The 72,089-nt window shown below is 43.5% G+C and overlaps 1 protein-coding gene across 2 annotated transcripts; it reads right to left on the bottom strand.

Annotated features, from left to right (window-relative positions):
* Positions 1-16,586: 16,586 nt before the first annotated feature.
* LONRF3 (LON peptidase N-terminal domain and ring finger 3) lies at positions 16,587-54,284 on the bottom strand. Of its 2 annotated transcripts, XM_063084370.1 has the most exons (12): positions 53,315-54,284; positions 50,538-50,656; positions 47,013-47,135; positions 42,983-43,138; positions 40,685-40,937; positions 39,810-39,900; positions 31,785-31,899; positions 29,273-29,394; positions 27,118-27,276; positions 25,889-26,051; positions 24,543-24,692; positions 16,587-21,592 (listed from the first exon to the last, which is right to left on the bottom strand). In XM_063084370.1, the coding sequence occupies exons 1-12, from the start codon at positions 54,135-54,137 to the stop codon at positions 21,437-21,439; spliced, it is 2,430 nt and encodes an 809-aa protein (XP_062940440.1). In that variant the 5' UTR covers positions 54,138-54,284; the 3' UTR covers positions 16,587-21,436. The 2 variants fall into 2 exon arrangements, with proteins under 2 accessions (XP_062940440.1, XP_062940441.1); XM_063084371.1 differs by lacking the exon at positions 42,983-43,138.
* Between the last annotated feature and the right edge of the window lie 17,805 nt (positions 54,285-72,089).

The following is a 72,089-nucleotide window of genomic DNA, read 5'->3' as shown; positions in this document are numbered from 1 at the left end:
ATTCAATGTTGACATATGTTGATCAAATCAATATTACTAGTATGTATACTGTTACAAATTGTACTTATTCTTTATGTCCCTTGTCCAATCTCTCCCTATCCCCCTCTCCCTCCCCCCTCCCACTACTGATAACCCTAGATTTCTTCTCTCCCTCTGAAAGAGTAATGGTTGCTCTGTTGATTTGTTGCCTAGATGATCTGTCCAATGCTGAAAGGTGTGTTCAGGTCTCCAATATTATCATGGAGCAGATGCTTCTTCTGTCACTCTGGAATGGGCTTTGTGGAGAGAGACACCTTTTCTTCGGTCTCTGATGGTGACTCTCCTTGTGGCAATGCACTCCAGTGGCTGGAAGACCACCTGTGTGGTGGTTGTGACACCTAGCCACTTTCACAGCAGCTGTGGTTACTGTGGTGGCTGTGGTGGGCCACCCACATGGAGGTGATGTTTCTGGCATGCTCCTTGGTGCTGGCGGTGTGCCTGGTTGTGGGTGGGTGGGGGGGTCCAGTCACCAGCTCCAGCCCTGGGACCCTGGGTGGAGCCCCAAGGTGCTGGCAGTGTGCTTGGTTGCAGGTGGGGGGGGGGTCCAGTCCCTGACTCCATACCCCAGGACCCCGGGTGGGGCCCCAAGGCACTGGTGGTGTGTGTGATTGTGAGTGGGGTGTCTGGTCCCTGGCTCTGTGCGTCATGTCCCCTGGCAGGCCTAGAGGCACTGGTGGTGTGCCTGGGCCAGAACTAATTTTTTGTCCTTTGCTTACTGCTAAAATGGAAAAAATTCCTGTGGGAAACAGTTCTTGTGCTGTGTGGTTGAGCTAAATTGCTGCTTTGCTGCTGTTTCCCTAGGGAAGGCTTTTTGTGAAGCTCAGGGTTTAATGGTTGACCTTATAGGTACTTGCAGCTCTCCAGAGGCCTGGTGCACCTGGATTGTGTAGAAACTCTGATCTGGGCCTGAGTTTTTCATCAGACTTCACCCCATGCAATTCTGCATTCCCGACCAGTCTCCTCCGAGTGGCCCTGCACTGTTTGGGGGTGGATTGTCTGTCCTTGCCGTGCCCCAGTGATCCCCTGGTGGGCCCGTCTCCCCCACCACCCATGCTCCAAACACTTCCCATGGGACGGGACCTGCACTGGTCCCTTGCAATGACTCAACGGCCTCTGGATGGCTCCCCCTTTTCAGTTGCTCTGGCTCATCGCTCCTGCGTGGGTCCATGGGAACCCTATTAGTGGCCTTGCTGGCCTGGGGGCCACCAAGGCCCTTTTCTCCCCTGCCACCACCTCCAAGCAACTCCATCCAAAGGGCACAGCTGTGGCTTCTACTGACTCCTGCTCCATGTGCAAAGCAGTTCCAGCCTTAAAGCAGCTGTGGCCCGAAATGTTCCAAGCAGTTTTTTCTTTCTCTCATCATGGCTTTTCCCACCCTCATGAACTCCATAGTTCTCTCCTCCTCTTTCCCTGAGCTCCAGTGGCCCCAGCTTGGCTGTTGTTATATTTTATAGTTGAAAATTGGTTGATTTGTGGGATAGAGTGACACTGGGGACCGTCTATTCTGCCATCTTGACCAGAACTCAAACATGAATCTATTTTAAAGGCTCTGTGTAGCTCACAGAGTTTCTGGGAGAGCTGAAGAGCCAAGATCAGGTCTATATAAGAACAATGACTGTTACACTGCAGAACTAGCCCGTTCAGGACACTGCTGCCGTTGCTCCCAATGGGCACCAGACATGGCAGAGTGCCCCATTACCACTCTCAGCACTGAACTGGAAACTGCATCTTGATGCAACTATTGCTGCTGCTAGAGAGGCTCTCCCTCCCACCAGCACTTGTCAATGAGGATTTCCCCAAATATTGGAGGGGGTTTAGAGTCTGGAATGTCAAAAAAGAGGGACCATATTTGTTTGCTAGGGCTTTGATAACAAAATATCACAGACTAGGTGGCTTAAACAACAGAAAATGTATTTTCTTGCAGTTCTAGAGAGTTGAAGTCCAAGATCAAGGTATCAGCAGAGGCCTCTCTCCTTGGCTTGCAGAAGGCCATCTTCTTGCTGTGTCTTCACAAGGTCCTTGCTCTTTTTGTAAGGACACCAGTCAGATTGGATTAGGCCTCATTTTAACTTAATCATCCCTTTAAAGGATCTATCTCCAAATACAGTCACATTCTAAGGTATTGGGGGCTAGGGCTTCAACATATGAATTTGGGGAGGGGGACACAATTCAGCCTATAACAACAAAAAATGTTTATTTCCTTGAGTGTGCCACCCTGCTTTGGGCACTGCTGGCTTAGATTGGCTCACTACTCCATTACCTCTACCCTTTAAAGGGCAAACCAGGCTATCCCCTCTCCCACAATCTTATCTAATATCAAGTACTTTTTCTTCTCTACCAGTCCTCTACTAATGTCCTAGTATAACTTGTAGCTGCACTTACCCAAATTAAAACATCTGGAGTTTTTAAATCTCCTGATCTGATATTCTTCTAAATGACCTATTGTGCTTCGAATTAGTTTACCTAGTTCCTGTATGAGTATCAATTCAGGACCCAAGGACCCAGATGGGTGGAGATACTTAGGAATATTTGACTATCATGTTCCTCAAGATAAGCTCCTGAGAAAATGATTTAGAACATGGTCCTGCTGTCCTTCAAAAGATCACTATGTACATGCACCACTTAATCTAAAAGAGCTAGGTACAGATGTCATGTTTTCATTATCATAAATACACTATTTTCTTTTTGCAATGTACTTCTAGGTCACTGAGAAGTATTAACCCAAGAGTTTTTCTATCTCGCTCTCATTTTGCAAATTTCCATAATCCTGTTTTGTAAATTGATAGTCATTAATTTTTCCCCGATACATGGCTGTTAGTAGAAGTGACCTAGCTAAAATTCTGTTTGAAAAGAGTGAAATGAGGTTGTTTGGTTTATGAGTCTCTGCATATACTTCTCTGGGCTCAATCAGATGACCTCTTTTCTTTAGCCAAATAGACAGAATGTGCTATACTTTAGCCCCACAGCTAAGGGATGGAAGAGGTAGGAAGAGGTGTAATGCTACTCACAAGCAAGAGAGGGGGTTTTGAATGGTGGAAGCCAATGGAGGACAGAACGATAGTCAGAAATCAGCTTTAAAAAAATATATCGACATGGCTTCCTGAGTTGGGGTGAGGTTGTTTGTGTTTGTTTTTTGCAAAGCAGAAATCTAGGGAGATCATAATCATACTGCAAATGTGTGTTGTGAAGCCATATGAAACTCTTTTTCTAAAGCTTTCTCTACCACAAAGTATTTTATTTCTTAAATTTTCTCTAGAAAAACATAGGGAAGCTGGAGCAGTCTTATACTCCTTGCCTCCCATTTTACACAGTATTGATTATTTGTTGCTATGCCAGCTGCAGAAATTAGTGGTCAATTTTTTTCCTTGTCTCTTATTTCCCACGTGATTTTTTTTGTCAAGGTTTAACATTTTGGTCAACCTCTCTCTGTTGTCCCTTTTCCCCTCCTCTCCCCAGTCTCTGGTAACCACTATTCTACTCTGCCTCTATGATATCAACTTTTTTGTTTAGATTCCACATGAGTGATATTTATCTTTCTGTGCCTGGCTTACTTCACTTAACATAATGTCCCCCAGGTCCATCCATGTTGCCACAAATGGCAGGATTTCATTCTTTTTTATGGCTGAACAGTATTCCACTTTGTATATATTCCACTTTTTTTTTTTATCCATTCATCTGTTGTCGGACACAGGTTGATTCCATATCTTGGCTCCTGTAAATTATGCTGCAATAAACATGGGAGTGCAGATATCTCTTTGACATATTGACTTCATTTCCTTTGGGTATATACTCAGTAGTGCGATTGCTGGATCATATGGTAGTTTTAGTTTTAATTTTTTGAGGAACCTCCATACTGTTTTCCATAATGGCTGTACTATTGACACTCCCATCAGTAACTCTGTTTTATCATGACCTTAGTGGAATGAATCATGAGGGATTCGACTTCTTAATTCCACTGAAATCTTAGGCGGTAGGAACAGCTTCCGTCTTGTGGTTTGAAGGGGTTAGGTTGGAAGAATGACCTTAAGCAAAAGCACAGGAGCTTATTGTCTATTAAGAACATTGCAATAGCCTCTGAAAAAGATGGTCGAAAAACATCTCTCAATCACATCACCATGGTGTCACTAGAAGATATCTGTTAAAGCACAAATAAATTATCTAGGACTGAAAACCAGAAATCTGGACTTCTAGCATTTCACATGTCCATGTGAATTAGCTGTCAGGATTGCTTTTTCCTGTAAACAGCTATTGGCATTGGAGATAAGCTTAAAGACAGAGAAGGGGAACAGACCCAGAGCTAGTGGTGTACTGGTAAAAGTGTAACAACATGTTCTTTGTAGGGGCACCCTAATTTCTAGTGTTGTGTAAATATTCCTACAATGGCTGATTTTGGGGACCAACCTGACATCACTGAAGGTGAATTTGGGACGCTCAGTAGCACCCCATAGTATTCCCACCACACAGATGCAGTAGACCTAAATAACTTCAAGAGCATAGATAACGTTAAAAGCAGTACAATAAATAGGAAGTGGTAAGTTTTGAATATTTATAATTTTGTTTTTAATGTATGTTATTTAAATGTTTGTATAACTTATTTTTTTATTTTTAGTTTTTACTGGAACATAATTGTATATATCTGTGGAGTACAGCATTGAATACCAATATCTGTGTGCAATATGTGATGCTCAAATCAGGATAATTAATATAATCGTTACACAATGTAATCATTTCTTATGGACCTTTACCAATTTCTTGCTAACACCCCCTCTGCCTCCCCCTTTCCCACCTCTAACAGCCTCAGTTCTGTTCTCTCCTTTTGAAAGTTCAACTAATTATTGTGATTGTTGTATCTTTCTTTCTTTTTCTTATTCATTTGTTTATTTTTTTAGTTCCCACTTATGAGTGAGGACATGCAGTATTTCTCTTTCTGTGCCTGGTTTATTTCACTTAACATAATTTCACCTAAGCTCATCCATATTGCTGTGAATGGAAAAATTTCATTTTTTTTTTATGGCAGAGTAGTATTACATTGTTTGCGTGTGTGTGTGCGCACACATGCCATATATATATATATACATACACACACACATATATATATACACACACCACATTTTCCTTATCCAATCATCCATTGATGGACATTTAGGTTGGTTCCAATTCTTGGCCATTGTAAATAAAGCTGCGACAAACATGGGAGTGCAGATATCCCTTCGACATGATGATTTCCATTCCTCTGGGTAAATATCCAGCAGTAGAATTGCTGGATCAAATGGTAGCTCTATCTGTAGTTGCTTGAGGATCCTCCACACCATTTTCCATAATGGCTGCACTAATTTAGTCCCACCAACAGTGTAGGAGGGTTCCCTTCCTCCACATCCTTGTCAGCATTTGCCATTCTCTGTCTTTTTCATAATGGTTAGTCTGTGGTGAGATGATACCTCAATGTAGTTTTGATTTGCATTTCCCTGATGCTTAGTGATGTGTCTGTTGGCCATTTGTATGTCTTCCTTTGAGAAATGCATGTTCAGCTCCTTTGCACTTTTTTTATTCAGGGGACTTGTTTTGTTACTGATAAGTTATTTGAGTTCTTTGTATATTCTGGATATCAATCCCTTGTCAGATGCATTGTTTGCAAGTATTTTTTCCCGTTCTTTAGGTTGTGTTTTTGCTCTGTTAATTGTTTATTTTGCTGTGCAGAAGCTCTTTAGTTTGATATAATCCCATTTGTTTATTTTTTCTTTTGTTGCCTGTGCTTTTAGGGTCTTATTCATAAAGTCTTTGCCCATTCCTGCCTCCCAAAATGTTTCCCCTATGTTTTCTTTTAAGAGTTTTATAGTTCCAGGTCTTATTTTAATCCACTTTGAGTTGATTTTGGTATATGCCAAGAGGTCTGGGTCTACTTTCATTTTTCTGCATATGGATGTCCTGTTTTCCCAGCACCATTTATTGAAGAGGCAGCCTTTTCCCCAATGTATGCTCTTGTTGCCTTTGTCAAAGATCAGTTGGCTGTAAGTATGTGGGTTGATTTCTGGATTCTTTATTCTGTTTCATTGGTCTGAGTGTCTGTTTTTATGCCAGTGCCATGCTGTTTTGGTTACTATAGCTTTGTAGTAGAATTTGAAGTCAGGTAGTGTAATGCATCTAGGTTTATTTATTTATTTATTATTTATTTATTTATTTATTTTAAATTTATTTGCTCAGGATTGCTTTGGCTATTTGGGGTCTTTTGTTGTTCCATATGAATGTTAGGATGGTTTTTTCTACTTCCATGAAGAATGTCTTGGGTATTTTGATGGGGATTGCATTGAATCTGTAGATTGCTTTTGGTAGTATGGACATTTTTACTGGATAAATTCTTCCAAACCATGAATATGGAATGCCTTCCCATCTTTTTGTGTCCTCTTTAATTTCTTGCAGCAGTGATTTGTAGTTCTCACTGTGGAGATCTTTCACCTCCTTGGTTAAAATTTTTCCTAGGAATTTTACTTTTTTTGGTGACTATTGTAAATGGACTTGCTTTCTTGATTTCTTTTTCTGCTAGTTCATTATTGGAATATAAAAACACTATTGATTTTGTTCATTTTGTATCCTGCGACTTTACTGAAATTGTTTACCAGCTGCAAGAGTTTTTTGATGGAGTCTTTAGTCTTTTCTTTACATAGGATCATGTCATCTGCAAACAGGGACAGTTTGACTTTGTCTTTTCCAATCAGGATGCCCTTTACTTCTTTCTCTTGCCTGATTGCTTTAGCTAGTACTTTCAATACTATGTTAAATAGAAGTGGTGACAGTGGGCATCCTTGTCTGTTCCTGTTCCCCATTCAGTATGGTATTGGTGGTAGTTTTTTTGTGTATGGATTTTATTATGTTGAGATATTTTCCTTTTATACCTAATTTGCTGAGAATCTTTATCATGAAGGGATGTTGAATTTTGTCAAATACCTTTTCTGCATCTATTGAGATAATCATATGGTTTTTATCCTCGATTTTGTTGATGCTGTGTGTCACATTTATTGATGTGTGTATGTTGAACCATCCTTGTATCCCTGGGATGAATCTCAGTTGGTCATGGTGTATCATTTGATTGCTAGAATGTTATTGAGGATTTTTGTGTCTATGTTTATCAAAGATATTGGCCTATAGTTTTCATTTTTTTGTTGTATCATTTTCTGGTTTGGGTATCAGAATGATGCTAGCCTCATAGAATGAGTTTGGAAGAATGGCCTCTTTTTCAATTTTTTGGAACAGTTTGAAAAGAATTGGTATTAATTCCTCTTTAAAGGTTTGGCAGAATTCAGCAATACAGCCATCCTGTCCTGGGCTTTTCTTTGTTGGGAGGCTGCTAATTACTGCTTCAATCTCATTGCCTGTTAATTTGGTCTCTTCAAGTTTTCTATTTCATCTTGGTTCAGTCTTGGTAGTATGTATGGGTCCAGAAATGTATCCATTTCCTCCAGGCTTTCAAATTTGTTGGCTTATAGTTGTTTATAATAGTCTCTAATGATTCTTTGTATTTCTGTGGTATTAGTTGTAATGTAACTTTTTATATTTCTGATTTTTGTTCTTTGTGTCTTCTCTCTTTTTTTAGTTAGCCTAGATAAGAGTTTGTCCATTTTGTTTATCTTCTCAAAAATCCAACTTTTTGTTTCATTGATGTTTTGCATCATTTTGGGGGGGTCTCTATTTCATTCAGTTCTGCTCTGATCTTAAATATTTCTTTCCATCTGCTAATTTGGGAATATGATTATTCTTCTTTTTCTAGTTCTTTGAGGTGCAGTGTTAGGTTGTTTATTTGAAATTTTTCTATTCTTTTAAGCATTTATTGCAATAAACTTCCATCTTAGTACTGCTTTTGCCATATCCCACAGGTTTTGGTATGATGTGTCTTTATTTTCATTAGTTTCAAGAGATTTTTTGATTTATTGTTTAATTTCTTCTTGGACCCATAGGTCATTCAGGAGCATATTGTTTAATTTCCATGTGTTTGTATAGTTTCCAGAGTTTTGATTGTTATAGATTTCTAGTTTTAATCCATTGTGATCTGAGAAGATACTTGAAATGATTTCAATTTTTAAAAATTTACTGAGGCTTGATTTGTGACCTAATATGTGGTCTACCCTGGAGAATGTTCCATGTGCAGATGTGAAGAATGTATATTCTGTGGTTGTTGGATGAAATGTTCTGTAGATAACTGCCAAGTCCAATTGGTCTTAAGTGTAGTTTAAGCCTGTGTTTATCTGATGATTTGTTGCCTAGATGATCTATCCAATGTTGAGAGAGGCATGTTCAGGTCCTCCACTATTATCGTATTTAGAACTATCTCTTTCCTTAGGTCTAATAGAGTTTGCTTTATATACATGTGTGCTCCGATGTTGGGTGCATATATATATTTATGATTGTTATGTCTTCATGCTGGACAGATCCTCTTATCATTATATAGTGGCCTTGTCTCTTTTTATGGTTTTTGATTTTAAGTCTTTTTAACCTGTATAAGAATAGCTACTCCTGCTTATTTTTGATTTCCATTTGCATGGTATATTCTTTTCCATCCCTTCACTATTAGCCAATATGTGTCTTTATAGGTAAGGTGAGTCTCTTATAGACAGCATATAGCTGTGTTTAGTTTTTTAATACAATCAGCCAGCCTGTGTCTTTTAAGTGCATAATTTGATCCATTTACATTTAGGGTTGTTACTGAAAGGTATTGTCTTACTCCTGGCATTTTAAGAATTTTCATTTGGATGTTTTATATATTTTTTTCTTTCCCTTTTGTTGTTTCTCTTTGGTGTTTGTTGGGTTTTTGAGGTGGTGAGATTTAATTTCTTTTTCTTTCTCATTTGCATTGTTGTTCTACCAGTGGGTTTTGTTCTTACTTGTGTATTCATAGAACTGATTATCAGTTTTCAGATTCCAGATACAGGACTACCTTGAGGAGTTCTTGTAGAGCTGGTCATGTGGTGGTGAACTCCCATGGTTTTTGTTTGTCTGGGAAATACACTATTTCTCCCTCATTTTTGAAGGATAGCCTTGCTAGGTATAGTATTCTTGGCTAGCAGTTTTTTGTTTTGTTTTTTTTTTCCTTTTAGTATTTTGAATACATCATCTCATTCTCTTCTGTTCTGTAGGATATTTGTTGAGAAGTCTGCTGCTAGTCTGATGGGGACTCCTTTGTAGGTGATTTGACACACTGCTCTTGCTGTTTTTCACATTCTCTCTTTGAGTTTTGCCAGTTTGACTAGAATGTGTCTCAGAGAGGACCTTTTGGAATTGAATCTGTTTGGGCATCCTTGAGCCTCTTGGATCAGAAGGTCCATGTCTCTCCCTATACCTGGTAAACTTTCTGCTGTTATTTTGTTGAATATGTTTTCAATGCCTTTTCCTTTCTCCTGCCCTTCGGAACACCCATGATTTAGATGTTTGTGTGCTTAAGGTTGTCTGCTATCTCTCTTAGATTTTCTTCATTTAAAAAAAATTTTTTTTCTTTTTTTGTCCACCTTGGTTATTTTGAAAAGACTGTCTTCAAGATCACAAATTCTTTCTTCTGCTTGCTCTAACCTGCTGCTTAAGCTCTAGATTATTTTTTATTTTATTGGATGAACCCTTCAATTCCACAAGTTCTGCTACATTCTTTTTTTAAAGGTGTTAATCTCTTTGTAAATTTCCTCCTTCATATCCTGGATACTTTTTCTCATTTCACTGTGTATAACAGTCTTATCTCATTGAGTTTCCTTAAGATTGTTGCTCAGAATTCCTTTTCAGTCATTTCAAGGGTTTATTGCTCTATGGGGTCTGGTACTTGAGAATCATTGTATTCCTTTGGTGGTTTCATATTTTCTTGTGTTTTTGTATTTCTAGTATCTCTATGCTGATGTTTGGTCATCTGGTGGAGCAGTTTCTTCTTCTATTAGTTTGGAGTGGACTTTGAGGAGAAAGACTTCCTCCTGTAGATGTGTTTTATATTAACCATCAAGTAGGGTGTTTTAGTATTGATTCTGGGTAGATGCAGTTATGTAGTCTCTGTGTGGGTACTTTGGCCATATTCAGTGTTGGAGTTGTGTATGAGTGCTTCTGTGGCCTAGGCACTGGGGAACTTAGTGATTACTTGCTGAGGTTAGTGACACTGTTTTGGTTTAATGAGGATAAGGGTGAGCTCTTGAGTTCTTGGGAGAAGTACTTGGGTGCCCTGTCACTCTTTGGCTAGGGTGGATGACCTTGGGTGGGCTCATTCATACCCTGGGTAGTGTCCTGTGATCCTGATGGTGCACTGGGGTATACTGGAGTTCCTCAGTTTGAATCGGTAACCCTGGACAGGGTTTCTCTTTCCTCTTTCCTACAGGCAGAAGCTCTTCCTGGATCCTTGCTTCTTCCTGTTGAGGATGGGCTGACAGTGATTGGGTACTTTCTCCCTTACTTTATTTGGGTATCCTGGTTTCTACTCTCTTGGTGGGTTCCATGTGTGTCTCTCCCTGGATCAAGGCAGCTGTGTGGGCTGTGCATGTGCCTTCCACCCCCATATGTGCTACCACATGTGGCAGCATAATTCCCCCTGTGGGTTGGTCCACTGGGTTGTGGGTCTGCTCTCACTCACCTCTTTCCCCAGGCTCCACTGGTGAGTCTCCTTGTGTCAATGCATTCAAGTGATTGGTGGGCCGCCTGCATGGTGGTGGTGGCTCCTGCTGTGGCAGGTAGCTGCCTTCACAGTGTAAGTTGCTGTGGTGGTGGCTATGGTGGACCCCCTACATGGCAACCTTGTCTGTGGGCACAGCAGGGGCTGCCTGCAGCTGCCAAGTTTCCCAGACACACTTTCTACCATCTGCTGTTTGGGCAGAGGACTCTTGTAGCTCTATGTAACTTATTTTTTTAAATAATGTTTGTGTTTAGCAAGGATTGCAAAATTCTTGAAATCATAACAATTGGCTCCCATAAGCCAGTATAAGCCAGTTCCAGCACACCATGGCAAGAGCACTGGTTTGTGTTTCGTTGATCAAGGTGAGGAGATTCATCTGGGTGCATTGTCTCAAAGCCTCCAGATGATATAAATCACAACCGTCTACTCTAGTCATGCCAACTCCTCTCTTTTCCCCATCCACACCTGGTCTCCCCAATTATGAACACTCCAGTCACTCTTCAAAAAAATGTCTGTATCACAAATCCTCATTTCTCTTCCTCTGATCCAAACCATAAGGGGCTTTCTACACCTAGCACAAGGCATCAGGCTGTGTAGAGAGGACTCTCGTTGCAGTTACCCATGAACTCTTACTTGGCCAGCAAGTGGGGCTCTTATAGGCCAACCCTCTCCCCCTCACCCAGAAGCCTACTGCACAGACCTCCTTGGAAATCAGCTGGTGGTTTCAATCATAATAAAACAAAACTGTGAGAAACTGGGCCCTGCTTTCCTGTCAGGAACTGCCATGCCTTAAGCCCTGTGCTCTACTGGGCTGAACTACTCACAATGTTGCACACTACTGGTTGATACTCTCTCTATGACCACTAGATTTTTTTCATGTGTTGCTCCTTCTGCCTAGAAAGTTCTTCAATCCCTCTCCACTCTTTCATCTGGAAAATGCCTCATTCTTCAGGATTCAGCTCCTGCATTGCCTCATCTCTGAAGCCTTCCCTGGACACCTCCCCAAGCAAGATTAGGTGCCTTTCCTCTGAACTACCACCATGTTCTGTGCAATAAATGGGTCTGTGTTTTCCCTAGGCTGTGTTCCTTTCAAGGGCAGGGACAGTGTTGTATTCTCCCTAAGGCCAATGCCTAGCATATGATAAGTGTCCTGTAAATTTTTGTTTCATTAATAAGTGAATGAATTGGAGGTGTTAATGCCCTTGTAAGGCTTGGACCAGGAATTACCATTGTAGCTGAGCCTTTGTTTTTCCTGGAAGTTTCTATAGGTGAACATCCGCACATTTGAACATTGAGGAAAGCATGAGTATTAGAATTCCCCTTTCCCACTTTAAAATTTTCTTCATCTGTGGATTTCTAGCCCTATAGAGTTGGTGACCAACAAAAAATTCTCTCTTTGAGGCATTTGGCCCCCAGCAGGAAAGACTGGTTTGATAGCCTTCTTTTTTTTGAGAAGCTATTCCATTATGGGGCTTTAAAAACATTCAGGAAAGATAGAAAAAGATCAGGTACTTGATGGGATCACTAGAACCAGCCCTGAAGTCTCTTGTTTCTTATCTTCCTATCAAACAAGATAATACATGTCTATTTAGACTGAGGGTGGGGAGGAGGTAGGAGATATAGGAAATATTTTGATGATTGGTCCTACAAAAAGCAAGCCTAAATATGTTTTGACAACCTGCCATGGAGGGCCATATTTGGTCAAATCAAAATGAGAGGAAGCCTGGGACCTTCTAAGTGATTAATGATTATAGCTAGGTTAGCACTTGTTGAGTGCTCACTATGGGCCAGAGCTTGGCAAGCATCATCTCATTTAATCCTTGCAACAAGTAGACACTATTACTACCATCATTTTACAGATGCATAAACTGAGACACAGAGATGTTAAGTGATTTTTTTAAGATCAGATAGGTAGTAAAAGGTGGGGGGTAATTTTCTAACCTAAACAGTCCAACTCTAGAGCTTATATTCTCAACCACTACACTTTATCAACTAATATTGGATGGATGGATGAATGAATTAATGGAGTGGAAAGCATTGTGGGTTGAAGGGCCATCTGTGCTGGTTCACGATCCCAAAATGTGATTTTATTTCTAGCTGGGATAGCGATCCCAACTTCTTCCATGATCACCTGAATACTGCGGGTATAGGGGGTGTCTGAGCTGGCAGATGTGATCTTGAAGGAATCCTCTTGCCCTAAAGCAGCCTGCCTCAGACTCATTAAACACAAACTTCTGTGAGTGGGGATGGAAGTTGCTCCCAAGTAGCAGGTTACGTGAGAGAAAAGCTCCTAGAACTGAGAAGCAATCTAAAGGTGGGGCGAGGGGTAGAGAGAGAACAATCTCCAAAGGCATTTCTAAATAGACTGTGGCTGCTTAAAAATAATATTCTTTGTTCTTCCCAATGAAAGCTTCATCTCCAAGAATCCCTATCAGAATACTCATGGGGTAAGGAGGGGCAGCCATGAGCTTCCCCTAGTGTTCTGAGTGTGCATCAAATTTTAGGCTTTTGTCCCATTTGAGCCACTAACTCATGGGATGACCTTGCACACTGTTGTGCAACCACAGTTCTCATATCTGCAAAATGGGGAAAACAATAGAGGCTGAAAGCAGGAAGTTTAGCTTGGCTGATTTCTTAAGGCCTTTTCCAGCTCTGGGATGTATGACTCTAGAACTATGGGGTCGCAGGTTTTGACTTTTCTCCTTTATTTTGCCTTCTGCATTTCCAAATCTATACTCATATTTTTGCTGTGACACAAGAATATTCAGAGCAACCACAGAGGTGGGTAGGGGGAAGAGCAAGCTGGGCAGGCTGTGTTGACAGTCATAGGGTCCCTGAGTTTGCAGTCATTAGGGAGAGAGACCCTCATGGAGGAGGGCCCCAAAACAGAAGAGGGAACAAGTCTTTGGGGGACTAGAATTAGAAAGAATATGCTAGGTCACAGAAATCAAGGCCCATAAAGTGAGGAGAGTGGCGGCTTCGTGAGAGGCAGCCTAATTCACAGAGTGAGTGACAACAATGGCTGTGCGATCAGACAGCCTAGATTCCAAGCCCAGCCTCTCTCGTCCTAGCTGTGTGATATCGAACAAGTCACCTTATTTTTCTAAGTGACAGTGTCCTTTGTAAAAGATGGGTAATAATAGCACTTACCTCAGAACTAAATAAGCTAATGCTTAGCACAGTACCCAGCACACAGTTAACATTCAATAATGGTTGCTGCTGTTTCGTTGTTTTCAGTACTGGAAGTTCTCTACCAGGTATCTATGAGCTGAGTTGTTCTGAGTCTGTGGCACTGCATGATGGGCAGCTCATAACGGTGTGTTAGAGTGAGGGCTCGGGAATCAGTGTGTGCTCTGGCCCGGGTTTCAATCAGTACAACCATATAGGCAAGTAACATAAATACCCTGCGCCATTTACTCACCCATAACATGGGAATAGAGACCTCCTTCATAAATTATAGTGAGGTTCTAATGGGAAACTATATGTTAGAAAACCTAGAAAAACGCCTGGCATGTAGTGAACACTCAATGGACCCTGCTTGACCTTTGGATCAGTGACCAGCTCAACAAGAGGCTCCCGGTACACTGTCCTTGCTGGGATCAGCTTAAGAGTGCAAGAACGTGACTCATATTTCCTGAAGGCATGAATGCAGTCTTAGTTTGGGCATAAGTGGCATCCCCAGTCAGGATGGAAGATCAAGTCCACAGTCAATATGGAAAGAGACGCATTTCTGCCCAGGAGATGAAAAGGTAGCCACTTCAGTTGTCATGATTAGCTATTTCCATAACCCTTCTCTCCATCCCTACTTCTTTTCCTCTCTTCCTCCTTCCCTCCCTCCATCCTTCTCTCCCTCCAACAGGAACTCCTCACCATAGACTGCCTACGCAGAAGGTCTTAACTCCATTTGTGGACATAATGCTCCCCCAACCGTAACCACTCATCGTCTTATGAAAGTGTTCATTTGGGCTTGTAGAAGGAACACATGGTCCTGCGGACTGCAGAGTTGCCTTCTAAGAATAGCAATAGATATCCTGACGGGCCAAAGGGGCAGTGATCTCCCCTGTTCCCATGACTGTGTTGAATATCCCCATAATGCACCTCTAAAATCCAAGAGAAGATTTGTATAGCAAATCTGAATTTAGGCCAAGTGGGCTATTTCAGTACTTAATTTTGCTGCACTTGTATCTAGAAATTGTTGATATTGACTAACTGAAAGGTAGGCAGCATTCTGCAAGGGTGTGCAATTTGGAACACTACACTTCAATAAATGGAGGAAAGGGTTTTTTCAGGACTTTCTAATGCAACAATGACATTTGCTAATACATGTGTATGAATGGACAGGAAATGTGGATGGCCAATGTGAGTACAGATTGAAATGGGAAAATCAACAACCAAAAACTGGAAAGGGTGGGAGACGGGGGCTCAGAGGCACTTCTCTGCCTTGACCAGAGCATACCTCTACACTGAGCTGAGCACAGACAAGTCTGGCTAGGAAATTTCTGCATTACCTGGAATAAGTGAATATGGGGAGTACTGACACCAGCCCCTTCCCATCCCACCTCAGCCCCTCCTAGGAGTGAAGAAATCATAAAACATAAGAGAAAAGGGGAAAGTTTAGACTTCTGGGAGCCTGTGGGTCGAGGGCATATTTTCCTTCCCTTCTTTTGTTCATATCTCATTTTGTGACTGGGAGTACTTTCTAGGATAAAGATGCCTATATTTGGCCCTGGAGAACTGAAAGAAGTCTGAGTGGATCCCAGGGGGAAGGAACCAGGAAGCATTGGTTTGGATTTTCTCAAGGCCTAGGGAACAACTGCAAACAGGACCTTTTTTTTAGATGGTTTAATCCAGTCCTCTAGAAAGAAAGTTATTCAGGCATTCTGGGCAGGACTGTCTTGGAAGGAAGCTTGTGCCTTCAGCTGCAGTTTACTCTAACTCATGAGAACTGGGGAGTGGCAGATTGGGCACAGAAGAGCAAAGTCCAACAGAGCCAAGCATTCCCTCTGTGGCCTAGTTGAGCAGAAGTTCTAATTTTCTCAATTACCTCCAAAGATCCTGTTATGCAGACCAAGGTCAGGCCCAAACGGAATTTTCTATCGTTTCATTTTTTATTGTCCCATTCCCATGTCCTTTTTTCCTCAGTGGTAAAATAGAACTTGTATAAATTCATCAATGGTATGAGACTAAAGTCAATACTATAGCGAAGATGGAATGTTGCTGAAGCTCTCTTGCTGGAGTCAGTTTGATCAATATTCTCACTGTCTCAATCAATTTCACCAATTTTCCTGTTAAAAGGTTTGTGCTTTGGGCTTAGCTTTAGCCTACTGTTGATAACGCTTTTAATTAAAATAAATACGTGTAATTTGCTTTCTTGAACATTTTATAATGCCAAAGAAAACAGAAGGTAGTGTGTTCTACTTAAGCAAACCCAATATATGTTGCTTGGATTTACAAATAAACTAGGGGCAGATTACTGACAAAATACTTCAACATAATCCTTTATTATTATTATTACTTTGGCAGCTGGCCAGTCAAAGGGATATGAACCCTTGACCTTGGTATTACAAGGCTATGCTCTAACCAACTGAGCAAACTGGCCAGCCCCCATAATGCTTTAAATAAGAAGCTTTTCTGGTGCATTTTTTAAAAAACTTAATTTATGGCATTTTTCAGAACACATCAGTCACATTAGTCAGTTCACACCTGCCTCACTGTCACATATATAGGAGTTTGCTGTCTGAGTGCAGGGCTATTTCCTTAAAGGATCTTCTGGCCAAATGTATTACAACCAATAGGAATAAGAACAAAACAGATGTTCCCATAGCTTTCCTTAAAGTCAGCTTCCAACAAAGCAATACTGAAGCTAGCTGGGAAATTCTTTTCCTAAGGTATGAGTACAGTTTTGTTAGATACAAAGTGAGACAATAGGAAACATCTTTTAATGAACAAACAACTTTCACAGAGACTGTCTAACATATCACATTATTACAACATAGGTGAGCTGAAACTTTTTTGTACAGATTTGAAGAAAGGGAAACCCTAAAAAGAAATTAAGCATATAGAGGTAGTTGAATAGCAATATGGGAACAAAAAGCATTATCTTAATTTCTCTTAGGATCATTACATTGCAAAAGTAAAATGGCTGCTTAACAAGTAAATGGAAAACAAACACACATACACATTTGCCACTGTTTGCTTGATAGTTTAATCCTGGCATTACTAAGAACTGCATAAAATGATGGAACTAGTATATCTAAGATAAGCCTATGGTGCCACATTTGCTTTCCTTTTATTTCGCCGTTTACTGTCATTGCTTTAACAATAGATAAATGTAAATTGACTTTTTAAATGATGCATAAGCTACAGTGTTGCTTTGTAAACATCTGCTAATCACGTTTGTTGCGAAAAAATGTTTAAACAGCTACAGAGTCATGAGCAAAAGTTTTAAAGTGACACCACGAACAGAGATTACAGGCACTTCTCTCTGGAGATTAACTTAGCATGTTTGGAAATAGCCATTTGTAAGTGAAAATTTCTTCATTTCACCTCTGGATGTGCGTGACTCAGACGATTAAATAGTTGAACAGTATAATAAATGGGAGCTATCCTTCTAAGATGAATTGAATGTGCACATTTTACATGGCTCCTTTTCCTTTCTTCTCTCTGTACTCAGAAAGGGTCACAAATTGAAGCCCATGCAGCTGACTGCTTCAATCATAAATCAAAACCTCATTCCTCAGGCCCAAGAGTGGGTTGAAAACCTGCCCTTTTCCATTATTTGGGCTGCCTTCCATTCACATCTCTGTCACACATCTCTGCTATAAGTCTACCTTGGTGAAGGGAAATGGATGTGAAATCAATATTTTGGGAACCCAAGGAATGAGTCCCTAAATATAATTCCCAATCTTGGAAATGGAGTTGGTGTGGGGAACACAGTCCCCAGTGGATTGCAGTCCATCAACAGTATGCAAGCTGTTGACAGTAAGAGACCTCAGGGTGCTGTGAACCAGTCTCAGGAGCTCCACTGCTCCAAAAGCCAGTCACAGGGGATTATCTGAGCCCAGGCCAGCTCCACAGGCAGAGCTGAAAGTGCCACATGTGCAGTGACTCGGCTTGCCCCTTGCTGCTGAGGCAGCACTGGGCTAGAAGCAGTCCACCTTCAAAGAAAGCAAACTGTTGAAATAGTCAATTCTCTGTCCCCTCGTCAGGAGTGAGCACTCTTTTCTCCAAGTTGTCTACAGAAAATCAGTTTCTTCATTTTTCAGTTTCTACATTTTGCTGGTTATCTGCTAGCAGCGGCAGTAAGGTTCAAAGCAGAAAGGCATGATGTCTGCTTACTACCTAGTATATGTACGTGGGTGTATATGTGTGTTCACACACACACACAGACATATGTATATACATACATATAGAAAATAATCTACTAGAAAAAGACTGGGTCAGTTATGATAGGAAAACTAACCACATAAGTGGCACTATCTACCAAGGGGGAAATCATGTCCTTCTGGCCTAGATTTAGTTTTATATCTTTTCTCTGTATACTCTTCATTCCCAAGCTGTGTAGCAAAATCAGTTTACAAATGGCAAAAATGGCCAAGCCCAATTGATTATCTCGTTCAAGTACATCCCAAATAAAGCCAGGGCTTAGCCTTGAATCCTGCCTCCCACTACTACTGAAACAAAAGCTTGTCATAAAACCATCCAAACGTGTATCTAGGCTACTGAGAATAAAGTGCAATTCTGCCTAGCCAAGATCTACATTTGCTGGAGTTGGATACTCAATTATCAAGGTGAAGCATTCTATGATATGGAATTTTATTAAGAAATCAAACTTCCTTTTCTACTAAGATTAAGTAGAGATGTGTTGAGTAACTTAATTTTACTTAACTGCAACTTCCCATCATGAGCTTCTGGGGTGCTTTTGTGATTTGGTTGTCATGCCTGTTTAATAAAATTACGTGTAACACAAGCTATTTAAAATGTTAAAACTGCAAAGCAATGTGTTCAAAATCAAGTGTGGCCAATTATTGGTGGACTAAGTTACCTGGGCAAAGTATTTAGCATTGTAAAGCCTCAGTTTTCGCATCCATAATATGAGGATAATAACTGCTCTCACAGGGTTGATGTGAGAAATAAATGATTTAATGAACTCAGATATGTGAGATCATCTGGCTCAGTTCCTGGTACACTGTAGGCTCACAATACATTTTTGTTCAATCTGTTACTTTGGGCAGCATAAAGAAATACCATGAACTAAGCACAAAAGTCATAGACTGTAAAATCCAATCACCCTGGCATGGGTGAGATTCTCAATACATTTTGTAGAACAGGGAATAATGAGTTGGTTATTCTGATGGAGCTAAAACTCAAGATTTATATTCTATCAGAAATTCAAGACCTCCAAACACTACATTTTAGTCCTTATTGAAAGGGGAAAAACTTTGCTGATATAGGATTGGTCCACACCTCTGATCCTCATTTGTTCTCTAGTCTTTTCACTTTCTCAAGCAGACTTAACCCCAAAAGGAATTACCTATAAATCATCAAGTTATAGTCTAAAAAATCAATGGTGTGGAGTCCCCCAACCAAGTTTAAAGGGGTTCCAAATGGGTATTGTGTGTAAAGGTAGTTTTATGCAAATATAGACTCCTGCTGATATTCTGTAATTATGACTAATCTAGTAGTAGCTATTGTTGAGTGTCTCCTATGCATAAGGCACTGTGTTAAGTGATTTACATGTTATCTTATTTAATGTTCATAACAACGCTATATGCAGCTTTTATCACTACCATTTTATAGATGAGAAAACTTGGGCTCAGCAAAAGTTAAATCAGTTGCCAAAAGTAACACATCTAGTAAGCAGAGAAACTTATTTCCCTCTTCTTTGTTGAGTTTACACTAGATAGTAGGAAACTATTGCACTAGGACTGTGTTATGATCACATGCTTGGGCACCAGGACGGTTTGGGAAAGCCTTTAATTTCCTGCTCCCTGAGCCTTATTGACTTTGCATGGGCAGTAACCAAGCCTATACTTCCATCTACTTCCATTCTTCACCTGCCCAGTCTGGCTCCAAACATTAAACCTGGTAACATAATGCTCCAGCAACATAAGCAAGTGCAGAAAAAGATTATTTGGGTTCTGCTTACGTGAGTCTCTTTTATATTGTCTCAATCATCTCATTCTCCCTTTCCTGTTTCTGGCTACAGCTGGTGATGGAAGAAGTCACACCGATTACTTGAAGCATTACCCCCTCACCTGACAGAGTGGATAGGCTGCAAGTGAAGAACACCCCCCGCAGCTGTCTAAAAATCACATGGGGGGAGAATTTGCATGAAGGTACAAATGGCACACTTCTTCCCTGCCCTAATCTTTTCACTTTGCCATCATAGCACTCCCATGCTTAAGGTATTTTTCAAGTTCTCCTGAAACTGAAGGAGTCAAACTAGAACTAAGGAAGCTAAACAAGGGCTTACTCTTACCTCATCTTCCATTCGCCCTCTATATTGAAATCTTTGGCCCACTGCAACTAGAAGGAAAGGGAGTGGTTAGATAGGATCATGGATTGTCTGGTTCCTTTAAAAAGATTTTGAAAGTGTTCTACCCTACCTGGCTTCTTCATACATTTAATAGTGAGCAGGCCTTCATCAAGTGTTTCTGCACATGCTAGCCCAGGTCTTGGTGCTCAGAAAAGAGGTGGGGTGCGGAGGCTAGTAGGGCATGGCTGTGACATGCCAAACTGAAAGCCATTCCCTCTGAAGGGTGTGGCTCTCCTACCTAAAATGCCACTCCTAACTGCACTGGGGAGAAATCAGATACACTTATAATTATATTGCTGAAATAAATGCCTATAATAGACTGTAGTTAAAAAACACTGCTCTGAGTCATCTCTTCATTCCAGAAAAATAATTCTTTCAGCCTTGTTCTGTATTACACACAGAAAACGGATTATTTTACTTTACCCTGGCATATACCATAATCTATGCCAAATCCCTAAGTATTTTATATTGTTTAATTCAAACTGAAATAAAAGTGGAATCTGTGAAGACAGATGATTTAGCATCATTCTGAACACCTTTTAACTTTTAAACATCCAATTGGATAGAAATGGAAGTGGTCCAAGAACTGGCATGAATGTAGCAAAAACGGATTAAAGTGCACATTTCTAGTATTGTTATTTCCCCCTAGGTACATGGTAAACCACATCAATAAATAAAGCAACAAACTTTTCATTAATGTACACTTAAATAGTTACAAACATACATGTAGAGATAAGGATACAGTAGCGCAAAAAATAAATTAAAACAGAAAGAAGTATGAACATTATTTAACACAATGCTCTATAAAACCTGAACCATTTGGAATGAGACCTCAAGTTAGTGAAATAATGTAGCAACATTATCAATATCTTTGCTTCACATTTCAACTGCACAGTCATTTATCTATGAAAGAAAGAAAATTAAAGCAAAACCACGTTAAGCTTTCAGAAAATTTTATGTTAAAATCAATTTTTTTTTTTTTCTGGGCTCTTAAATGCCTCTGCTGTTTATGTAGTTGTACAGCATGTCAAGAAGCATCTTAAGACAAAGTTTGAAACAGGTCACATTCTTTTGGTCTTTCTACTTGATTTCTCTCTTTGATCAATAGCAGGCTAATGCCTCTGTTTGATACTCCCTTCTGTTAAGATGTTATTGCAATTAGATATATTTACAAGAAGAATCCCCTAAGGCAGTGGGGAGGGTGGGAGCTCCTCTTCAGCAATCTACTCTCACTAGTTTTGGTTTCGGGATATAAAGGCCAGGACTCGCCGAATACCGTTCAGTCTATCCTTTAAGGAACTCATTGCCAGGAATGGGAGCTGAGCTCGGCTTTCTAAGGGAAGAACTGCTAATATCCACCAGCACCAGGCGGGACCATTCGGGTTAACCTGCAAAAGAGAAATGCATTGGGTTCATCCTATTCATACACAAGCAACATCAGTCTGCAGATTTCCCAGTGCTCAAGGTAAATTTCCCAAGGGGAACTGCTTTTGTGTGTGGCAGAGACTGCTAACTGCCACCATATTGATTTCTCCCTTATTTGACCTGGGCGTATAGTCACTCAGGGGAAAAAAAAAAAGGCTACATTTCTCAGCCTCCCTTGTAGCTAGGCCATGAGACAAAGTTCTAGCTAATGAGATGTGAAGGGAAGTAATATGTGCAACTTTTGGGTCATGCTCTGGGAAAGGGGCATGTACCCTCTATCTTCCTCTTTCTCCCCCTTTCCCCTAGTTGGAATGTAGACATGGTGGGGATCAGCCTTCTTCAATCAAGAAGATGAGGGCAACATTGTAAGGATGGTAGAGCTTTGTGATGAAGAAGCCTGGGCTCCTGAATGCTCTCATGGGATAGAGCTGCCCTAGCCTTCCAGGACTTAGGCTCTCTATCTTGTTTAAGCTACAGTTGGTTTGGGTACTTGTTAAAGCAAACAAGCCAATGTCCTAACAGATATACCCTGCCTCCTAGCCAGTGTGATTTTACAAGCTGAAATATCCACTACTCAGTTTCTTCAACTTCTAAGATTCTGTTTAGGTCCTTTGCACTGATGCACATAACATGCAGGCTTTCAACTCCCATGACCCCTTAGGCTTTGCATGTCTCTTAACTCCCTTCATTTCCTGGCTCTGGCTGAAGGCAATAGTCCAGACAGACCATGACACTATACAGGGCCACAGTTATCTTCTCCCCTGAAACCAAAGTCTATGGTTTACAGTCCCAAAGAACACCAACCCCCTTTGCAAAAATTCCAATTAGAAAACACATTCACATCAGAAATGTATTCTGCCCCCAGGTTCCCTTTTAATAAAGAGCTTTCCCATCCCATATAAATCCTTCACCAAAACTATATTTGTAAGCAGCTTCTCAGGCACACATTTTAGACACTGGTGACTTATTTCCTACTAAGCCTGAAATGAGTTTTCTGCCCACAACTTTCAGAAAGTTGATTTTAGGACTGTAAAGAACCCCATTCTGGTCAAACCAACTACACCTGGGATTATTTGGCTTCAAATCGATTCTTTGATTGTCCCCAGATCTTACTGCCCTCTTTGCTTCTCTGTGCCTCTAGCTTCATTTGGATTCATTGTTGTCCCTTACTGCAGTCTGCAACTTGCCCTCTCTCCTGTGATCACTTCTGAATATTAGATTGACATTCTGAACTCTTGCTTAGGATCATCAACAAAGATACTCATGCTGATGTTAATACTTATGCCAGCTTCTAAGAAATCTGAGGCTTACAACTTTCTTATTCATGGGACCATTGGGGCTGCAGCATTGACTGGAACAAACCGGGTGGGTTTTGTTTTTGTTTTTTGCTGGTGTTGCTGCTGCCAAAGCAACATGACAACAGAACTAATAAAAAAGGAAATGAAACCCAAGGTTTCAGCTTCCTATGTCATTAAGCCCTTATGAATCACACTTTAGCATCTGTGTTTTCTCCTGCGGAAGATGCTGTCATCATTGCTGATCTCTATCACCTGCCTGACTGGGGGAGAATGCTTCCCAGAAGGTAAAGGGGAATATTAAGTTTGATCATGAGCTTGCTCAGACCTATGCTGTAGTCCTGAGTCATGGTGGCCCAGAGCCAGGAGCTGGGTGACTGGGATACATTAACTGGTCTTGCTCTCTTCAACATTCATGATGCCTTTGCATGGGGGGAAAGGAGCCACATTTGTGATCTGGAGAAAGCAAAACATTTCGGCCTATTTGGGAATAGACGGGTATTTTAGAGCCTCAGAATGCAAGAGGAAGAAGGACTTTAGAGACCTCCTTATCCACCTCCTTCATTTCAGAAATGGGAAAAAAGTTGAGATAGGGGAAGGACTTACCCAAGGCCACACCACTAGAGAGGTAAGGGGGGCCAGTCTTTTGGCAGAGAAGCCAGAATATATATACTCAGATTTTGCTATTGTGACAGAGTCAAAACAAGCATAAGTAAAGAATCAAGGAAGTTATGGGAATGATGTAGGAGAACCAGCTCAGAGTACAGAAATAGGGGGTGGTATGGAAATATTTGGTTACGATAGGTATCTCCAGCCTTGTCCTAGAAATAAAGTATTTCCACAAATGGAATTCCCTGAAAATAATCCCTGGTTTATACCAAGCAAGCAAAGCTTTGGTGAAACTTAACTATCTCCATTTTCCTGGAGAGCTTCTGATCTGCAGCTTGATCTTGCAAATGGGCCTGTCAAGAAGACTGATCCAGTAGAATCCAATGGGCTGGTTTCTAGTATAGCTCAGCCAAGGGCAAATTTAAAGATGAGGTCAGTTTTCTCCAGACCTGTTCACTCCTGATGAGGACAATAGCAAGGTCTAGACTTGCAGGGCTAAGTGTGGATGGACCTGGGAGTGAAAAGGTTCTGTGGTCTTACAGTTGGAATCTTACAGGATAGGTGGCTCATCTCCTAGCTCCTGTAGCAATGGGGAAGATAGTTATGAAACTCTCTGGAAGCAGCAGCCTTTGTTTGGTCTCAGCTCCCAGGACACCCTTCCCTTGAGTCCTGGCCTTTGTATGTATCTTGTCACCCTAACATTATCATGGTGTGAATTTGGACTCCCACTGAAGGTTTTTCTGTTGGAGGCATCCATGTTCCCATTCTCTCACCTCACTTATCTCTCAAAACATGTCTTGGATCCAAGTTCCTACTGCTTTACTTTAGCTACCCCAATTTTGACTTGGGTCTTACCCGATGCTCACTGCCAAGCCAAACAATACCAAATTGGATTCACTTTCCCCTTTGCTTTTGATTTGCTGGATGGTAGCCATGCACCCATCTAGTTACAAACCCTAGGTATTCTCGTCTGGTGGGGCAACCCATTATAAATAGACATTTTATATACCTGGGGATCAGCTTCTTTCTCTGGCATTGGACCAAAGTGACTGAGTATCCGATTCTTCAGAGATGCTTTGAGTGAATGAAACCATGATGATGCTTGCTCATAGACACAGTTATGTAATCCCATGAGCTCGGCACAATCCTCTCCCTGAACCTAAAAGTATCAAAGTAGAAGTGAAACATTCTTTATCCTCTCCATCACCCCCAGAGTCGCTTTTGACACCTGATTCTCTTTAAGCATCTATCCTGCCTCCCTATGGGAAGGCTTGCCCATCTAGCTTTCTCTTGTGTGAGATGTGAAATGCTCCTAAGCCAGGTGCTAGACTGTGTGTAAATACTGCTGAGGGTGGAGGAAGGAGAAAGGTTCAGCTGGGGAGATTAGCTGAAACAGCAAGACATACAGAAAACCAGAGATTCAAACTGGCCCGAGTGGAGGCATGTGGTTAAACTAGGTTATGCTGGTTTATGCCTCTGCCCTTTTTTTTTTTTTTTTTTTAAAGATGACTGGTAAGGGGATCTCAGCCCTTGGCTTGGTGTTGTCAGCACCACGCTCAGCCAGTGAGCCAACCGGCCATCCCTATATAGGATGCGAGCCCATGGCCTTGGTGTTATCAGCACCACACTCTCCCGAGTGAGCCACGGGCCAGCCCAGCCCTTTTCATTTTTACATCTATTTTCCCACTGCTCACTGGGAAAAGAGACATGAATGTGTCTGTGTCTCAGTGTGTAATTGTCTTCTAAGTCAAATACATTTATTCATTGATCAAATATTTGTTAATCTTCTACTATGTAATGAATGTAAATACTAATGAGCACAGGATTGCTTACCTCTTCTGCCCATTAGCTCAGAAAACCAAGGATTAACTGGACATATCATCTTTCTGCCTTATGGAATGGATTATTGGGAAGGGGTCTTAGCCAGCTTACATATTTAAAAATACAAATGTGTGTGTGAATCTACAGTTACTTTAAAAGAAAAAAATTTAAAAATATAAATAAAAAATCTGATAGATAAAATACACATGGGTAGACCCCACTCCAAATCTATCCCTTGATATCCCTGGCAGAGACCTAACTCCTAGTCTGAATGGGCCCCAGGGTTGCTCTGGGGTAGCATTTCTTGCATATGAATGCAACTCAGCAGCTAAGCAGGGAGAGCCAGGACAATGGGTGCTCTCACTGTCATTCTGCAACTAGAGAGCAATCCAGCAGCATTCAATGCTGCTGCAGTAATTTGGTGAGAAATCCCAAGGCCCCCAACAGTTCTGATAAATCTTCTTGTAACCATCTTTGTATGCCAAGTTACAGGAATAGCCTGGCTTTGGGATTCTTGGCACTGGCCACCCTTACCTTTTGGTCTTCAATGTATTCAATGTCAGCTGTATTGTAGCCATCCCGCTGGCCCTGATGGAGCACCTTGAAGCGCCTCTTGCCTATGCTATCAACCACTGAGCGGCCATCAGCAAAGAACTGAACATTTCTGATCTCTAGGATACAGCCATATTCTGCAAACCTGTTTATTAAGAACACAGGCAAGAAAGTAGGTCTTTGATGAGTTCTGTTTCTCTGGCCTGGCCCCTAGCCATTTCTGTAACCCTGTGCTGTGCCTCAAGGGACTTCTGCCTATTTGCCTGTCCCCAGGTCTACACCTGCAACTACATAATAAGCAGTGCCTGTGTGAAAAAACTTAATGTATTAGTATAACTACTACCATTTATTCAGCACATACTATGAGCCAGTGCTATGATTTGAAGGCCTGTCCCCTCCAAAATTCATGTTGAAATTAAATTGGCATTGTGGAAGTATTACAGGTGGGACCTTTAAGTGGTGATTAGGCCATGAGGGCTCTACCTTTGTGAATAAATTCATGCTGGTATGACAGATATGATGGGGGAGGATTCATTATAAAAAGGCAAGTCTGGCCCCCTTTTCTCTCTCTCATGCCCTCTCTGTGCCCTTCTGCTATGTGAAGCCTTCTGCCATGACACAGTGCAGCAAGAAAGCCTCCCCAGGTGCCAGCACCTTGATCTTGGACTTCTCAGCCTCCAGAACTGTGAGCAATAAATTTCCATTGTTTATAAATTAGTGTCTGTGGTACTCTCTTATAACAGCACAAAATGGGCTGAGACAGCCAGAAACTGCTCAGCATTTTATGTGCATTATTAACTCAGCAATCCTCCCAACAAATCCAACAAGGTAGGCAATATTATTATACCCACTTTACATGTAGAGAAACCGGGATACAGAAAGGTTAAGTAATTTGTCCAAAGTCAAACTTGCTCCAAGGCTAGAGCCAGAATATGAACCCAAGCAGTTTGACTCCAGGGCCCACACTCTTATAAAACAAGTTTTATAATATATCCCACCTGTTTAACAGAAGATTAATTCTGGGGTTCTTTTAATTAGACAGCCTCTCACATGGTAAAATAGGCACCAGATCACGATCCTTACAAACGCTCACGTTCTTAAGCTGGCTAAACATCAGAAGCTAGGCCTTCCCATCTCCAGGGAGTACCCCAAAGCAAAACAAAAACCCCTTTCCACTCAACCTCCCTTTACTCGCATGGCTCCTCACTTACCCTCTGACAGGATCTCCAAGGCACATACCAAACTGTCTCGTGCCTGTCTCAATGCATCTCCGAATCATCAGACGGTAACAAGGCTCAAAGATGTGCAGGGGACAAGGAACGGTGGGATAGGCCAGAGTACACACGAAAATAGGCACATTCTTATTTAAGCTGTCAGGAAGAGCAAATGACATGGATCTCAAAGCAATGGGGCAGAACACAAAAAGGCTGGTCAAACATCACCATGTGGTACCACCAGGAGAAGGCAAGGAGCCATCCAGTTTTGATGGCTGATAGAAAAATATTGAAATACAACTGATGCTGTGGGCTGAGTGCGATTATCTGGTGCAGAAGTTAGCATAAGGTCTAAGAGATTAAAATTGGTATACCGCACGTTCTAATTTGGCTGAAGTTCTTTAGTACCTTAACGTTGCAGATGATAGCTGTACCTCATATTTTTTTCTTTCTTTTATGATCTCCACTCAAACAATCTCTTCGGGTGTTTTGCTGACTGTATGGGGAAAGGTACTGATAGTACAAGTGGATCCAGCTCTCCAGAGGGGTGGTAGGAAACTCTGAAAAGTCCCTGTGGGTATCTCAAATTTGCAAAGCCCGTCAATTTGTATAGCAGGCCCAGCTGGGAGGAGGAGGGAGCAAAAGACAGGCAAGAGTAATCTAGCCCAGTGATGCTCAAACGCTCCTGTACATCAGAATCACTGGTGGCCCTTAAATCCAGATGACTGGGCCACTGCACCCTGAGAAATACTGATGCATTAGCTCTGGAAATGGGCCCAGGAGTCTGCCTTTCAACAAGTACTCCCAAAGATTCAGACACATGGCCTTTTGGGGAACCATCAACTGGACCAGCTCCTGTATCCCTGTACTCTTATTTGTGTAGTAAATCCAATGCAGGAACATCTGGACCTAAATCTACCAAGAGATATAAGACCATTTGCCCAAATCTCATTAGGGTTAAGTTTAGGATTCCTTTTTTTTTTTTAAAGATGACCGATAAGGGGATCTTAACCCTTGACTTGGTGTTGTCAGCACCACACTCTCCCAAGTGAGCCACATTCCAGCCCTAGGATTCCTTTAAATAGAAAGCCCCTTATATTCCAGTGTTTGTTATAAGACATTAAGTGGTATTTGAGAAGAGGGCTCAGAGAGGCTCAAGGCTAACTTAAGAATCAGCAACAGAGATAAAGATTCCCTGAGTATTTCCAATATGTCAATGAGGAAAAAAAAAAAAGATTTCTAGTTTCTGAGGAAAACATATCATTCAAAGTGAGAGGCACATTCAAACAAACTGGTGGCAGAGTTTAGAAATGTTCTCTACAGGGTGGGCATACAACCAGAACAGATTTTGCTGTCAGGAATCTCGCCTCCAGAATGCTGGGAGGATTCTACAGAGGATGGGGAGAGTAGAGGGCAGCAGTAAGAGACAGAAATGAGTGACCACCTCCTGCTTTTCCTGCCAAGTGAGCTGTTCTTGCAGCCAGGCAGACAGCTTAGAGCCACACTTACATCTCCGTCGATCCCCTTCACCTCTCACACTATCTGTGCATGGCAGAGGAAGCATATAACACCAAGTATTGGTACTTTACCATTGATTAAGTGCTTACTATGCACTAGCTCATTTGATCTTCAGAATAATTCCATGAGATAAGACCTATTATTTATTTCCAAGCTACAGATAAGGAAACTGAGGCCCAGAAAGGTTAAGGGACCTGCCTAGGGTCATGAAGTATACTCACTTTGTGGACGAACTGGGTCTTAAGCCCAGGTCTGGCTAACACCAAAGTTCTTAACCTCATAGCACCTCATTATATATTTGAAGACAGTCTTCCACACACTTCTTCAGTTCCCCTGATTAAGCTACTCCAATTTACTTCTGCCAGCAACACCAGTGCCAAGATGTGTCCTGGCCAGTGGTTTGGCTTATGCTTCTTCAGTGGTATGCTAGTAAATGTTTAACAACTGGCTCTGGGGGTGGGGAGAGCCCTGGTTTGTAGCATTTGCCAATTTCCATGGTGTAAATACTCTCACCATGGCCAATTTCAAGCTACCAGCTGTTATCACTGAATGAGGAGCTGGGAAGAAATGGGCACATTCAGCTCTCGAGAGCTGGTATGAGTGAAACTGAAAATAGAAACACGCATATACATACTTAGAAAGTTCTTCCATTTCCTCTTCATAAAGCCGCCTTCGTTCCTTGAATTCTTCTGGAAGGAATTTAGCTATTAGCTCTTCCATTATTACATTTTTACTGTATTTTCTTGATGCCAAGCACTACATGAGGAACAAGGTGATTAGATATTATGCAGTCATCAGAAAAACACAAAGCACTTGTGATATAATCAGTACAATAGCCAAATGACCCACATACTGGAGTAGTTTGGACCCATAAATTGGCAGCTGATAATATCATAATGGGTATATTCTCTCGATGTTGTAGTTTAAAAAGAAAAACAAAAACATGCCACTGATTACTTTTATAGTTAGAAAAAAATATTTTAACAAGGGGTAAAAAACCTGCATTGAAGCTTTTAAAATCTTGTAGCATTCCTTGAACACTGAAATTGAGATTGTTCTTATCGAAAAAGGGGAAATATCCTTCCCTTTCCTTTTTCTAATTATTATGTTTACAAGCTCACAGAAATGGTCTCCATCTGGGATGAAAGCCCATGGTCAAAAAAGATTCAGGGAACTAAAAAGCAATTTCCAATCACTGATCCTTTCCTCCTCTGCCCCACCTCCAGTACAACCCAATGCTTGGCTTCTGAATATTTCCAAATCTAGGGCCGGCCCGTGGCTCACTCGGGAGAGTGCGGTGCTGATAACACCAAGGCCACGGGTTCGGATCCCATATCGGGATGACCGGTTAGCTCACTGGGTGAGCGTGGTGCTGAATATTTCCAAATCTACACACATTTTTTTTTCTTTTCTAATTTCAGTTTTAAAACAAACAAACAAAGCTAAATACTGGTGATTTTTGTCTATTTGCCTTTTTAATATACCATTCAGATATCACTGAAATTATAAGCCACGATTTCAGAACCAGAATCAGGCTCAACTGTCACCATCACTCTCCTCCCAAACACCCTCACCCCATGCATATCCAGGGATCTGTAAGTAGTGGATATTTATTTAACTGTGGGAACCAAACAATGGATGTCAAAACACCTGCGGAGAATTTCTCGCTATGGAAACTACCCCTACAGACCCAGCAGGGGGAGCTCCTGAGTATAAAACGGGGTCTTCAGACAATTTTGTTCTTTTCCCAGTAACGGGCTGTGTCTGTCTATTCTGCAGTGAACATGATTGGAATATTTATCTCTCTGTAAAATGGTGTGTGACCCTGTGTGAGTATACAGAGATAAAAGAGAATACTTTCTAGCCCCTGAGTCTGGGACCCCACGGCATCTGCCTCCGGGATGCCATATCAGCACCTGCCATTGCCTGGCTACAAGAGAATCAACTGTGTTGCCCAGTCCCCGTCTTTGGGGGAAAAGCAGTGACCCAGGAGGCAGCCAATCCAAGAAGGAGGTGGCCCTTCTGCTGATGCTAAAACAAAAACTCAGGAAGAGTACATACTAAAAAGAAAACTGTTTTCTCTAGGTGCTAAGCATGTGGAAAGATTTTTCTTCTTTCTGCTTATCTGAATTCTGTAGTGTTACTGTAACACAGATGTATTATTTAAAGATAAGGACCACGGGCTTCTCACCTACAATCAGGCCAGCGAATCCCACCCATTTTCTAGGGAAAGGCATGACATTGACCCTCCTCCCAACCCTAATACACACCCTTGGGGCTACCCTTGATGATTATTTCACTCCATTCGCTCAGTTTAAACACCATACTCCAAGAAAATGTACAAGTAAATGTAAAAAAAAAAAACAATAAAAAATGTTGGGGTGTTGGGAAAGCTCAACATGTGACTTTTCTGGACCTGCATTCACCTAGAGATAGTCTTGCATCTCCAACCTCACCTCAGGAATGACAGGGGTCAAGGAATATTAATACTGATTGTAAAATGTGGCGCACAAGTCCCTGAGGGAGGGATAACAAGATAAAGTCCTAGGTCTTCTTTTGCTATAGGACATTCTATCTGGCCCACTTGAAAAATGAAGGTGGGAGTTTGTGTCATTAATTTTAGAGAACCTGGGAGAGCCCCCAGAGCTTTTCAAGTAGCCAATTATCTGCTAATAAGTACAGTGGCTCCTGAGAGACTGGACAAGGACCACATTGAAGGTTTGTGAGGTTTTTCTGGGGCCCTGGGAGCTGATCTCTTCAAACCATGGAATTAGCATTAGTGATAAGGGAACATCAGAGCTCATCTAGTCCAAGTCCAGAGAGAAGAGATCCACCCAAGATTACAGTATGTCAGGTGCCATGATGAGATTAGAACCAGGATCCATGTTTATCATCTAATTAATACCTCTGTTTTCAACACAAATTAATCTCATTACTTACAATTCATAAAAAGCTAGATGTTGCCTCATTTTCCTGAAGGCCTTTGTGGAGAGGGGAGGGGTGGCTATAAAACAGGAGAAACAGATAGATGGTCTGAGGGGGTATTTTACCCTATCACAGTGCAGTGGCTTGAGATCCAGCTGAACACTGCCTTAGTACCCAATTCCAAGTAAGCTAACTCAACCAAGAAAGAAATATTGGTTTACCTGTGAAAGACCATCTTTGCATAATGGACACTTTGCGTTGTGATCTAGGCATCTTTCAAGGCATTTTAAGCAAAAGGTGTGTCCACAAGGTGTTGTGACTGGCTCATAGAATAATCTGAAATTTAGGAATCAAAATGGAAGAAAACTGCAATAAGACCAAAAATAAAAGACAGAGCTACTCAAGGTTAAGGTTTTACATATTTGGAAAAATCGGGGGAGGGGAGATTCTTTTTGTTTTTAACTGCTGCTGTTATTGCACTTCAGAAAAGCATCTGTTTTTCATTTCTGAGCCAATTAAAAATAATGCAGTTATTAAGGTTTAGGGCATAGCTAGATTGTTTTGTAGCATTCGTTCTAGTCAATCTCTTCTGCAGCATCCAGATTTTTTTCCCTTTCTGGTCCAAGAAAAATAGAGATTAATGCCCAGAATGTCTGAATAGATTTCACTCTAAAAATATTTAGTTAGCCTGTTCACCTGAGTATATGTAAACACACACACACACACACTCTCACACATTTACCTTTTTAAGCACTTTTTTCTTTTTTATCATATTGCCACAGGAAAAAAAAACTTGGTTTGTTTGCTAACCTTGATTTCTTTTTTCATCTAAGCAATGTTTACTGCCTGAAGGGTCTCGAAATTGCACCCCTGATAATTATATGGATGGATAATTTTCCTAGGGGTAGTAGAGTCATATTATTAATGTGCTTACTGAAATAGGCAGATAGATATGGATAGATATTGATATAAATACACACATATATATGCATACATATACACATATATACATCTATACATACATATGTATACAATTCAAATAGATCCTATTTGAATTGCTTTGAGAGAGCAGGATATTTTCAAAGCAATCTGAGGGTCCTTTTTTAAAGCTGTTCTGTACCTTCAGAGATTCATGGATTTACTTGCTTAAAGAAAGGCTCACCTGCAGCAGGATCAGTGGGTGGGGGCAGCTGACGACGATACTTGAGAAGTGGGGTTCGCACACACCAAGAGGGCCAGCACAGAAAGAAGAAAAAGACGCCTGACCAGCCTATTTTGACCTCACAAGAGCTTTCAGTGGAGAGGAAGAAGCTGCCAGCTGCACAGCTCCCTCGTCTGGCCAGGAGGTGCACCAGCAGCTTAGCCCACACTGCCAGGCTGAGCAGAACAATCATGTCAGAGCTGAAAAGTACTTGGGAAGAAATTGAATCCACCAACTAGAATGAAACTGAGGTCGCTTGTCTAAGTACACACAGTCAACTGTTGACAGATGAAAGTCTATCCAATTTCTACTTCCAGTCGTGTGCCTTTTCTATTAGAACAATGATTCTCAACCATTGCTGTGCCTCAGAATCACCTGGGAAGCTTTTTCTTTAAACAGCTTTATTGATGCATAAATGATGTACAATAAACTGAACAAAGTGTACAACTTGATAAGTTTTGACATATGTACACACCTATGAAACCATTACCATAATCAAGATGGTGGTAACTCCCAAATGTTTCCTCATGCCTCTTTATAAACCTTCCCGTCACCTGGGGAGCTTTCAAAAACTCCAGATGCTCAAGACCACACCTACAAAGAGTGAGACCAGTAGGCTCAGGATATGGCCAGACATCAGGATTTTTTAAAGCCCTCCAGGTGGTTTTAATGTGCAGCCAAGGTTGAGGATCACTGTGTTACACAATCCTACTAATCTCTGCATAGGTGAACCTTCTGTACTGGTCTTCAGACATAATTATCAGAGTCATCTATGGAGCTTTAAAAACATACACACACTGAAGCTCCACTGGCTAAAGTACCAGATTCAGCAGGTCAAGGTGAGGGGCAGAGATTTGATATTTTTAGCAAGCCAGTGAAGGTCCAGAGTAGGAGAGAGACCTTTCATATACTCACTTTTTTGGTACTTTTTGAATTTTATGGTTTTATTCTAAAAGAAGTTAATTTGCTTAACAGAATTAGTGAATTTTAAGTTATCAAATTGGCCAAAAAGAAAAGTTGATTTTTTTAAAAAAACTTTTTATGATAGAGGTCCCAACCACTGCACTAAGGCAAGAAGAAAAAAGTATGAGGATTGGAAAGGAAAAAAACAAATCTGTCATTATTCACAAATGGTATGACGGTGAACTAAGAAAATCTAAAGGAATCTACAGAATGATCATCAGAATTAGAAAGAATAGTATTAGCAAGGTTGCTAGATAAATACATATAAACACACACAGAATTGTAGCTCTATATACCGGCAATAAACATTAGAAAATACATTTTTTAAAAAATGACATTTACAACTACTTTTAAAAATCAAGTACCCAGAAATAAATCTAACAAAAGTTGTGCAAGACCTCTACTGCAAAAAACTGTAAATACCTCATTGAAAGTAAAGAAGACCTAAATAAGTCCCAATAAAAATCCCATGGGTTATTTAATTTGTTTGTTTGTTTGTTTTTATGGAACTTAATGAGTTAGTTTCCTAACTTTATAAGGAAAGTGAAAAGGACCAAAAGCCAGCACACATGTGAAGAGCCACAATGTAGGAGGACTTGCTCTACCAGACATCAGAACTTATTATAAAGCTGTGGTGATTAAAACAGTGTATGACTATCAGAAAGACAAATAGACCTGTGGAACAGAATAGAAAGCCCAGAAATAGACCCAGATAGGGATTCCTAATTTGTGACAAATGTAGCACTTCAAAGCAAAGGGGGGAAGGATTTTCAATACATAAATAGCATTCTCAATAAATGCTATTGAGAGACTTGGCTATCTATAGGGGGAAATGAAACTGGACCTTCTCTCACACCATAAACAAAAATCAATTCCATGTGGGCTGTAAAAATAGATGTGAAAAGCAAAACAATAAAGTTTTCAGAAGAAAAAATAGGAGAATATCTTTATGACCTCAGCGTAAAAAAAAAAAAAAAACTACAAGCACTAACTATAAATAAAAAGACATAATTTTTACTGCATTAAAATAAAAGTTCTTAAAGTTCACTGAAAGATGTCATTAAGAGAGCTGAAAGGAAAGCCACAGAATAAAGTATTTGTGACACATATGACTAACAAAGGACTTATATCTAGAACATACTTAGAGCCCCTACAAGTCATAAAGAAAAAGAGAGAGAACCCAATAGAGAATGGGCAAACACTTATATGCACCAGTATACGTAAAAAACATTCAGAGCAATGATGTCCATAACATCCTCAAACTAGAAACAACCCAAACATCCATCTAAAATAGAACTGATAAATAAATTGTGGTAGATTCATACAATGAGATACTATATAATAATGAAAATGAACACACTTCACCTACATGCAATGACATGGATAAATCTTATTACTGCTAAACACAGAGTAAAAGAAGCCAGACTGAAAGACTACATTCTGGATAATTAAATTTATATAGAGTTTTTTTTTAATAATAGGCAAAACTAGATTACACCATTCAGAGATGCATACATGGGTGGTAAAACTAGCGAGAGAAACAAAATAGAAGTCAATATAGTGGTTTCAGAAGTGGGGGTAGTCCTGATTGGAAAGGGACATATGGTCAGCTTCTGGGGTCCTGACAATGTTTTACTTCTTGAACTGACAGAGGTTACATAAGTATCCTCTTTACAATATTTTATTAAGAGATCACACTTATCTTTTATGCATTTCTCCACTGCATATATTTCATAATTTAAAATGGTTTTCAAAAGTGTGATTTGCAGGCTGATTTGGGAACCATTGCTGTGATCTAACTACCAGAGCAGCCAAACCAGAATATCTCATCTCCTTAGTAACTTGAGTCCTGTGAATCTGAATGCTTTTTATACATTATTTGATGATGCTAATAATGAAGATGATTGATAAATGTGTATCTACAATCAATATGCAAACTATTTTTCCTGAGAATTGTACAATTGGGTCTATTCATTTAAGAATGCAATCCATATAAATAACAAAGATATAGCTGGCTAATTAATAGCAACAAATACTTGCATTTAGTGAGTGAGATGAATGAAACATACACAAAAGGACACAGCAATCTCTTAGCAAGAGCTATGATTAAAATGCCCCAGACTGAATGGTAACAAACAAAAATGCGGCCACAGTTGCTACACATTATTGCTTTGAAATAATTCAAGGTTCCAATGTTTAGAATATATCAGTTTTCAATACTCAATTCACTTCTATATTCAGGGATCCTCTGCACTTTGCTCAGGCTAACTGAGTAAAGTGATTGGGAACAGATGAAATATATTTCTCATGCTATAATTCTGGGTGCGTGCAATACTGTTTTTCATATAAATTAACTTTATATATTAATAGGTAGTAATTATGATTAGCTCCATTTTACTATTGAGGAAATTAAAACTCAGGTGCGTAGCTGATAAGTAGCAGGGCTTGGGACGTGAAGTCAGATCTGGCTCCCAAGCCCATCTTTTTTCTCCACTCTATGACAGGGCGACAACTATGCATATTTCTATATCTCAAATAGACATTATCCATCTACATGTAGATACATACACTCATAACACACTTTTCTCCCTCCATCTCTGTCTCTCCCTCCCCTCCGCCCCCAGAGAGAGAGGGAGGAAGGGAGGGAGGGAGAGAAGAGAGAGGGAGAGAGAGAAGAGGAGAGAAAAGGGGAGGGGAGGGCAAAGGAGGGGAGAGGAGAAGAGAAGAGAAATACTTGAATTCCTCTCCCTTTTATTTACCACTTTAAGTAACGATTTCAAAGAACACTTCAGGGAGGCATTTAAAACTCAGAGCCGGGCCAGATTTTCTCACAAGAAAGCATTTTACATTGTCACGGTGATGGAGTAAACAATAGTAATAATAAATGCTTTCAGTGAGATGTCAGCCTGGATAAAATGTTTGGCTTGTCTGGAAATAGCTATCTTTTGCCACCAGTTACATCCTTGCATTGTGTTCTTTTGCTATCAAATGAGAGCAAAGAGGGAAGGAGAAGGAGGGGAGAGGGAGAGGGCAAGAGAGAGGGAGAAAGGAATGAACTGACTCCTTAACACCCAGCTATTTGAGTAGCTAGAACTAGGTTAAATATAAAGCTTCGTGTTTCAATTGACAAAGAGGTCACTAGGCCATTAGGTAACTGGTTCAAATATCAAACATTTTTCTTCACATCTCACACTATCCTTGTCACCCCAAAGGTGCTGCTCCATATATGGAGCAGCCTCAGAGATGGCCCCTAATTGCTAGGTTATCTGAACCAGGTAAATCTCACAAGATGATTTTCAGCCACTAAAGATTGAGGGGCAGAGTTGTGCTGTCCTGGAATTAGGAAGCAACTTCCTTCAGCCGAGCTCTCCCAATCCAGCAAGGGAGACTTGGAGACTGAAAAGGTCCTTATTAATGCACCCTCCAATTACTGTTACATTCACTCTTTCCACCCGTTGCCCTGTGGAACTTACAACCTGCTCCTGATTTTCTCTCTAGAATCAGAATATATAAATTCACACTCTAACTTGTCTTTCTACCAATGCAGCACCATAGGACCACATTTCATTCTAGAAACTTGCACAAGTGGTACAAATGTCTAGTTTCATGAGCCAGCAGATCATTTGGAACTATGTCTACTCTTTGACCCTCCCCCACAAAGACATATGAGGGAAATAACAGAACCTAACAGTAATCCTAACAACTACAAAAAGAAGAAAAACACTAAAGAGAGGTGGAAACAGGAACTTTTTTGAGACTGTAATAATCCAAGCTAAAGCATGCATATGACATAGCCTCTGTCAATATCCGATGTCTTAGAGACAAACCCTGTTGGAAGGGGAACTACATGCTTCTGACCAAGGACTGCAGTTTTAAGGGCCTCAGATCAAAAATGCTCTCTAGATTTGGCAGGTTTCTTGTAATCAAAAGCAGTGAGAGTCTAGCTGTAACTTAGCAGCCTATACAACAGCTACTCCAGGCAAAGATGGCCTTTTGTTTTGAAGTCTCACTTAAAACAGGGGGGGCAGGATAAGGGAAATAATGGCTTTTAAACTCAGAGTGAGCACACTAGAAGGGGGTCTTATCCTTCTGGTGTTTATTTTTTAGACCAAATTTCTAACCCTTCTTTAGAGCCCCCTGTTGAGATCAGGGACAAACAAGATGAAAGGGAGAAAGCAGAGGAAGAGGAACAAAAGAACTTAAACCTCAGGATTCTTAGTCCTCAGAGAAAACACAAACAGGATGAGTCTGTATGCTTGATTTCATGTCCCCTGCATGTTGGGAGGAGTGCTAAGGAGGATAAGTACAACAAAGACCTGGTCTCTCTGAGCAAGCTAAATTAAGTCTACTCCACAGCTCACATCATGAGCTTAGAGCCACAGTGGTGTTACCTGTGGGACCCATGTCTCTGGCCTTGGCATGACCCACCTGCCACTCTGTTCTGAGGGGGTGAGGGACGTAGTGAAAAGGAACTGCCCCTCCCACCCTAGACCACTCCACTTAAACCAGCTCCTGAGTATACAAAAGGTTTGTTTGAGGACTTCTATTCCACCTGCTGAATAGAAGGTTATCTTTGTTATCAGGTCTGCCCAAGCTTATGAGCAAATCTGACAACTACAATTTCATTTTTTAAGAAAAAGAAAAAGTCCATGTTTCTGGTAATGGCTGCTTTACTCATTTTTTATTCATATGACAAGAAAAGTTGTTCAGAATACAAATGCATGTAACTGATATGAGAGGCATATGTGCTTGTAAAGGTCAAGAAAACATCTGAGGAGTCTCTGCTGCCTGGATCCCACTGTGTGGTGAACCAAAAGACTTTTCCTGACTGCTCTTCTCTTGGATCACCATCTTAACAATTTTTGTACAAATATCTCAGCTTCCTTTTAATGCTCTTTTGGAAAACAGAAATGTTTGAGAATCTATTGAAAGCTGTGGACCTTGTCCTAGAAATCACACACACACACTAACACATGCACATAAACACGCACTCTTACATATAACTTCAAAAAATTAATAGATCTATTAGAATCCATACATAGAACCTCCTCAGTTAAGGGAGGAGGACCTAAAGTTAGGAACTTCTTATCCAGAAGGAAAAAAAAATAGCTAACTTAATATTTACTGAGTACTTACTATATGCCTGGCACTATTCTGAGTCACATTTTCTCAATTAATCATAACAACTCCGTGGGGTAGGTAGTATGGTTCTCTATTTTAGTCACTGGCAGAGAACGTTACTTGCTCCAGGTCAACCAGCCAGTAAGTGACAGAACCAGGGTTCAAACCCTGGCCTTGGAACCCCTCCCCTTAGCTACTAAGTCACAGCTTGGAAATGAAACAAATGAAAGTAATTTTTTGAAATTATATATGATTTCATAGACCATGATCACAGCATCTTTCTTCTTCTGGGAGCGGGGTGTGGGGGGGGGTATGCGGCTAATTTGCCTCTAGTGAGAAAACAGGGATGATGTGACACTGGTTGGAGGGGGAAATGCTTGGCTAAGTATCTCATGCCCACTACTAACTATTGTTCATGGCACCACACAAAAGCCAGTCAGGCCCTCTACTTAGCTTCCAAAGAATAGGTCTGTGGCACTGACATTGGCCCTGGATCTCTGAGTTTTTGATCCAGTAGTTGAGATTAGTTCCAGTCACAAAATTAAATATGTGTAGGGGCCAGGAAAGTTATGCAAATATGAGAGACAGGCCACTATAAGGCAGTAGGGGGTGGTGGCCACCATGACCAACTGAAGAGCACATGTCCTGTCTCAAGACATCCAAATTTAACAAAAACAAACCCCATGAGGGCCAAACAAAAGACATATTCTGCCTGTGGACCACCAGTTTGTGACCTCTGAATGGACTGTTTCCTTCCCACTCTCCAGGTATTTCCAAGTCAGGAGTCAGGGATGCAGGGAATGCAGTCTGTGAGCAGGGGACAGAAGCGAGCCCATGTGACAATCAATATTATGATTTCCATTTCAGCAGACCATGCCTTTACGTGCAAACCACCTGAGCAGTGAGCCACTAGCAGAAAGGAGGAAACATCAGGCAGTAAGTGATAGCACACATCACATACCTCATACATAGGGAGCATTCAAGGTCAGATGCGTCAAAAGATGCAAGTGGAACACTGACAGCAGGTTCTGGCCCCTGATCAATGGGGTGATCTGTGATTTAGAACACAGTAAGTCAGAGCTGGACCAACTTTGGTTTCACAGACAGTACTTCTGAGGCAAAAGAACACAATTCATTTTCCAGTTTGCTACTCTCGCCACCTCCCAGAGAGTTGATTTAGGCATTGAAAATGAGGTGCCCTGAAGTAGGCTCTCAGAGGTTTCCAGCAGCCCCCACAGAAAAAGAAGTGCAAGTCAGGGAATGTCCAGGAGCCCCAGAAGCTTCATTTGAATGCAACAGGCACCTCATTCAATAGCAGTAGTAGTTGCAGCAGCAGCAGCAAGTCCATGGACTGAGCCAGGTCCTCAAAGCTGAGACTGAATCTTGGCACTGCCAACTTCTCTTGGAAAGATACCAAGCTGCAGCTGCTGCTTCTCAGATGCCTACCTATGGGAGCATGATGGGAATGTGCAGGGCGAGGCCTGACCACACTTTCCTCATCCTACATTCCCGGAACAGAGATGGGGGTAGGGAGAAGTTGGCTTGGAAGGAAGTGACACTGTCATGGGCATGGGATGTCATTACTTGACACTTTACTTGACCTTATGCCTTGGCTGTCCATTATAACTATTATTGAGTGCTCACAGTGTGCTAGGCACTGGGTGTGATCTCATAGAAAACTCACAGCAAGCCCTGAGACCATACAGATGGTAAGTGCCAGAGTTGGGCCACACACCCAGAGCCTGAGGAGCACCCAGATGGAAGGCAAGTAACTTACATACATTGGTGAGCCCAGGCACCTCCTCCAAGCTACTTTCTCACTGGGTAGATCGGTACCTTGTTTGGAAGCTTTATTAGGAATCTCCATGTCTTCTTGGGGTTCAACTTGGCAATATTTCCTTTTCTTTTCCTGGCATTTGCCAGTCTTGATGGAGGCAGCTTCTGGAGAGGCAGCATCCCCCTCCTGCTCTTCTTCTTTCTGGTCTTTCACATCGTCCACCTTTACTTTAGAGGGACTCATCAGGCTGTTGTCATCTCCCTGAGTTGCTGCTTCCTCCTGGCTAGAACAATGCGGGAGCTCCGGATTTTCCTGGATGAAGAAAGAGCCAAATACCAAAATCTACTTAGAATCAATATTGTCCTGTGATCTTCCTACCAAGAGAGGACAAAGAGAAAACTACATAGTCCTGATCCCCACCCCTGATCACTCAGTGGACACATAGCTCAACTAGGAGGCAGTCATAAGGCATATTTCCCAATTCCTGTCCACACAGCATCTGCAACAAAGGCATGCTCAACTTGGGTGGAGTTAGGGAACTTCCCTAGGCAAGGAAAGAAAGGCGTGGAGGGGGAGAGGCTCCTTGGTCAGTGGTAAAGGGGAGAAATACAAGGGATAGCACCAATTCCCCCTCCTATCCAAATCATTTTCCAGTAACCACTTTAGGGAAACCAAGGCACGCAGTGAAAGTAGATCCTGTCACTGAGTACTTCTTCTCACCCTCACTGCCATTCATAGCTACTTGAAATCCCCAAACTCCATCTCCAAAAGGATTTTTGGTAAGGCTTTGGCACAGGTCTCTTCTTAGGCCTGCCAAGCCACCTCATGCTCCTGAGCTATATGTTATACTGGTCAAATGAACAAGGGGCAAGCTCTTTGTTTTACTAGATTTAGGGTGAAAAATCTGAAAAAGAGAAAAAATCATTTGGCAAAACAATCAATAGTGTCTCTAGCCTTTTAAAGTATTTTTGTCCAGGAGAGGGACATTTGAAAATGAACCTAGAAATAAATCCAATGACAATAAGTTTATGCAGATTTACCTGGAGAACCCCTCTCTAATCTAAATCCATAGTCCACAAGTCAAAATGTTCACCTTGTTTCCCCTCCAACTCCTACCAAAAAAATATATTGGTAGACAGATGAAAAAGGGGAAGACAGCTGGAAAACAATGAGGGGAGGAGAAAAGGGGTGTGGGTTTTCCTCAGTCTCTAATCTGGAGAGTTCAGGTTTTTTCTAGTACTATAGCAATACTACAATCTCGACCTTCCATGAGCCCAAGGCATGGTCCACACAGGAGTACACTGCTTTGCAAAGCAAAGTTTGGGTGGAAATCCAATTACTGTTCCCCAGCTGGCTCACATTGGAAAGCCGGGCTGCTATTTTTCCTCATTTCGGATTGAGCTGCAATTAGAAGTTACTCCAGGCCATTTGGTTCAGTATTAGCATTCCCAATCATGTAATAATGATCTGAAACAATTTTTAAAATGCACTAGGGGTTCTTTGATTTTTAAGCTGGGCACACCTACATCTGATTCCTTCTCCAGAGCAGGGAGAGAAGCTGGGAAAACATGAGAGCCCAGAGCTTACATACAGGGGAAGAATATTAGGCACAAAAGGAGGGGAAACTGCTCCCCAAAGGTTCCCAGATAGTCAGTGCTCAACTCTGCCTTCGAGTCTGCACTTCTGAGCCCCAGCTTCTGCCCATTTACTCTCTGCTGGGAAAGCCAGGGCCTGGAACCCATGTCTCTGTTTTCTGTTCCCTTGTTTTCAAGGAAAGGCACAAATACCTGTCTTTCTCCCATGAACTTCAACTCGACACTCTTCCCAAATCTCTTTCCTCTTCTCTGCTACAAATATGCATTGGAAGCCCATCCATATCTGCATGCCAGCTTATGTGTTAGGCATAGTGCAGGAATATGAAATTACCTCCATTTGGGGATCAAATGGAGTTCTTTGCACAAGGATCTCGGCTGGTGCTCAAAGACCAGCAGCTTGAACAAACAAAAAGCAGGAAAGGAGGGGCTGTCAGGCCCTCTTCCCAGGCTCCGCCCCAAAGTCCATAAACCCACCCCAATTGTATGGCTCCAGGGGAAGTGGACCAACTCCTTTCTAGTTCTATGAAATCTCTCTCTCAGCTATAACTAAAAACAAATGTAATAAATAAATAAAGTCTGGGACCACGCCTGAAATTCCCGGCTGTATCTTTAGGAAGTAACCTTCCTAGCAAAGAATACAGCCACTAGACTCCAATTCTTCTTTCTCAGGAACCAAGTAGGGGAGGTAGGGCTCACTCCCCATGTTTGCCACAAAACAGCCAAACGAAGCATCACGAGCGAGCTAGGTGAGTTGAGTTTTACCTGTGACAACTTTGGTAGATTATGGCTGGTGCCTTCAGTAGCCATTGACTCTACGTGTTCCTTTAATCTAGGGTGAGGTGCCAACAGCTTCAGGATATCAGGAGAATGTTCCTGAGAATCCCCCGGGACTGATGGTGAAAAGAAACTAAGGAGAAGCTGTGACATAAAACAGAAGACTTCACTACTTAAGTTTCTACAGGTGCTCAGGTGAAGGGAAAGGGGCAGGAGGGGTCAGGGGCACAACTTGCAGGGCAAAACTCTAGGGAGGAAGCCTTGGACCAGCATCTCCTGACACACCAGGGCAGGGGTCCTCACTTCAGAGTGCATCAGAATCACCTGGGGAGCTTATAAAAAATCTGGGTTCGTAGTTCCCATTCCCATCTCCCCCAGGTCAGAAGTGTGGCCCTGGAATCTGGATTTTGAGAAGGCACTACAGATGCCTCTGTTACCTAGCCAAGATTAAGAGCCACCACTCTGGTGCTACTAATCCATGGAAGTATCTACAGTGGGACTTAAAAACCCATCTAGGAGACAGAGAGGTGAAGTCAGGAGAGAAACTTCAACTGGGGAACCTGGAGTCATATCCATAACACCCCAGTGGGTAGGAGTCTACAAATATCTCCTAGATTCCTTGCTGTTTCTTTTCTCTGCCTACCCATTTTGCTTCCTCTTCCCCCTCCCCCCCCCCCCCACCATCACCCCTGGATCTTTAATCCCTTCAGAGCTAAGGACCTGAGCAGTGAAGTGTTAGGAAAAGCAGAACCCAAACTTCCTCCCTCTTCTCCCAGCCTCTCCTCCCCCATCCTGGCCTTCACTTTCCAGATAATGTCAGGTTAAGTCCAAGTAGTGGGGGCAGGCAGGTTCCAGTCTATTGCTGGTTTCCCTTGCATTTGGATAAGGTGGGAAGGTAGAATGAGAACCAGGAGGGACTGAGAGTCAAAGATATGTGTTCTAGTGCAAGCTGTACTATTAACTGCCCACATTCTTGCTTCAATTCTCCCCTGTGCCAGTAGGAATTATGCATGTGTGTGTAACATGTAACACAAGGAGGGCAGGTCACTTGGCTTCTAAAACATACTCAAATGTTTACTACCTAACAGCCCCTGAAGTGTGTGGAGACCCATTAAAGGATGCTCCACCCCGTTGTTCAGGGTATTAATTGATCAAAGGAATTTGACAGAACAGCAAACTCCACTTTGATTTATTCTCTTGTTGGTCGCCAGCAGTTTCTTCATGATGTTCCTTCAGATGCCAGTACTTGCCATGTAGCCAAACCCTGCTCAGCCTTCAAAGCTCAGCTCAAGTGCTGCCTTCCCTCACTAGTCCAGTCTCCCTGATCTCTCCTGCACTTTCATGTTCTCTACTGTACCACAATACAGCGTCTTAAACTACACCATCTTATGTTACCCTGGACTTGTGTCACAGATGTAAGTCTTTCTCTCCAGCCAAATGGCTGGCTTCTGGAAGGCACATAACAAATGCCCAACAAATAGCCATAATACTGGAAGGAATTGAATTAAGACATTTATCTATCCCAGGGTCCAGGGAGAGGCCTAGCATTCAGGTCCAAGTCCTCAGACAGATCCCTATGTTTTCTTTTAGCTCTAGTAAACCCACTTCCCAGATATAAGTTGGCAGAGGAATGAGATGGGATGGTATTCACAGTGCCCAGGGCCTTAAATACCAGCTTTCAGAGGTCGCTCCTCCATAGGAGCCAAAGTTGGCCCTCAGAAGCCCTATTGAGTGGCCCAACGGGACCAACCCACTTCTGAAGGAATCTCCCTGGAATTCTCCGAAAAAGAGCATGATGCTCTTTGGTGGCAGCCACACAGCCTCCCAAGGTACAAGGATGAAAGGGCAGAGGGTGGCAGGAGGCTGAGGGGAGAAATCAAAGGAGATAAGGCAGAAATAATAGAAGCACTTCCCTTCTTCGCTTTATTACTTCAGATCTCTCTCTAGACCTTCTCAGTGGCTTTGCAAAACAAAAGCTGGGGTCACCTCTCAGTGAGGATAATCATTCCACATGAATGAAAGTCAATTCCACTTCTGTGTCGGCCTTAGAAAGGCCCAAATGGGTCAAGAAGGAAAAAAAACAAGAGAGAGAGAATCTGAGGTGAAAACAAACATGAAAAAGAAATCCAGGTGTGTGAGCTCTAAGGTGGCTTATTAATGTTAAGTGAACCCGGATCATCTCTGTCAAATCTTTAGGCCTGAAACTGGAACAATCCAGTAAGTAAGCACAGCTGAGGACCCTCATCACTGGCATACACTCGCCTGTGTTGTCTGGCATTCACATCAACAAACACAAGACAGTAAGTTCCTTGAGGACTGAAGCTTATACTTATGCCTCTGTGGGTCTCCAGAGCTTCACACAATGCCTCACCTCATCCCATTAGGCAGTTGTGGACATGACACCAGCTGGTCTATAAAAGAGGCTGGAGAGAGAGGTCAGCCCAACTGATGGTACCAGAACCTCTCAGGACAAATGGGAAATGGACAAACAGCAGTAAAGAAACCACTTGCCCTTGGACCTGAGACCTGCCTCTGTCGGTCTTTGCACACTCTGTCCCCACAGTCAGGTTTCTTCTAACTGACTTTGTCCATCCAAGAACTAGATAGTTCCATTGCTACTCTTGACCCAGCCCCACTCGTGAGTGCTGAGACTCCGGACATGTCCTACTGAGACAGCAGGAGGATGGCGGAGCAGCTAAGAGGGCAGGCTTTGAAACAGACAGAGTTGGGTCTGAATGCTTCCCCACAAATTACTAGCTGCGTGACCCTGGGAAAGTCACCAAGCCTCAGCTTTATCTGACTCATCTGTAACATGGTACAAATAACTGTACCTACCCACATAGGGATGTTGTGGAAATTAAATTATATCTTCCACATAAAGCGCCTAACAGTGCCTGGTGCACAGGAAATGCTCAAGAAAGGTTAGCTGCTATTATTATTATTATTATTATTATTATTATTATTATTATTATTATTATTATTCAGACCAGGAACTACACTAAGATTCTGGGAAGGATCTACAGCTTGAAGCAATTCTCCAAGACCTGAGCTCTTCTCAAGAAAAACTTGTCTACATACCCAAACCAGGTCAAATAACTTCCCAGAAAGGAAAGCCTCTGTGAGAGGCAGAAAATCCAGAACCCAGCTTCCCCTAGTTCATCAATTTTACTAAAGATTCCTTTCTGGAGCCTTCAGAAAGCAGTCCTATATCTTGCTCACTTTCTTCATCCACTGCTCTGCCGAGCCGCACTGGGAAAGAAGTGGGGCCTGGTGATGAATAGGGGCACGGCACAAGGAGAGCACAGACAACCAGACTGTCAGCATCCAACTTCCAGGCCAATTAACCAGACACCAGGAGAGTAAACTTCAAAACAATAAACAGCAAAGTCTATGATTTGAGGATGCTTGAGCCTTGACCTGTGCTCTCAGTATTTCATGTAATTTTTTTTTTTTTTGTAACAACCACATTCTTCTGGTACCCAAGAGTGGAATCACTGTATGGATTATATTACAATGTCTCTGACTTGCATTGGTAAGTCTGTGTATTTTATTTCTAACAAAGGAGCTGAAGGTTGGAGTTCTGCATATGGCAGGGGAGACGGCGACCACCAGCATCCCTTCCCAGGATCTGGCTGCCCTGTGTGGCTGATGAAATTGTGACTCAGCCAAAGAAAAGTCAGATAACTGCAAGCAGCCCCTCACCCCAGATCTCTCATCAATAGCTAGAATCTCCTTGGTGAGCCTTGATCCCCATGCTAACTTGTTTGAGTGTTGTTTTTTATCCCACTGACAATCCAGACCCTGACTCAAAGAAGCAAGAACATTCCTCACACCAGAAAAACGGGGTATCTGGTCAATCAGTTGGCACTCGGGGTCTACCTCCTGTCCCCTTAACCCAGGGAACCACCCACAGAGGACCCCAAAAGCCAGGAAGGGCAGTACCCTCACTCCCCTCCCTAGAGAAAGCAGAGAGGTATGGGTCCATCAGGCAGCTGGACCTGATGTCATTTCAACTCACCCTTTGAGCTTCAGATCGTGCTCTCTTGTTCTTTCCATCGAGGGATACACAATAGAGAAACTCCCTTAGTGCCTCCTCCACCTTGCCTAGGGTGGCTAAGGCTTGGGCTTTTCTGAAGTGTGCCTAGAAGAAAACACCAGCATGAGATTCCATCATATTCACCTTATTAATGTTGCCACTATTAACAACAATATCTAAATACTTACTGAGAATTCACTATTACGTGAAGAGTTTTAAAAGGACTCTCTTATCTTCAGCCCTATAATGTAGGCAACTGTTCTGAATCCCATTTTAAAGAAGATAAAACTGAGACCCAGAAAAGTAACTTGCCCAAAGTAACACAACTGGTAAACTGTGGAATCAGGGTTTGTCTGGAACTAATATCAAAGTCCATATTCTTAGTCACTGCACCATGCTACCTCCCCCTGCCCCATCGTTGCATGGAGGTTATCACCAAATGTAGCAAGAACCCCCATTTGACCATATACTAACCAGCTCTCAGGGCCCACCCAGATATGCCTTCCCTTGAACTTGTCTGTCAAGCAGAGACCTAGTTTATAGTGGCGGCTTGAGTGAACTAGACTTACTGATCATTTTTTGGAAAAGGCCCAATAGACGGGACATGACCTGTCCAAGACCTCAAAGGTAGCTAGTGGCAAAACTGGAACTAGAAATGTAGTCTTAGGACTCCCAGCATATTCTTCCCCACAAAGCAGACCACCCTTCAGATGGCTAACCAGGGGCTGATCACATGCTTTTGCTCCTGGGGGCTCAGCTCACTTCTGCTCCCTCACCACATTGTTAAAAAGTATAAGGAAGTTTTAGGGCTTCTCGGGGTCCAAGCCCAAGTGCCCTGGGGGAGATGCTCTAGGAAGAGCAGAGGTGTATTCTGGGGAAGAGGTAAGAAGAAGAAAAGAGGAGAGAGGGCTGCTCTCTCTTTGTGCCTTGGGAAAAGTAGCCACTTGAAACTTGGAGGGCATCTCTTGAGTCACCTAGGCCACCCCATCCGGGGCCTGTTCCTGGCTCCCTTGCCTCCATGGCTGACACTATGTCTAACTTAGTGAATGAAATGATCCAGATTACAGCTGCTGGGCACTCCCCTGCCTCCCTTTCCAACATGCCTCTGCAGGTCCCGGAGCCTTCAGCCTCTGGCCTGGCTACAGGGGCTGGTCTGGAGCTGCCTTCTTGAGCGGAGGCCCCTGCTCCAAACCTCTTGGGGAATTCTTCCCATGTCCCCACCTCCTTCTGGAGCCCAATCTTAGCTGTTATGTGAATGCTGACAGCCTCCCTTGCTGCTTCTCACAGCAGTGTTTACCAGGGGCCTTCTGGAGAAAGGGGCTTGTGTAACACTGCGAGGCAGTGAGAGAGGATGAGTGTTGGGAGACTAGAGGGGCTTCTGGGATCCCACTAACTATATCAAGTAGCAGTCTATACACTCCACCTGCTCAGGGCAGCCAGATCAACCCACTGAGAGCTGTATCACCTGCAGGGCACGTTGAGCACCCCTAAGCCCTGGCTGGATGGCTAGAATAGGGCTGTGAGGTGAACCTCCTCCCTCAAGGCATTTCACATAGAAATGGCGGGAAATATGCAAATCAGGGTGTGAGGTGGTTTTGAATTATATGCATCAGTTCAAGTCTTCTCTCAATCCCCAAGACGACAGAGTTCTCTCATCACTGCCCCCACCTTATCCAACCACTACGGGGAAATGAAACTCCTGTTTAATATTCTTCCTTCACTGGGGAAGTCACTTTTCCCATTTCATCCAAAATGCTCCACTGTTTCTCAGTCCTGCTTCTCACAGCACTATCAAGGCCGTAGGCCCTAGGCCCTAGGCTTAGGATAGGAGTGGAAAAAGTTATGAAAGAAAGTCCTCTTACCCCCAGGCAGCTCCCTGACTTGCACTACTATGAGACCTGAAATGCCCCCACTGAAGCTACTTTGGGTTAAGACATTGGTGACTTTCATTAAACAGTAAATGTGTTCCTTGGGAAGGAGAACATACTGATTCATTATCACCCATGCAAACCTTCTCATGAAAGAACACATAAGATTCACCCTGACATTAATGACAGAGTGTACAGGTCCACAATGCTTTATCTGAAGTTCCAGATCCAGAAAAATTCTGATCATCCAATATTTTCATAAGCTTGACATCAAAATTTATTAGGTAGCAAAACCTGACCTAAACTGATATAAAGTGTTTTAAAGTATTCGTCCCACTTAATGTAAATTTTCATGTAATTTGCTGCAGAAATACTGTGTTTGATTATGGGGTGCTGTCCAGAGCTCACTGGGAGTATTACCTAACATATGGTCTTTCTAAAATTAGAAACATTCTGGGTTCTGAACACATCTGGCCCCATGGGATTCAGATAAGGGATCAGGGACCTGGACTTAGATTACTTGGTTTTCCAAGGAAGGCATCCTGGGGTTGTATAGAGAGAGCACTATATCCAGACCCAGCAAGCTTTTTAGTTTGCAGAATGTTCTCTGGGCCATGCTTACCTTTGATTCTCACCACATTCCTGTGAGGTAATCAAGGACATTCGGGGTTCAGAGAGTGAAGTCACTTCCCCACGGTCACTTAGCTTGCAAGTAGCAGAGCCCAGACTTAAATCTAATCTTCTAAACAAAATATTGACATGTGGCTGAGGGCCAGTCCTCAGGCCAGGCAGAGATGCAGAAAGTGACACTTTGCATCTTGGCATCCTGAGAGATGCCTACCCTATCTTTCTTCCCACCACTCCTATGTGATCTAGATGTTTGGGGATACCGGCAGGCCAAGTGACTATATTAAGGACTTGAAATGGCACAATCATTGTGTTAGTGTGAGGACCTTTTCAAAGAAAGCTGCCTAAGGTCCCGAGAAGCCTGGCTATCAGTAGCAGGTCAGGAGGGCCAGACCAGCAATACTTCTCTCACCCTCCTCTTTCTACTGTCCCTGCAAAATGATGATGATGATGACAGAAAACACTTCAATAATGCTACATGACAGGCACTATTCTAAGCCTCTTACATATACTAGCTCATGTAATCTTCACAACAACCCTATTTAGGAGGTGCTTTGAATATCCCCAATTTAAAGATTAGGAGATGAGGCACAGGGAGGTGAAGTAATTTGCCCAAGGCCACACAGCTAGTAAGAATAGCAGAGCTGGGACATAAATCCAGGCAGTCTGGCTTCCAAATCCATATTCTGGAGACTCACAAAGCCCAGGCTGCTCTGCAGGTCATCAGTTGAAGATCCTCCTCCCCCATTACCTGTTGCAAACTTGGGTGTTGATTCAACATGTGGAGACTCCAGCCCACCCCTTCCTGTGCACTCCACTCAGGGCACCCTCAGATCTAGTTCCCTTGCAGACCTGATTCACCCTTTGCCAATGGACACCGACTTCTGTGCAAAGCCTTCTCCCTGCTTTGCTTGAGCTCTAGTGCCCCTACCACCAGGGAGGCAGTCAATTCCTTCCTGTCAATTCCTGTCCACAGTACAACCCCTTCCCATCTCTCCAATCCCACACTCACCTTAAAACCCATTGGACGGAGCTTACATGCTATTTCTGCATCATGCAGCGCATCCTCATGAGACTCCAAGGTGAAATAAATTTGAGACCGGTTGCTATAAAGCAAGTGGTCATTTGGAGCTGCCAAAACGAGAAAAGCAAAAACAAAAATAAAAACCCGTCAGGACTTTTCTATTGGAGAGCCCAAGGGTTAGGCTACATTTCCAGTCCTAATATTGCCTTGCCTTCCACACCTCTAGCCACTCTGGATCTGAGTTTCCCCAACTGCAAAGAAGAAATTTTGCTCCCTCTCTCAAGCACTTCTTTAGAGACCCTGTGGTATCCGTGGTTCATTAGAGACTTTGACATAAAGGAAACCATGGCAGCCTGCTTCATGCTACACAGGGCTAGCACTTGGCAGCCTGGCTTGAGTGAGGTATCACCAACAAGGGAAGAGGCCAGAGAGGAAGGAGGGGGAAGTAGCCAGATGTTACCCCTATCCTGACGACCAGGAAGACAGCCAAGTTAGTCTTCTAGGTGGGAATGACTGGTGACATTAGCAACATCTTTGTTACAAAGCCCAGCACATATGAAGCTTCCCTGAAGAAAATGCAAATGCACTTACAAGGTCCCATCCTCTCATTACAGATGGCCAAATGTGAATGAACCTGAACAAGGCATCTGGTGAGAAGGTGAGGCTGGCTCTCACCTATGCTCTGAATCATTAGATGCCAGGGCTGGACAGGCCTTTAGAGATCATCTCCCTCAACCAACCCATTCTTCAGCTGGGTAAAATCAAGCCCAGAGAGGGGAAGGCATCTGCTTAAGGTCACACAGCTAGCTGGTCAGAGTCATTGATAACTGTTTAGACTTTGAAGCTGGGGTGGGGGCCAGATTAATTTTTCTAAAGGTGGATACAGTACTTAAAATAATGAGACATTGGTCATCTTCCAGAACAAGGATACTCTCTGTTGGGGAGGCCCTTTTCCTCTTAGAAGGGTGAAGCTGGTCTTGACAGATTTCCCCCTGACTGCTCTGAAGGGATTAACAAAGGTGCAAATAAGAACCTCCAGGAAAAAGTGGTGGCAGCAACTGGGGAGCAGGGGGAGGGCAGGGAGGGGCTTTACTGGCCCTTGGTGTATGGCCGAAAGGAACGGAATCTTTTTTGGAGATCTGTACTTAAATGGCCTACACCCGTTTCATATTGCCCAGCTCTTTGCCAACGACTGGGCTCCAACTTCTTTTGCGGCAACAGATTTTGATGGTTTCTTTTTTTCTCAGGGGTGTGCTGAGGGCTTGCTTGGGTGCCGGTTACTTGCTTTTAAGACATTACCAAAGAGTTTACAGTCCCTTCTGTCCCTTCTTTTATGCAGCACATGCCAGCCGGGTGGCAGCTCACAGTCTGCCTTGCGTGAGCACAGACGGGGTGTGTGTGGGGAGAGCCCCTCTCCCCCATCTCCCAGCCTTGCCCCGTCAGCCCTCGTTCCTCCCCTTGCCCCATCACCTGCTGCAAGCTTGGGTGGAGATTCAACACGTGGAGCTTCCAGCCCACCCCCTCCTCCACCCATCACAGTCGGGCCCGGGACACCCTCAGATCCCAGAGCCCTTGTCTGCCCAGCCCCGCTGCACCGTCCCCGGCACGCTTCGCCAGACACCGCGCCCTGCCGGCCGAGCTCCTGGCAGCCAGCCCGAGCTGGGCACTACCGGCCGGCGGTGCGGTGGCCACTTCCTGGGTCCTGGCGTGGGAGGTCGGGGAGAGCGGCTCCCTGAAGGAACTCGGGTGCCCGAGTCCAGCCGGAGGGGTGGGGTTGCCCCTGTCGCTCTCGAAGCTGCAAAGCCCACCCAACCCTCCTCAGGCAGCATCGGAAAGCAGGAAAGAGGCGTGCCCCGTTCGCCAGCAGCCCGCGCTCCCCGGGGATTCCCGAGCCGTTGCCCGGCCCGGCCCCCCGCTGGGCTGGCGGGTTTAAAGGGTTTGAGGCGAGGGCGCAGGCTGCGGGCTGGCGCGGGGGAGGGGGCATCTATTTCAGCCGAAGACCGTGTGATAGGAAGCGGTGACAATGAGTCACAGGGCAGCGGGGCGCGAGCGCTCCCCCTCCCCCCGCACACGCTGGCGGGATGGTTCCGAGGCGAGCGTGGCCCACTTTGGTTAGCTCAGCCGTTACACAATCCCGCCCGCCCGCGCGGAGGAGGGGCCGGCCGGCCCGGGCCGCTCGCCGCCCTTATGCAACCAGTGCTCTCCTGACCTAATTCCACGCCGGACCCACCCCACCGGGAGCCGCGGCCCCGGAAGGGACAACTCCCGGAGGCGGGAGCGGCGGACGCAGGCGCCGAGCGGACATCTCGGGCTGGCAAGTGCCCGGAGGAGCGGGCGCGAGTGAGGGAAGGGTGCGAAGTTCCTCTCCTGGCAGGGAAGGTGCGGGCAGGTGGAAGAGGGGGCCAGAGAAACAGAGATGGTGACCCCGAGCGAGACCAAAACAGAGTGACAGAGATGCAAAGAGACGGAGAAAAAGAGAAACAGGGTGACACAGAAACAGACTGAGAGACACGGAAACGCAAAAGCGAACAGTAGACGCAGAAAAAGACAAAAAGCAACTGAGACAGAGAGAGCGAAAGAAAGCTAAAGCGGTGCAGACAGACACAAAGTCAGGGGCCTCGCCCCAGAAATGCCCTCCCCCATCCCGGCCACGGTCCACCCTCCGTCCCCGCGCCCTCCTCCTCGGCCCCAGTCCATCCCCCATCCCTCTGCTGGGTTCATTCTCCCCTCCCCCTCGCCCCGGCCCCTCGGCGCGGTGGGCTCACCCAGCTTAACCGCCTCATTGTACTTGAGCAGCGCCGCCTCCACCTGGCGCTCGCGGTACAGCCGGTTGCCCTCGTGCCGGAGTTGCGACGCCCGCGCTGGGCCCGGGAACAACTTGCCGAGGAGGCCGCTAAGCACCACGTTGACCCGCAGCGGCGGTGGCGCCTGCTGCGCAGCCCGCCGGGTCCCGCGCGCCCGCCCCGGGGCCACCATCAGCGTCGAGAGCTTGACCCCACACAGCGCACAGCGCCGGTCGGCAGCCCGCCCACGCTCTAGACACAGTTTACAAAAGGTGTGGCCGCACGACAAGGACACGGGGTCTGATAGAAATCCATGACACTTCCGGCACTTAAAGCCGTCCCACACCTCGGTGGCCGCGGCCGCGGCCGCCCCTGCCTCTTCCGCCGCCACCGCGCAGCTGGCAGAGCTGTCCCCGTCCGGGGGCGCCGGCGCCAGCGCCTCCCCTTGTGGGACGTTCTCCGCCAGGCAGCGCACCAGCTGCTCCAGCTGTTCGGCCACCAGCTGCTGCCGCTCTGAGAGCTGTCTGTACACTTCGAGGGCTTCCCGGAGGCGCCCCCCAGACGCCAAGGCGTCGGCCTGCGTGAGCAGGACTTTGCACTCCGGCACCGGGGTTCTCGGAAGCTGCTCTTGCTCCGGCTCTCGCGTCGGTAGTGGTGCGGTGCCCTCTGTAGACGCCTCCGGGTGGCGGCCGGTGTCTACGCGGGCCGCTGATGCCGCCCGCTCCGCCGGCTCTGCCAGCTCTAAGTTGTTGCTGCCGAGCTGGGCGGGCAAGCTCAGCATCTGTTCGGCCTGAAACGAATCCATATGGACAGGGACACGTGCGGGGAATGGGCGTCTAGGGACCGGGGACACGGAGCATGGAGGGGCGGCTGGAGGGAATCCGGGCTGCCACGGCCGCCGTGCCGCCGCGCGCCGGGCCCTGCCGCGCCTCCGCGAGCTCCATGCCGGCCGCCCCGCGCCGCCTAATAACTGTCTTGTCTCAGCGGAGTGTTATATAAAAGGGCACCACGTGACGCGCCGCCACGCTGCTCATTGGCCGGCGGCGGGGAAATTGTTACAAAACCACACAGTTTTGTAACAGGGTTGCGCTTGCTTCTCTTGGCTTCGCATTTCTTGGCTTCTTTTTGAGGTTGTTTGTGTTTACACTCCGCCTTATTCCCCCCCCTCACAACTTGGTTCCTTTTCGGAAGCGAGGGGGAGGGGACCCAACGTCTTCTCTCGGGCGTCTGTCTCCAAACCCCACCCCATCCCACCGCCAAACCCGCAAGCAAACAGGTCCCCTCTGCCAGCCGCTCGCTGGCGTGCCCCCGCCCCGCCCCTCCCTGGAGACGCCGGTACCTCGAGGCGCGCTGTCCTCCGGGTCTTCTGGAACGCCGAAGAAGGCTCTCCCTCTTGGGGGCCACGGCCGCTGTCTGCAAAGGGAAGCGGGTTGGGAGGGGTACCCGCTAAGATCCCCATTCGGGTCCGCGCCCGAGAGCCCTGGGAGCCCCGGCCCGGCTCCCGACTTCCCCGGGGAGCCCCCCAAGGGTGGTGAGTGCGGTTTTCCGTGGGCGCTTGCTCTTCTGTGCCGGGAGCCACTAGGAGCAGCGGGTCCGGCGGGCGCAGAAGTTGGGCAGCGCTCGCCGGCCAGTGAGGGAGTAGCGGAAAAGATGCGCTTGCCGGCTCGGCCCCACGGGGAGGCGCCCCTCCTGCCCCCGTCCTCACCTTTCTCTCCCCCAAGGCCGGAACCAGCCGCGGGCGGGCGGCGGGCGCCTCGCTGGAGACGCACCCGGCCCAGGGAGCCACCGGCCGGATGTAAGCGACCCCAAGACTCGGCCTGCTGGGGTCAGTGGGTACTCCGGGGGCGTGGGGAAATGGCAGGCGGGAGACCCCAGCCGAGAGCGGTACTCCAGAGAAAGTCTGCGAATCCTAGCACAGTCCAGCGGCTGGTCAATCCTCCAGGTTCGCCGCTCCTGAGCGCCAAATTCTGACATTGTCGTGTAACAATGGGGGGTTGCGCGGGAGGGGTGCGGCTGGGCACAAGCCGCGGAGTCTGGCTCACAGTGGCTAGGAGGTCTCGAGGGTGCCCCACAAACTTCCAGAAGGCCAGACTGGTGGCCAACCGCACATGCTCTTTTGTCTCCCTCTCACACACATTTCAGACAGGAGCCACACGCACAAATGAGCAGACAGGCTTAGAGAAAAGAATAACGCATTTTGCGCCTTGAGTCAACACCAAGGTGCCAGAAAACAGGTACTGTACAAAGAGTCCTATAGCCTCTTTCTGATAAGACAGGACAGAGAGATAAGCTCAGAGGGGAAAAGAGCAGCAGAGGGGAAAAAAAAGAAACCAAGAAAAGAAATTGGGAAACTCAGGATGTAGCCAGGAAGGCATGAGGAACACATAAGAAAACTTGGCTTGAAACCCTGGCTTTGTCACAACTGGCTGTGAGACCCTGGGCAAGTCCTCTAGGCCTTAGTTTCTCCTGAGCTTCAAGGTTCCCTCCATCCCTAACCTTGTGTGGCTTCTATCCTAAGACCAGAGTTCATAGTACCAACTCAACTAAAGTACAGATGACTAGTGCAGATCCTGTGGGTGGTGGCTTGCACAGGGGGTAAAGTCTGCAGCAGTAGTAGAAGGACAGGGATGGCTGGAAGGCTGTCTTCTTACTTAGGGTCAGGCTTGAGCTAGATTTTGAAGATACTGAAGACAGGGGACTGGCCAAGAGGCTGCAGAGATGGCCATGCCAGGCAGTAGGGGAGAAAAGCTGGGGCTCTTGGTGACTTGCTGAGGGGATTTCCTTTCACCCCTCGGTTTCCCCTATCAACTGGGGTCCCCAGCATTATCTGCCTGCCACTTCTGGCACCTGTGAGGAGGGACAGTCCATGGGGCAAGTAGAGATTTATACGAAAGGGCCATGAAATGGATGATGAAAACCTCTTAATTCAAGAGCTTTATCCCTTTGACATGTCTAAAAAATAGGTGTCTGTTACCCAAAATTGTTTTCCAGATGCAGATCTGGGATGTGCCTTGCTCCCTGGATCACCTTGACAAGTGGATACCCCCTGGGTTGATTTCCCTCCCTGCCCTGCTGGCAGAGGAGAGGCATGGAGAAGGCCAAGTCGGGCAGAGGGTCACAGTCCTGCAGGCAAGGAGAAGAGATGCTCTCTTGGCAGCTGCGTGTGCACAAGGCTGACCATGAACTTGGTCAGGAATGTTAATAGCTGTCAGGGTGATACAGGGTGCGCTGGTGTAAGAGGCAGCACCTGCTACTCACTGAGCAGACTCCACAAGGAGTTTTACATTGCAATCAGGACTGTCTGTAAGTTTCTAACGAATACTGGAAATCATTATCACAGTGGTTTTCTTTCCTTTTTCCTTTATTTAAATTAAACAAACATTACGTTGATACACTTTTGTGGAACAATTCAGAAGTCTCACTTCCTCCCTTCTATTCTTACTAATTGGAACTTCCTGGAAGGAAGGGAGGGGGGAAATTGACATCTTTTTAGATGCAAATATTCCCTTTGGAGGGCCCGGGTTTTTCAAACCTCCATCTATTTCGCTAGGATCACCTTGTGGCTAAGGTCAACTTGGACGAGAGAGCAGGAGTTGAGCTGTCCCTCATTTCCAACTGACTGCAACAGTAGTTTTCCAGCGGGGCTCTGAGGAACCTCTCTGGTGCCCAGAGGAGACGGTAGGCAGGGCTTGATCCTAGCTCCCCTTAACCAGGTCAGCATTGCATCATCAATCTGTTTCACGTAATGAGCTTCTAGGTGCAATTCCATTGAAAAAGAGCTTTCCCTCTTTAAAATAGGAAATTTGAAAACCATGGCAATTTTCACCCATTTGCACATAAGCACTGGAGACATATTAAAACAATACCTAGCTCCCAGGTCCTCCCTCACATATGGCAGCACATCTTTTACCTATATGTTCTTGTACTGGCTTCCCATGTAGACAAGAAGCTCTGTGAGGGCAAGAACTGGCATCTTGTGTCTTTCATCTCCTCAGAGAACAGTGCTTGCATAGATCTCACTGAACATGGCAGTAGACATTCTGGCCCTGGTTGGGAGTGTGCAGAGGGACTAGAGGAAACTTGCCCTGGGTCATTCATAGAGGAAAGTGGGCATGCAGATAATGAATGGTTGACTGTCCTGTACTTGGAACAGACTGCTAAACAGCTCTGGGATGGAATAGTCCAGTCAAAGCCAGGGACCTGGGGTGAGGAGTGAGCAACCCCAAACATAACACACACGCACACACTCCTTGCATGGAAGCTTGGCCAAAGCACTTGCTTTCTACTTGAGTTTCTCGTTTTATGAACTAGGATAACCCATCAATTTGAAATCCTTACAGGGAAAAAAAGGCACCATGGGCACTAATGGTATTGACATGGAAAAAAAGACTGCCTCTTGCTATATAGAGTAGCCAAAACGTAGCGCTAAAAGAAAAGTTTACACATCAGCCCTGGTCTCACAAGTGAGGAACTGAGCACTAGAGAAGGCAAGTGACTTGCCACAGGTCACAATGGGAGTTTGTGACACAGGATTAGAAGCTAGGGCGCATTTCTCTTTGTTTGGAATGTTTTCCATGTGATCAGAAAGCATCCAAAGGTCACAGAACATCTCGCCAGATAAGAAATTATTTCAGACTTCCCACCTAAAAGATTTCTATCAGTTCAACAAATATTTATTGAACATATACTGTGTGCTAATGGAGCTGGCATTTGTGAGGCAATAATAGAAGGATATGACACAGTCCTTGTGTAGCTATCTGAGAAAACAAGAGGCAAAGATTTGAAACAGTTAAATAAAAATAACAGGCAATGTATGAGAAGTGCCAAAATTGGAGGAACAGTGTGTCCAAGGGAACACTCAAAGGGGACAGACTTCTTCCCAGTCCCTTTAAGCTAGGTTGGAGAGAGTTTAGAGAAGTGAAAGACAACCCCACTGCTCAACTCAGGGGGGCTCCCTTCACATTGGGGGGCTAGGGAAAGGAAGATAAGTCCAAGTAAGTTGGGCTGGTCAATGCCCAGGAATTTGTACTTTTAAAGGCTACCCATGTGACTGTGATGTTCAGTGGAGGAATGCACCCCAATTCTTCTCTCCCTACCTCACCCTCACTTTCCCTGAAGTGGAAGTATCAATAATTTTTCTCTACATTTTACTGAAGGGAAAACTGAGAGTCCACAGATTTTCAATGATGTGTTTAGGGTCATTCAGTAAGTAGTGGGGACCCTGGCCTCCTGCCAACCAGTAGAAACAGAAATATCACAAGATACTATCCAAAGGAAGATTTTGCTTTATTCTCTGCAAGACAAGTCAGACCCGCTTGGTTAGCCAGGGAGGCTGCTGCCCGGAGTACAAAAAGGAGCAAGTCTCAAGCTGCCAGGTGTGTGGGACAGAGCCCAGGGCGAGGTTAGTGGCTGGGAGCTTAGAGTTCTAACTTTGCTGTGTGACTCAACCCAAGCCACTTCCCCTCTCTCTTTATGTCTGTTCTTCACCTATTAATAATGATGCCCAACGTCATTGTTGGGATTAGCTACCAGTGATGGAAAATGCACAGTGCAGTTGGTCCGAATGTGATTCCTAGGAACAGAAGGAATCCATAGCCATCTGCCAATTGTTATGAGTAAAATATGTGCTGGCTGCCCTCAGAGCCAGCACATTTTCTTCCTAAGAGGAGAGTGAGCTGGAGGCCTGAGCCCCCCCCCCTTCAAGAGCACTGACCAATGTGGAGGCTATTGAGACCCTGGCAGAAAGCAGTCTAGTCTTAGGAGAAAAAAGAACTAAAAGACGGGTTATCTAGAGGGAAAGCAGCAAACATTCACCAGGAGGAAATTATCTGAAGACTTTGGCAGGACTGAAAAATGGTTAGAATCAGGGCTTGAATTTTTTAATTGTGATAAAAAAATTAAATCTATACATATATATCATAAAATTTGCCATTTTTACCACTTTTAAGTGCATGGCTCAGTGGCATTAAATACATTCACATTGTTGTGTAGCCATCACCACCATCCATATTTAGAACTTTATTTCATCTTGCAAAACCAAAACTCCATACCGATTCAACACTAACTCCCCATTTCCTCTTCCCCCAAGCCCTTGGCAACCACCATTCTTTCTGTCTCTATCACTTGAACTATTCTAGGTAGCTCAAATAAGTGGATTCATACAATACGTCTTTTTATGACTGGGTTATTTCATTTAGCATAATGTCATCACATTTATCCATGGTATAGCATGAGTCAGAATGTCCTTCCTTTTTAAGGCTGAATAATATTCCATTGTATGTATATGCCACGTTTTGTTTATCCATTTTTATGTTGATGGACACTTAGGTTGCTTTCACCTTTTGGTTTTGTGAACAGAACTGTAAACATGGGTATACAAATATCTCTTTGAGACACTGCTTTCAATTCTTTTGGGCATATACCCAGAAGTGGAATTGTTGGATCATATGGTACCTCTATTTTTAAAAATTTCTTTGAGGAACCTCCATATTGTTTTTCACAGCAATGCACACATGTTCCAATTTCTCATATCCTGGCCAACACTTGTTATTTTCTGTTTTGTTTTGTTTTGATAGTAGCCATCCTAATGGGTGAGTAGTATCTCATTGTGGTTTTGATTTGCATTTCCCTAATGATCACTGATGTTGAGCATCTTTTCATGTGGTTTTTGGCGATTTGTGTATCTTCTTTAAAGAAATGTCTATTCAAGTCTTTTGTCCCTTTTTTAGTCATGTTTTTTATTATTGCTGTTGAGTTTTATTAGTTCTCTACATATTCTGGATATCAATTCCTTATCAGATATGTGATTTGCAAATGCTTTCTCCCATTCTATGGGTTGCCTTTTCACTCTGTTTATAAATTTCCTTATCTGAAGACTTTGCAGGGCTTGGATCTTGAACTTGACAAATCTGGATTCAAAATCTGGCTATGTGACATTCGGCAATATACTTAACCTCTTTAAGCTTGCCTTAGTTTTTGCATCGGAAAAATAGGGATGATGCTCACAATAGGACCTAGCTTATAAGATTGCTATTACGATAAGGAAATGAGATTATACATGTAAAATCTTTCCGCAGAGCCCAGCCCAGGTTAAGTGCTCAATAAATGGTAGCCTTTATTAGTATTTGGCTTAAGAAGGAACCAGAATGATGTAACTGAAATATGATATTAGTTATTATCAAACGGGTGAGTAGGCCAACAATACTAAGTATCCAATCTGAACACAATAATATTACTTAATACTTAACACCTCTGTAGCAAGTTGCAGTTTACAAAGCATTTAAACGTTCATCATTCTTTCAACAGGCTCTGCTGGGGACGTAACTATGAGTAAGACACAGTCCTACAGAACTGAGTGGTAGAAATCAACAAGGAAAAAGGCAGTTTGGGGCTAGCCAGTTAGCTCAGTTGGTTACAGCATGGTTCAATCATTGTAATGGCCAGCTCCCCCACCCCTCACCACAAAAGGGCAATTTCAATCAGGCCTATGAGTGCTAAGACAGAAGCGTAGGGTGCTGGGGGATGGGGGGCACAGAGGAAGAGAATTTCAGATTGGGGGAGGGCTTCTCAGGTGGGTAATATGGACACAGAATTCTACACTATTACAGGGTTAGGGGTAGGAAAGGGGGAGCAGGAAGGCACTGAGTGTTCTGCGTAGAGTAGGAAGCTGGGGTGACAGTTTGGCTCTTTGGGGGAACAGCTCTTAGTTTATTATGGCTGGAATCTAGATTTTAAGAGGGAGTAGTAGTGTGGGATGAGCCGGGAGAGGCCAGCGGTGCCAGACCACAAAGGGCTTTGTAGACTAGGGCAAGGAATTGGGATTTTTATCCTAAGAATAACAGAGAGCTATTAAAGGGTTTTGAGCATATGAGCGATATGATGCAACAAGGTTTGCCTTTTAGAAAGATCTCTTTGGCTGCAATGTGGAGAGTGGAATGACGAGGACTTGGCTAAGGAGAGAACAGTGAGGATAGAAGCGGAGGGCAAGAAACATTTAGGATAAAACGGAACAGATGTGGAAGCTGACTGGAGGATCTCACTTGACTCTCTTTGACAGTAAGTCAGATATTAGCATCATTTTTTTCATTTGACATGAGCAATGGAGGTTGAGGAAGGCTTAATGATTTGTACAAGATCCCGCAGCCAGAAAGAATCCCATCAGGACTCTGGCTTCCCACCTTGACATCTCTTGTTCACTTCGCTAGAAGACACTATCAGAGGAGCTTCTAGATCTTTATGTGTAAATCACCTTTAAGGAACTCAAATCCTGTTCACTCACTGACTGCTATGCAGCACATAATCATTTCAGAGGTATTTTATCTGAGTTTTTAATTGATCATCAATGTACATGGCTTCAAATCCTTGAGCTTCAAGTCGTTCTTTTACCATCCATTCTACTTAGTGTTTACTGAGTAGCCTGTAAGCAAACACTTCCATCCCAGGGAAGCTCAAATAAAGAGTCTGAGGCTCAAAAAAAGTGGGGCCACGTCCTAGCCTTGGCGACTAATTAGCTGTGGGATACAACTGGTCACTTTCTTTTTATAAGCTCCTATCTGAAAACCCAGGGGAATAGGACAAACAAATATATCCTCCCTCTAATTCAGTAACTTTATGAATGTCTTTTAAAATAAGTGCACCCTCAAACTGTGAATAACCACTCTCTCCCCAATCTGTTTGGTAAATTGGGTTTCTGACCTCAAAATACACTCATAGTTGATAGGGATTTGCTCACCAGGGAGTATGTCCCTGCACTGTAGTTGCCGAGCACAGTGTTACCAGGCTCAAACTGTCAACCAAGATACAGGTGTATGTTTGTTTTTATGAGACACTTGTACTACTAAGATTTTTTTTGGTGGGAGTGGGTTCACTGAGTTATAAAGCCAGCAGACAGGAAAAATGAACAAGGATGGAGGTAAAATTACAGTGAATGAAAAACACACCTGATATGCCTATCCTGAGGCATCAAGGAGATAATGAAGAAGTGTCTCTGTGAATGGCAAGGCCTCGCACATGCAGAGGGTGATAATGGCAATATTTTTTTTCCTTCAAACCCCACAAGCCCGGCAAGCCTGTGAGTGAGAATGGCCCTTTGGTGCTGCAAACTCACCCAGGACCAGGGCCTGGCGAGGCTGTGGTTCCCGCTCAATGGGAAGGATGGAACCCTGACATGCAGCTCCACTCCCAGAGGCTGAGCTCCAGGTCAGAGGTCTGTTCAGTGACCCCCCCTTGTGACATGGGAGGCAAGGTCAACTCCCAACCATCCCCTGCCCCCTCCTGTGGCTAACACGAGAAGCAGAGGGTGCTGAGCTTGGCGACCCTGGGCCCTTTCCCCCACCTGTAGGGAGATGGCTCTCCTGCGTGGCTGTTTGTCCTCAGTGAGCACCCACAGCCCAGTCTAGCTGTGGCACGTGGACTAGGAGGCCAGCAAGGGGCCAAGTCACTCCCTGTATGTGGGGGCGGGGGCACAGTCTCACCTGAAGGGTGAAATCCCTCATTGTCCCCAGCAGCACAGCAGGATCACACTAAGCCATAAGAGCAGAAACCTCACGGGAGGCCATCATGAGGATCCAAAGAGAGAAAGGAAGAGGGGAGAGGAAGGCCCTTTGTAGACAGTCAAGCCCTAGGCAGGTAGAAGAGTCACACCATTAATGGTGACAATGATTCCAGAGCCCTTTGATTCATTCGATAAACATTTATCAAACACCTACCTTGCGCAGAGAGCCCTGTGACAGGCATCATGGGTGTTACAAACTTGAGGAAGGCCTGGACGGTCCCCCTAAAGGGCCTGTGCTTTCGTAGGAGAGCTGAACCATATCCACACACATCACTGTAATTCCAGATGGCCTGGGGCAGGGGGAGCAGACAGAGAAAAGAAGGCTGCCCGGAGGTGGTGAGTTTGAGCCAGGCTGTAAAGGAGAGCTTTGGACTGTTCTTACTGGGGTGTTCCCTGCCATCTCTGACATTAAATGGTAATCACTTCAGTTTGTGTGGTCTTGGGTCCCTCCCCCTGTCCCACCCTGTTCCTAATGATGGGTCTGCAAAGGGAAAAGACTTGGCCACTTTTGTTGACTGACAGAGGGAGTGGGGTGGGGAAAGAGAGAACCTTTCCCTAAGGAAATCTTTCATCATTATGTAAGTGTCTGTCTTCTCACCTAGACTGCGAACTAAGGCAATCCATGAGTCTTAGGCACCTGTGAATCTCCAGCCCCTAGCACAACTGTGGGCATACAGTAGGTGCTCGCTGAATGATTCAATGACTATGATCTGGAGTGTTTGTCCTGCAACTTCAAGTGAACAGCCCAGATCTTCATGACCTGCAAAGACACTTGTTACTTTCCTACAGAAACTGTTTACCTGCGGGGATTTTATTTTGCAGTAGGCAGAGGAGTTGCCCTATGAGCCATCCTCCTCACAACAGGTCTTCCATCAAATCCTCTACGTCTGCCTTCCAGCCAGAACAACATCCTCTTCTATCCCCTACCACAAGGCTCAGGCTTTTCTTGCAGCTAAGGACCCTCTGAGGCCTTGTGTGCATTTTGACACTGGCCCTGTAGAGACAATGTCCTACCTTTACTGGCCCACCCAGTCAGAGGATGCTGCCTATCTTTTCAAGTCCAAGTTCCTCTCTCCTCTGGGAAGCCTCTCCTAAGAAAAGCCCACACAACTGTGACCTCTCCTTAGTCCCTTGGCCACACAGGTAAACATGCTTGAGTTATTTGAATCATAGAGATGTTTCATGTGTAGTTTTTTTTATCCCAAATAGATGGTGACCCCTCAAAAGGAAATCCCATGTCCCTTAGCTAATACCTCTCTATTCCCTATTACCCCCAGCCCTAAGCAACTGCTCATCTACTTTCTGTCTCTATCAATTTCCCTATTCTGGACATTTCAAATAAATTGAATTATATGTGGCCTTTGTAACTAGCTTCTTTCACTCAGTACAATGTTTTCAAGGTTCATCATGTTGTAGCATGTATCCGTAAGTCTTCATTCCTTTTTATGGCTGAATAACATTCCACTGTATGATTACACCACATTTTGTTTATACATTAATCGGTCACAAATAACATTGCTATAAACATTTATGTACAATTTTTGTACAAGTTTTTGTGTGGACATATATTTTCTTTTATATTCCTAAGAGGGAATGCAAGTTGCTGGGTCATACGGGAACTTTAAGTTCAAATTTTTCAAGAACTACCAGACTGTTTTCCAAAGTGGCTGCATCATACAACATTCCCACCAGCAATGTACGAGGGTTCCACATCCTTGCCCATACTTGTTACCCGACTTTTTAATTACAGTCAAAATGGGTATGAAGTGGTATCTCACTGTGGTTTTGATTTGCATTTCTCTGATGATGAACAACTTTTCAAATAATTATTGTTCATCTCTGTATATCTTCCCTGAGGAAATGTCTATTCAGATCCTTTGCCCATTTTTAACTGGTTTATCTTTTTATTACTGAATTCGAAGAGTTCTTTATATAGTCTAGATACCACTCCCTTATCATATTAGTGATCTACAAATATTCTTTTCCAATTCTATGGGTTGTCTTTTTCACTTTCATGATGGTGTCCTCTGAAGCACAGAAATTTTTAATTTTGATGAGGTTCAATTTATCTATTTTTTCTTTTGTTGCTCACCCTTTTGGCATCATAAATAACAATCCTTTTGTCAAATATGAGGTCATAAATACTTATCCCCATGTTTTTTGTAGTTTTAGCTCTTATATTTAGGTTTTTGATCCACTTAAGTTAATTTTTATATATGGTGTGGGGCATGATCTAACTTCGTTTACATGTGGTTATACAGTTGCCCCAGCAGTATTTGTTGAAAAGACTATTCTTTCCTCATTGAATGGTCTTGGCACCCTTGTCAAAAATCGGTTCACCACAGACGCATCGTTTCATTTCTGAACTCTCAATTCTATTCCATTGATATATGTCTATCCTTATGCTTGTAGCACACTGTGTTGATTATCATTGCTTTGTAGTAAAGTTTGAAATCAGGAAATCTGAGTCCTCCTCCTTTGTTCTTTTTCAAGATTGTTTTAGCTATTCTGGGTCACTTGAAATTCTATATGAATTTTAAAATCAGCTTGCCAATTTCTAAAGAAAAGCTAGCTGGGATTCTTATAGGGATTGCATTGAATCTGTAGATTACTTTTGGAAATATTACCATCTTAATGGCATTAAGTCTTCCAATCCAAGAGCATGGGATGTGTTTTCATTTATTTAGACCTTCTTTAATTTTTTTCAACAGTGTCTTGTAGTTTTCAGAGTATAAGTTTTTTGCACTCATTTTCTTAAATGCATTCCTAAGTATTTTATGATTTTTATGCTCTTATAAATGGAATTGTTTTTCTTAATCTTATTTTTTGGGTTGTGAATTGCAAGTATATAGATATACAGTTGATTTCTGTATATTGGTCTTGTATCCTGCAACCTTGATGACCTTGTTCATTAGCTCTAAGTTTTTCTGCAGATTCCCTAGGATTTTCTATATACAAGATCATGTCATCTGTGAATATAGATTTACTTTTTTTCTTTCCAATCCAGATGGCCTTTTTTTTTTCTTGCCTAATTGCCCTAGATAGAACTCTAGTACAAAGTTGAGTAGCTGACATCCTTGTTTTGTTCCTAATCTTAAGGGTAAAGCATCCATTCTTTCATCATTAAGTATGTTAGGTGTGGACTTTTCATAGATGTCCTTTATCAAGTTGAGGAAATGCCCTTCTATTCCTAGTTTGTTGAATGTTTTTTTTATCATGAAAGGGTGTTGGATTTTGTCACATGCTTTTTCTGTATCTGTTCAGATGACCATGTAATTTTTGTTTATTTGATTGTTATGGTATATTATATTAATTGATTTTCGGATGTTAAACCCATCTTATATTCCTAATATAAAACCCACTTTTTGTAATGCATACTTTTTTTACATTGTTGGATTCAGTTTTCTAGTATTTTATTTCAGATTTCTGCATCTATATTCATAACAGATATTGGTCTATAGTTTTATTTTCTTGTGATATCTTTGGGTCTGGTATCAGAGTAATACTGGTCTTATAGAATGAGGTGGAAGTGTTCCATCCTCTTCTATGTTTAGAAGAGTTTGTGAAGTATTTATGTTAGTTCTTCTTTAAATGTTTGTTAGAACTGTGGTAAACCATCTAAGCCTACGGTTTTCTTTTTGGGCAGTTTTCTTCTTCTTCTTCTTCTTCTTCTTCTTATTGCTAATTCAATCTCTTCACTTGTGACAGGTATATTCATATTGTTTTTTTCTCCTTGAGTCAGTTTCAGTAGTTTGCATTTTTCTAAGAATTTGTCCATTTCATCTACCTAATTATTGACATACAACTGTTCATAGTATTCCTTTAAATCCACTTTATTTCTATAAGGTCAGTAGTAATGTTTCCACGTTTATTTCTGATTCTAGTAATTTGAGTCTTCTCTCCTCTTTTCTTCATCAATCTAGCTAAAAGTTTGACAATTTTGTTAATCTTTTCAAAGAATCAGCTTTTGGTTTTATTGATTTTCTCTATTTTTCTATTATGTATCCCATTAATTTCCACTCTAATCTTTATTATTTCCTTCTTTTGGCTTGCTTTAGCTAAATAACCCTGTGTAAAATGTTTCCTTACAGTATTTGTTTTTGTTCTGGCCTACCTTATCTTCTCTGAAAGCTATCACATTCCATCATTTGATAAGCCTATTTTAAGCTTATTGCTATCCAATGTAAATTAAAATGTCAAGTTAAAATAATTCCTGCAAAGAGAGAGACAGATGTCTAGCCTCTGCAATTTTGCTACTAAATACATGGTCCATGTATCAACAGTGTTCAACAGCTGAAAGTGTTATAGAAATGCAGAATCTTAGGCCCTCTATGGACCTAGTGAATTGCAAAATCACATTTTAACAAGGTCTAGAAAGCACCGTTATCAAAGAAAACCAAAGCAATGACCCAGGTATGCCTAGAGGCCCATGTAATGTTGAAGAGCCTAGGCCCAGATTTCAGCTTAGGGAGCAATATGGGAAGAAGCTAAGCTTCATCTAAGGTAGGAACAAGCTTACCTCACTGGCTTTGGACTACTGCAGGTAGACTGAACAGAATGCCAATGGCTAGGCTGGGGAGGAAACTAGAACTCACAGGGTCCTAGACAGAGAAAGACCTCTTGGAAGGAGAAAGATTAAGTGGTGGCAGTGGAAAAATGAATAAGGGAAAAGCTAGTTCCAGAAGGATATAGATATTATAATAGCATATGGATTTTAAAAACATTCAATAGTATACATACACACACACATACACACACACACACACATTGGAATGATGCATACAAATGTGATATAAATAAAAACATGTATGGGGATGATAAACAGCATATTTAGGATAGTGGTTACCTCTTGGAAGTTGTATGAGTTATCATGTTGCACAACAAATTAACAAATTACCTCAAAACATACATTTTCCAGGAATCCAGACATTTCTTAGCTGAGTCTTCTGCTTCAGGGTTTCTCATAGGGCTGCAATTGAGGTGTCAGCCAGGGATGCAGTCTCATCTGAAGACTCTACAGGGAGCATCTGCATCCAAGTTCACTCACACCATTTTCATCAGAATTCCGCTCTTTGTGGGTTGTTGGACTAAGGACTCAGTTTCTCACAAGCTGTTGGCCAGAGGCCTTGATTCCTTGATTCCTTTGCTGTGTGGGCCTCCCCATACAGCATCTGACAACATGGCAGCAGGCTTCATTAGAGTGAGCAAGTGAGAGTGCCAACAGGATGGAAGTCGTAATCTTTTGTAACCTAATTACAGAAGTGGTATCCATGACTTTTGTCATATTCTATTCTTTCTATTCATTAGAATCAAGTCACTAGGTCCAGCCCACACTCAAGGGGAGGGGATTACACAAGGGCATGGATACCAGATGATGGGGATCATTGTGGGTCATCTTTGAAAGCTGCTAGTAAAAGCAGAGTGTTAGTAAAAGAGAATTCTAGTGTGTGGGTACACAGGGGACTCCAACTATAGCTGTAGTGGTTTATTTCTTAAGCTGGCTGGTGGGCACATGGGTATTTATGATAATGTTTTATATATCTTTTTATAGGTCTGAAATATTTCCTAATAAAAAAGAAAAAAAAGAAAAAAATTAAAGTTAAATGAGCCTAATCTCTGAATCTGCTGAAGAAAAATAGGATGAAGGAGTAGTTGTTGAAAAAAGGGGACCAGAGAAAGGGAAAGGCCCGGGGGTTTGGGGGTTGGTGGCCTTGTTTCTACTTTTAGTTAAAGCTTTCTAGGTACTCTCTAGTTAGCATTGATGCCTTCTTCTCCCATATTATATAGTAGCACATCTCATAGTCTATCTCATGTTAATATTATTTACATATATATGTACGTGTGGGTGTCTATCTATCCTCCCCACCCCCATAGAGATTGTCGGGTTCTGGAAGGTTTAGACCTTATAGGATTTTATTTATCTTTATATCCTATGTCACTTAGCACTGTGCTCTACACATAGTAGGTGTTCAATAAATGTTTGCTAAACTTAGGTGGACTTAATGCTTCCCCACCCCATTTTGGCATTTGTGTTAAAATGTATCTTAATATTTGTTATGTCCAAACCAAAGGGTGAAATAGAAGGCATAAATCCCTTCGTCACCATTATTAAGCAGATAGAGAGGTAAAAATAAGTAGTTGCCCATATAATGTGGCAAGGTACCCCAAAATCCTCTCCCAAATAATATTTTCCCCACCACTGAAGCCTGCTTTTCCTTTATTACAGAATTCTTTCTTTGGGTTAAGGCATTATTTCCGGAACTATTCTCTGCTAAAATATAAATAAGCTTCAAATGAAACTCTATCAACTTTAGTGCAATAGTCCTTACTGCCATACTTCTTAATTTTGGGGGGGGAGAGTGACCTCTGAGAATTCAAAGAAATCTGTGGATACCCCTGTCTTAGTACATTCCTGTTGCTTGTAACAAAATGCCTGAAATTGGGTGATTTATAAGAAAAAAAATTTATTGCTTAGTTTCTGAGGCAGGAAGTCCAAAGTCCAGAGAACACATCTGATGAAGGTCTTGTTTGGTGGTGGCTTTACAGCAATGCTGGGGTCTCACATGGCAGAAAATGGTGGATCAGAGAGAGAGAAACTCTCATGTGCTCTCCTTTTAAAGCCCTCAGAACCACGCACATGACCACCACTATTAATCCACTCACTCTGGCATGGTCCTACAATCTAATCACCACTTCAAGGCCCCACCTTGCAATTACCATAATAGGATTTCCCACCTTCAACAGTTACAGTGGGAATTAAGCTTCTAATATATGAACTTTGGGGGACACTATTCAATCAATCCACAGCATTCCACTCCTGGCCCCCAAAGTTCATGTCCTTCTCACAGGTAAATACATTCATCCCATCTCCAAAGTCTTAACTTGTTTCAACTCAAAAGTCCAAAGTTCAAAATTCCATCTGTGAAATCAAAACAAGTTAGCTACTTCCAAGATACAATGGGGGGACAAACGTAGGGTACATATTCCCATTCAAAAAGGGAGAAATAGGCCACAAGAAAGGTGTAACAGGCTCCAAACAAGTCCGAAACCCAGAAGGGCAGGTATCATATCCTAAAGCTGGTGAATCGTGTACCTTAACTCCATGTTCGATGTCCTCTGCACACCGGTGTGGGGGTTGGACCCCCAAGTCCTCAGGCAGCTCCATTCATATGGCTTTCCTGGTCTCAGGCAATACTTCAGCTCTCGCAGGGTGGCATTCCATTCTGGTAGCTCTAAAATTCTGGGGTCTCCATGGTGGTCCCACTCCTATGGCTCCACTAGGCATGGCTCTGGTGAGATTCTTCTGCTGCAACTCTGACCCCATGTTTCTGCTTGGCATTGCTCTAGTGAACGCTGTCTGTGGTAAATCTGCCCCTACAACAAATCTCTTCCTGGGACCCCAGGCCTTTCCATACATCCTTCGAAATCGGGGTAGAGGCTCCCAAGCCTTCACAGCTGAGGCATTCTGCAAGCCTGCAGAATTAACACCACGTGGACACCACCATGGCTTCTGGCTTGTGTTTTCCAAAGCTGCAGTTCCAGCCACACCTGGAGCCAATTTAGCCACAGCTAGAGCAGAAGCAGCCAGGGGGCTGGTGTGGGAAGGAGCATCCCAAGGTGGTCCTGGGCAGCGAGCCCATGGAGGGGACCTCAGACCTGTTCCCCAAGACCATTTGATCTCCCTAGGCCTCTGGGCCTATAAATGGAAGATACAGCCTCCAAGATGTCTGAAATGCCTTCAAGGTGTTTTTTCCATTCTCTCAATAATCTCTTTCTTCTGTACTAATCTCCTTAGCAAACGGTCACTGGGATGTACCACTGTGTTTATCTCCTGAAAATGCTCTCTGCTTCCCTACCATATACCCAGGTGGTAAATTTTCTAAATCTTTATGCTCTGCTTCCCTTTCAAATTCTGGCTTTATTATGGGCCGGCCCGTGGCTCACTCGGGAGAGTGTGGTGCTGATAACACTAAGGCCACAGGTTCGGATCCCATATAGGGATGGCCAGTTAGCTCACTGGGTGAGCATGGTGCTGACAACACCAAGTCAAGGGTTAAGATCCCCTTACCAGTCATTTAAAAAAAAAAAAAAATTCTGGCTTTATGTTATGCCTTTGTTGCCATAACTCAGTGCAGGCTGTTACAAGTAGCCATGAAGCTTCCTGAATATTTTGCTGTTTACAAATTTCTTCTGCCAAATACCCTGGGTCACCGCCTTGAAGTTCCACATTCCATAAAACTTTTGGGCATGAACAGAATGCAGCCAAGTTCCTTGCCAGTTCAATAACAAGGGTGATCTTTGCCCCACTTTCCAATAAATTCCTTCTTATTTCTATCTGAGACCTTGTATTAGTCCATTTATGTTGCTTATTAAAAAATACATAGAACTGAGTAACTCGTAAGAAAAAGAAATTTAATTGATTACAGTTTCGGAGGCTGAAAAGTCCAAAGTCCAGGGAACGCATTTGATGAGGATCTTGGTGGTGGTGACAGTGACCCAGGGGGGTCTCACATAGCAGAAAATGGCACAGCAGAGAGAGCGATAGTTCCTCGTGCACTCTCCTTTTAAAGCCCTCAAAACCACACCCATGACCATCATTATTAATCCATTCACTAGGCATGGTACTACAATCTAATCACTTCCTCAAGGCCCCACCTTGCAATTAACATAATAGGATTTCCCACCCTCTTAACACTGTCACACTGGGGGTCAGGTTTTGGGTGGACACTCAATCCAAGGCATTCTGCCCCTGGCCCCCCAAAACGCATGTCCTTTTCACATACAATATTTTCATCTCATCCACAAAGTCTTAACTTGTTTCAACTCAAAAGTTCAAAGTTTAAAGTCCCATCTGTGAGATCAAAACAAGTTATCTACTTCCCAGATACAATGGTGGGACAAGCATAGGGCATATATTCCCATTCAAAAGGGGAAAAGTAGGCCAAAAGAAAGGTGTAACAGGTCTCAAACAAGTCTGAAACCCAGCAGGGCAGGCATTAAATCTCAAAGCTGGTGAATCACATACCTTGACTCCATGTTCCACATCCTCTGCACGCTGGTGTGGGGGTTGGGTCCCCAAGTCCTCAGGCAGCTCCGCTCCTATGGTTTTCCTGGTCTGAAGTGATACTTTAACTCTTGCAGGCTGGCGTTGCACACTGGTAGCTCTACAATTCTGGGATCTCCGTGGTGGTCCCGCTCTCACGG

The sequence above is a fragment of the Cynocephalus volans genome, chromosome X (assembly GCF_027409185.1).
Source record: "Cynocephalus volans isolate mCynVol1 chromosome X, mCynVol1.pri, whole genome shotgun sequence".
Classification (NCBI taxonomy): Eukaryota; Metazoa; Chordata; class Mammalia; order Dermoptera; family Cynocephalidae; genus Cynocephalus; species Cynocephalus volans.
Note: the sequence above shows the minus strand (reverse complement) of the source record. Positions and strands in the feature narration are given on the sequence as shown.

Coding starts and splice junctions, on each gene's coding strand:
- LONRF3 (XM_063084370.1), bottom strand. CDS start 54,137: ATGGATTCGTTTCAGGCCGAACAGATGCTGAGCTTGCCCGCCCAGCTC. Junction 47,136..50,537: donor TCCGTCCAATGGGTTTTAAG/GTGAGTGTGGGA, acceptor GTTTTCTTCTAG/GCACACTTCAGAAAAGCCCA. Junction 21,593..24,542: donor AGAAAGAAGCTGATCCCCAG/GTATATAAAATG, acceptor TCTCTTTTGCAG/GTTAACCCGAATGGTCCCGC.